The following is a 72,089-nucleotide window of genomic DNA, read 5'->3' on the forward strand; positions in this document are numbered from 1 at the left end:
TCCCTGGTTAAGGACACTCCTGTTTCAGTTCCTCTGCTCTTCAGAGATCATGTCACAGAAAACACATAGTTTCAGACTTAAAATCCCATACACTTCTCCAGACCAAAGACTCTCAGTTTCCACAAAGCTTAGTTTTAAGATAGGATTTCCAGATCTGCTCACGGATTTGGTCTCTGGCCCATGCATGCAGACCTAGTCATCAACGTTCCCCCCAAATTGGTCTCCTGAACCCTGGACATCCCTCCAGCTGTGACCTGACCAAAGCAATTGCAGGGGGATTCTTGCTTCTTGTCACTGAGACTTAGTTCTTGGTCACATAGTTGGGACCCAGATAGTAGAATGCAGATCTTGGCTTTCAGAGAATTCAATTACAGTGTTGGAAGCACTAATTACCTGCTTTAAAAACCAACATTATTAGCCAAGAATAATTATTACTCCAAGGAAAGTGAAAACAATCAGGAAGGCCACTTTCAATAAAGCCACATTCAATTTCAGCTTTCCTCCTTAGCAGAGTGGGGAACACACCCATTCCCCATCCTCCTCCTATTAAAAAGGAAATCCTCAACAGCAAGCAATCTGCTACTGAATTCCATTTATATTTTGTACCTTCAGTGTGAATAGTAATTAGACATAGTGACAAAAACACAACATGTGGCTCATACAACTTTTGGAATTTGTTATTTTAAACTCATTTTCAGGGTATAAATGACTTTTGGAGTCGGAGTTGTGGTTGGTGGGTAAAGCATGTGAAGTGTGTGTGTGTGTGTGTGTATGTGTGTGTGCTTGCGTGCGTGTGTGTAGGGGGTGGGTATCCTAGTGAGGCTTCGTGGTTACCATGACTACACCACGAAACTCCCCTGGCAACTTGAACAGTGTATGGGCAAAAGGAGGGTCTGAAAAATCATACAAATGAAATCAGAGGGGGTTACAAATTCCCAAATTGGAAAACTATATTTCCTTAAATATCACTACCATCTGGGCACATTCTCTTTTAAGATTCTGTACTCCAGATGCATTTTTGTCAAACAAAGCAGAGTTATCTTTAGTAATAGAACATTGAAGGAGCAGTGACTGAATGTAACAATTCTAAGGAAATCTGGGAATTGACTCCACAGTGCTGCTTGATTTCATCGGCATTGTCGGGGGTCTCTGTGCCTCATAAATAAACTATCCCCTCAAGGGGAGCACCCTTGTTGAACTAGGGAGGGTGAAGTGGACAACACGACAATTCTTGTCATCTTTTCTTCAAAAATTTTTGAGTGTTTTTTTAAATTTATTTTTGAGAGAGAGACAGAGTGTGAGCAGAGAAAGAGGGAGACATAGAATCCGAAGCAGGTTCTAGGCTCTGAGCTGTCAGCACAGAGCCCGACATGGGACTTGAACCCACGAACCGTGAGATCGTGACCTGAGCTGAAGTCAGATGCTTAACCAACTGAGCCATCTGGGCATCCCTCTCATCATCCTGTCTTAATCTACACCTGCCCCATCTCTAGTGGGGCTGCCTGGGCTCCCAAGCACACCATGGCACTGGGGAGAGATAACATAAGGAAGGAGGGTAAGGATGAACCACTGACTTTGGGCCTCAGGTTCTACATCCACAAATAATCAGGTTTGGAGTAAAAAGTCTTCCAGATGTTTTACTTTTCACTTTACATTTTCATTGCTTACACATGTCGTGTAAGGTCAGTGGGTGGAACAGAGACTTCTGGAATGATAGCATGAGGTCCTCTCTTGATCCACTCACCAGTGAGACTGGAGAAAATGCTTTAAAAACCCAACCATTAAGAACCTCTGGATGGGGCGCCTGGGTGGCTCAGTCGCTTGAGCGTCCGACTTTGGCTCAGGTCATGATCTTGCAGTCTGTGAGTTCGAGCCCCGCATCGGGCTCTGTGCTGACAGCTCAGAGCCTGGAGCCTGCTTCGCATTCTGTGTCTCCCTCTCTCTCTGCCCCTCCCCCACTCATACTCTGTCTGTCTCTCTCTCTCTCTCTAAGGTAAATAAACATTAAAAAAAATTAAAAAAAAAAAGAACTTCTGGAAATGGTCCCGTTTGCAAATGACACGTGAAAAAACATGGATTCAAAAAAATCTATGCAAATTAGGTAAAGGGTGGAGCTTGTAGAATCTGAATCAAGACACTTCCTTTATCACCCACTCCTGCTCAGCAAAGAGGAGACTCCACTCCAGGCTGCTGTGGCCAAGAACACCGGGCTCCCTTGTCCCTGCTTCCAGTTGGAGGACTTTCTTCCCAGGAAAGCCCTCTTATCTTGCCCCAAATTATCTGCTGCTGAGGCAAAGATGCAGATTAGTGGGCGTGGGAGGTGGGGACTCCCTTCTTCTGCCCAGCCCCCACGTGAGGGACAATGTTCTACCTTAGGCATCGTGTGCAGTCAATGTTGGGGTCTTGTTGCCTTTGGCAGGGCTTGTGAGGTGGTGGTTCCATACCAGTAAAGGCAAAGCAAGAGTACTTTAGGTTGTATTTCCTTCTCAACCCTCAACAAAGTGCTCAGGAAGTAGACCAGAGTGTCCCTCACAGCAAAGCTTGCCCTTAGCCTCCAGCTCCAGAGATATCACTCAGAGATTTTTGCCTAGGAGATTAGCAGACCATAAGACAGAGAGCTTCTAATCTCGTCAATTCAGCGTGGAGAAGTTCAAACCTCAGGGAGAGTGAAGGTTGTGGTAAAAGGTAACTAATTGGGTAGGGACTCATAAATTTAATGAAGATACGGCCCAGGCTATAGGCAGGCTAGTTTTCAGGAGAGAACTGGGGAAGGAGTTGGTAGGAGCTGGTAGGAGCTCTTCTGGGCTCAGAACAGATATCAGACACAGATTCACAGGAACCGTTCCTCCAAAGGAGCCACAATCTGGATTGCAGTATAGAGCAATTTATGTCCCCGGGAGAGTTGTTGAAAACAGTAGACAAGGAGTAGAGTTTAACAGCTCTGGTAAAGTCAGGAAGAGACAAAGAGAACCCAACCAATACTTTCATTATCCCCAAATCTGCACCTTCTGAAGAGCAAGACCAGAGGCTTAGCACTGTGTGCATGTGCGTGTGTGCGTGTGTGCGTGTGTGCGTGTGTGTGTGTGTGTGTGAGTGTGTTGGGGGCAGGGAGGGAGGTGTGGATTGGAATAGACTTCACTAAAATCTGGTCAGGCACCCCAAAATACCAGTAACAAAATACCAGTACCCAGAGTTGCTACAATATTTAATCTCCAATGTTCGGTTACCAACAAAAAATTATGAGGCCTATAAAGAAATGGGAAAGTGTAACCTACACATGAGGGAAATAAAGAAGACAATAGAAACTGCTTGTGGGAATGACCAGATGTCAGATTTAACAACCAGAGGCTTCAAAGTAGTCTTTGTAAATATGTTCACAGAATTGAAGGAAGCCATGATTAAAGAAGAAACAGAAGGCAGTGTCACATCAAATAGAGAATATTCACAAAGAAATAAAAATTATAACATACAGCCGAGTGGAAATTCCAGAGTTGAAAAAATATATAACTGACATAAAAATTTGCAACAGGGGCTCACCAGTTGATTTGAAACAGCAAACCCAAGAATTCCCAAACCTGTAGATTAAAAAAGACTGTGCAAGATGAGAAATAGAAAAAAAGTGAATGAAAATGAACAGCATCTCAGAGAAATGTGGGAGACCATCAATCGTACCAATTTATGCATAATGGGCGAACAGGAGAGGAAAGAGAGAGAGAGGAGAAAACATTCAAAGAAATAGTGGCTTACAAGTTATGTAAGATTGCTCTAGCAAGTGAAGCAATATGAAGATGTATAAAGTAAATGCTGACAATCTTTCACTCACAACTGTGTTCCTGACCCTCCCCTCAGGCAGCCAGTACAATTGCTTGGTGTGTATCCTTCTAGACTTTTTTACATGCTCATGCAAAAATAAGCAAACCTACGTATTTAGCTTTTTAATATACAATATAGAGGGATAATATTCCATTGTTTGATGCATCACGATTTATGTAGCTATTTCCCTATTCAACCATTGCCTTGTTAGATCTTTAAAAACTGTGATTCTGTTTATCTAATAGCAGTCATCACCATGTAAAATTTATTCCCAACCACATCTAGCCCAATTTTAGAAGTTCAGGGAAATACCTGTGCTAGAATAGTTGCAGTAGAATTCATTGTCCTATGAATACTTACACATGGGAGGTCACAGTGGGAAAAGAAAAAGATGACAAAGATGAACTTGATCAGTATTCCATTTGGTTCAGCCCAATTTCCCATGTATCAAGTGTGATTTTAGTAGAAGTTTGGACTGTGTGTTAGTATGGCACGGAAAAAAAGGCTACGGATTTGGAGTGAGTGGCTGAGTTTGAATTCACGTTAGTCACCATTTCAGTTGACAATGGCCATGATAATGTTAGATAATGACCAATTGCAAAATCCCAGTAGTGCACAACAATGAGGACTAATGAAGGCTGGGGGTGCAGGGGATAGACTGATCAAGCCTTGGCTCAGTTGGGGTGCCTTGCTTCATGTGTCTGGCAAGAAAACTAGGCTGATGATGGCAGAGGTGCAAGAGAATACCCTCAACTATGGTAATCTTTCTGCACTTTTGCAGCCTCTGCTTACATCCTGTCTGCTAACCTCCCATCAGCCAAACAAGTCACGTAGCTGAACCCAGAGTCACCAGAGCACTGCAAGCTTACGTACATGGCGACACAAAGGGATGCATGATCCTGTTATTGGGGATGAAGTAAAGATTTGGAACCATTGCTTGGTCTATTATAGTCATTTGTGAGCAAGTTACTTTGTGTTATCTGAAAGAAGGAGATAATAGTATGCACCTTTGTAATTTTGTTTTGAGCGTTAGTTGCAATATTGTAGGTACATCCCTTGGCATGTAGTACATAATCAATGGCTATTAACTTCCTTGCTTTATAATAGCTACATTGGAATATATGACAGTTTTATGTTCAAAATCTTGAACCATGTTGATCAAATTGAAAAAATTTGAAAAGCGTAGGCCATAAGTTAAAAAAATGATTTTCTCAACACCCTAGTACAATAATGACTTCCACATTACGTATTAAATACTACGTGCACACATACTTGTGCACACATACTTTTGCATATTTGCATCCTGAGTATATGGGCCATTCTGAATTTTGCTATTTAAAATTTTCTCACATCAAAACACTGTGTTACAGGGGCTCAGTTGGTTAAGTGTCTGACTTCGGCTCAGGTCATATCTCACAGTTTGTGGGTTCGAGCCCCGCATCAGGCTCTGTGCTGACAGCTTGGAGCCTGGAGCCTGCTTTGGATTCTGTATCTCCCTCTCTCTCTGCCCTTCCTCAACTCTCACGCGTGCACGCTCTTTCTCTCTCTCTCTCTCTCTCTCTCTCTCTCTCCCAGAAATAAATAAACATTAAAAACAAAACAAAACAAAACATTGTTTTATACTTCTTATACTGTTTTCCCTCATAATCTCTTTCTGAGGCTTTGTGATAGTTTATCATTTGGCTGGACCATATGAGGCAAACTATTTCATGGAGAGGTTTTGAGGCCTCTAGCCTGAGCATCAATTACCTGGGCTGGTGTCCTTTTGGTTTCAGAGTGTTGGCACCTGCTGAGTGATGGCGGGGAAGGTCTCGGGGCATGGGGGTTCTTGAACTCCTATAAATCCTCTCTTCCCTGAGAAGACAAGCAAGCATGCAGGAAAAGTAATAAAGTCCTCAATGTTATATTAGTGTGACTGTGCCCGAGGGAGGAAAAACAAAGCCATCTGCAGGTGCTGTCAATGACAATGACACATAGCACCCAGCTCCAGCCCCACAGAGCTGATTTTGTGGTCTAAGATATTTTAGCCGGATGTAGGGCTAGATCTGTGGTTTTGTAAATCCAATGAAGGAGCCATATTGGCTCATTTGTTAAATTTGAAAGCGGTAAGTGAAGTGGACTTAGAATTGGTTTAATAAGGAAGTGGCTAAACAGGTGTGGCGAGTGGCAGGTGAACCCCATTCCCTGGGCAGGTTCAGTACAATTGGGGAAGGTTTGGGCAGCAAGTCACTGCTCTTTTGAGGGGACTCATGTGACAAGCCACTGTTGCTAAGGCTTGTCCATTACTAGCTTCCAGAGGCTCCATGTCAAATTAGGGACTCCGTTTATGTAGGAAAAGGGATTTTGTTTGGGGTTGTCTGATAAACATTTTCTTGTGAATTGCCTTGTGGAGATGAGACTGGCTCCCTGAGGGTCCCGAACCCCACCATGTCATAAGCAGCAGCTCTCTAGAGGTGATTACGTCGAGGAACTTCAGAGGGTACTCTGAGTATTTATCCTATTTCCCGTAAGCATCTTTTGATTTCCCTGTGGAACATTTCTTCTGTTTTTGTGCCTCAATTTACATGCCCAGCAATGGATCCCCGAGTTAATGGATAAATGACCTGATGTTTATATAACTATATAAAGTGTTACCTAAATGTGGCCATTATTATCTTGAGACCTTAATGAATTAAGTGAGATAATTAAATGAGATAGAGCCAGTTAACGTTCTAAGCATATAAAGGCATTGAATTGTAGATACTATCACTATTACTACAAGATGTTTGAGTTTTATCTCCTTGTAGGTAAGACGTCTCAATGTTAACAGGGGCCTCCTGCAGATAGAGACTGAATCTGCCTTTTTCTCCATTTGAGTTTGGCTCTACAGAGGCAAGTGTCCTGAGGTCACATAAGTTTGAGAAATGCTGCATGGTTCTGTGTGTGTGTGTGTGTATTTCTAATACACATTCAAACCATAGAGCTAATGTGCCTGAAAAACACACTTTGGAAATATTTTCTCACAACCTATGGAAGGAGAGTGAAAATTTCAGATGGGGAGAATCATCGGGGGAATTAGAATTCTGATCTCTTCTCAAACAATGCTAATTCAGAAGCTGTCCTTGTCGCCTCCAAGGAAAATGCAGGGGATTTATTAACATCTCCTCTGTGCCAGGCATTGATCCTGGCACTTCAGATACAGTATTGCTAATAAAAGTATACTAATAGCTACCATTTATTGACCACCTAGAATGTGCCAGGCATTTCGTATAAGCGATCTTTACTACCCTTAACGTTTTTTGAAGAGTAGGTGGTATCATCCCCAGCTTAAAGATGGGGAGATGGAGGTTCCCAGGGCAAGTATGTGGAGCTAAGGTTCAAGTACAGGTTTGAAGGCTTCACAGCTTCTCTTTGTGAAACCCTGATAGAATTTGGCATTTCCAGCAGCACTTAAGGAAGACTAGGTAAGGAAAGAGGAAAAGAAATAATCATAACAGCAGATGTTCACGTTCCTTCTACAGTTTAGAAAATGTTCCCCAACGCAGTTTCCCATTGGATTCCAAGCATGCCCGATCGGGGCCCAACCTCCCTTTCCAGCCTCCATATGCCCAGTGCTGCCTGCGGGAGGCTCCATCCACGGAGCCCACATGTCATCTCTCAACTCACGTGGCTCTTGTGACTTCCTGCCTCTTCTCACAATGATCCCTGGTCGCGGCTGACTTGATGGACCTTCCAAGTTCCAGTCTGCCTTCCCTGAGCACCTTGCCCAAGTCCTCCAGGCAGAATCAACCAAGCTGCTTTTGTTTGTGCCATAGGATTTTATTCAAACCCATTTATTGCAGTTATCAGATTGAATCATAGACCCTGGTTGACAGAATGAATGGGTTAGGATGTAGCAGCTCTCTCAGGCAGGCATTCATTCTTTCTTGCTTTTTGTTTTTGAGGATTATTTATTTATAGCAAGTTGAGGAGAGGGGTAGAGAGAGAAAGAGAAAGAATCTCAAGCAGGCTCCACGCTGAGTGTGGAGCCAACACGGGGCTCAATCACATGGTTCTGGGATCATGACCTAAGTTGAAACCAAGTGTGGGACACTCAACCAACTGAGCCACCCAGGTACCCCCTCCTGTGTTTTCTTGAAATATTCCCTCTGCAGGCTGGTTTAACTTTTAGGTCTTCAATCGGATGGAACAACAAGATAGAACAAATCAGCCAGAGGAGGTGGGATGAGGGTTTTCCCTTTGGATTGGAATCTAAAACCATATTACCAACAGCCATAGTATTCACTGTAGCCATGGCTAGCATGGCAAGTCTCCCTGATTTTTTTTTTTTTTTTTTTTTTTTTTTTGTAAATTTACTTTGGAGATAATGAGGAAACCCTTAAAGCCAGATTATAGTTTGTCTGTTCTAGGAAGTGCCTGTTAAAGCAGCATCTAACACTATTCTGGACAATGGAGAAAATAGCACTTTAGGTATGCAAAGCGATGGCCCATGGCCTCTTTTGGGTGCATCTCCAAGCCTGGCCCATGGATCTTTCTCCTCCATTACCACTTAGCCCCCTGGAGGCTTGTCTTCTGATTGGTTGGTTGGGACTGCAGAAATGTAGCTTAGACTTCTCAAGAAGAGCCAAAAAAAGCGTGGTCTTTTTTATTCATCTTTTTTTTCCTTTGTCTTAGACTTTTTTTTTTTTTTGAGATCAAGATTGTCTATTACGGTCTGGCTCCCTCACATGAGAGGGTGGGCCTTGAATGTGCCACATTCACTGAAGGCTGAGATACCATTTTATCCTGAAGCCAAAATCTCAGAGCTGAACCAGAGAATGAACCCGGTTGTGCCTGGGCTCACCTGTCTGTTTCATTAATTCTTCTTACTGACGGTAGACCTCATGTAAGATTCAGACTTTGACCTTCCTCAATTTTACACAAAATATATATTATATATATATTATATTATATCTCAGATGAATACTTTTATGGCCATATATTTTTTTACATATCATTTTAAAACCTAAGTTACTAGAGAATTCTGGGGATGGCTTCAATTATACCTAAATGAATGGTGACCTTCAGACTGGTTGCGTTGGGCGGACATACCATTAATCAGGATCATTTAAGTATAAGTGGAAGATAATCACTCTGGCTGAATTAGACAAAAGAGGGATTTATTTTAAGGACACGGGGATGCCCCACAGAATCTGGGAACACAAATATGACCAGTTCCTGGGATCAGAGACAGAGATGCTCTCAGGGTTCAATTTCTATTTCCATCAGAAACAGAGATGCTCTCAGGATTCAATTTCTGTTTCTTTTATCTCTGATTCTCTCTACATATCCCTTTCATTCTTCCCCTTTTTTATGTATAAGTGGTCCTTCCATTTACTTACATCACAGGAAGCTAGAATATAAACCCAGCATGCACGTCCTATCCTACAGTAAACCATTCAAGGACTGACTGACTTTCTTTTTCCTTGGTTCTAGTTCCAAGACGCCCACGCCAGCCCTCTGGTTGGCTTAACTCGGGAGAGGTGCCTGACTCACAGGGGTCTCCTGGTAACCATCTGGATGGAGTTGTCAGATGCGGTAGGTGGGTGTCAGAAGAAGGGCGAAGGTGTTGGGAAAATGAAAAATAAGCATGAAAACCAGCAACCTGTCAATGTATTTGTGAGCAAACACTGAATTCATTAGTTCTGCGAAGTCAAGTCAATCCATTTTCCTAGGAAGTGAGCAGTTGTGGATTTTTAACTCTATGAGGTATATGCCTCTATATTTATTTAAATATATCTATTCTCAATGTAGAGCTTGGAATGAAACCTATGGAATCAAACTGGGGAGAGAGGACATATTCAAATTAATAAAGAATAATGCAGCACAGATAGGATATAATGACTGTTTTTAAAGCAAATATCTTAGAATTTGGAGAGATTTAAGAACGGCATTAACCAGTATCATTACTTTGCTTTTATTGCCATGCAAATCTGTTTTCTTTTCTTAAGTTTATTTATTTATTTTGAGAGAGAGAAAGAGAGAGTGGGAGGGGCGCAGAGGAGAAAGGGAGAGAGAGAATCCCAAGCAGGCTCCACACTGTCAGCACAGAGCCGCATGTGGGGCTCGCACTCGTGAACCATGAGATCATGACCTAAGCTGAAACCAAGAGTCAGACACTTAACCGATTGAGCCACCCAGGTGCCCCTCCATGCACATCAATGTTTTCTGAGCTATTTATAAGGTGACCATTGTTTAGGGAAGACTGTATTCATAACTATATTTGTATGGTGCTTACTATGCTTACTTTGTATATGCTTATCTACTTACTAGAATGTGAATAATCATAGAGATCATCTAGCCTTGTTCAACCTGCTCACTTTACAGATGGGAAAAAAATTAAAAAAAAACCCCACAACACCTTGACAACCAGAATCCTCAAGAGCCCACAGTTATTTAGTGCCAGGTCCTAGTTTTCAGAATACACTGGAATGTTGCATTGTATTACTTTCCATTGCATTATGTCAATATCCACTTCATTCCAGCTCTCTCATTTCAAGGTAGGTGTAATGATATTTCTCTTCCTACCCAAAATAGAAGTTGTTGTGGATAAAGTGAACACAAATTGAAAAGCATTGTTATAGATTAAAATGTTACAGAATATTCAATGCTATTATCATCACCATTGATTTTAGCATAAGATCTATCCTCTTGTATGTGACTTCAGCCAGAGATTTTAATGCTAGGAGAGTCCTTAGAGGTCATTTCTTCAAGCCTCTCATTTTACAGATGAGGACACAGAGCCCAGGGAGGCCTCTGTGGCTTGAAGAAGGTCACATATAATAAAAAAAAATCTTCAATATTGGACTTCTCTAAGGATGAACATCTTGTGGAGCAGCTCCCTTGAAATGCCTGCGCAAAATCAAGCTGTGGCTGTTGTCTATTTCACATATAATTTCCCCTCTGGTATTTGACATTACACACGAAAGCACAAGGCCAGATGCTTAACTGCTTCTAAATGGAGGCTGTGAAATGATAAGCAACTTTTTGCCATCTTTTCTGTGGGTCATTGTGTCTTCTCCAAAGTCATTGTATTTTTGTTGTTTGTTAGCTTATTTCCAAACTGGGAACTATGAAAACGATCTCTTAAGGCATTAGAATGACTTATGGCAAACTATAATACAGCATTTCTAGATTTTTCAGGCATTGTACTCTACCTTACATTTCCATTTGGTATGCAATTAAATGACCGTAACTGGTATATTCCAGTCAACTCTTAGCACAACAAAAAGCTGTAAATAGAAAGAAAAAGACAATTCCTAGCCAGATACTCCTTGATGGTTTGATTTTGTCTCCTTTACAAGTAAAGTTTTTTCTTCTCAGCTAATAAATGGCATTCAGGATCACTGCAGAAAAATTGGAAAATATTTTAAAATGTAGTAAAAAGAAAAAAAATACCCATGATTTCACCATTCAGAGAAAATCTCCTTTGTTATTTCAATGCATTTCATACTCTTTCCCTTTTTAAAAAATTTTTATGGTGATAAAAGTATATAAAACATATGTGTATGCCTTGGCATATAGTTATAAAATTTAATGAGTATTACTAAATTGAAAATTTATTTTAACACCTATGATCTGTCATTCGGCTCAGGAAATACATTATAAGCACCCCAGAAAATATCTATGGCTCTTGCGATTGCAACCTTCCTTTTGTATAATCACTATATTTCTGTAGCTTCTCTGTATAGTTTTAGTACCTATACAGGTGTCCCTACACTATACATTAATTGTAACACTTGTTGCAAAGAATGAACCAATATCCATTATTATTAACTAAAGTCTATAGCTGTCGTTGTTTGTTTTTTATTAGAGAGAGAAAGAGAGAGAGAGCATGAGCAGGAGAGGGGAAGAGAGAGAGAGAGAGAGAAAATCTTAAGCAGGCTCCACACTGACACGGAGGTCGATTCCACGACTCAGGGATCATGACCTGAGCCGAAATCAAGAGTCAGGACACTCACCACGCACCCCTAAAGTCTATAGTTTATTCAGATTTCCTTAGTTTTCATCTACTGCCCTTCTTCTGTTCCAGGATCCCATCTATGACACCCCAATACATTTCATTGTCATGCCTCCTCAAGCTCCTCTTGGCTGTGACAGTTGTTTAGACTTTCCTTGTTTTTGGTGACCTTAACAGTTTTGAGGAGTACTGGCCAGGTATTTTGTAGGGCATCCTCTCCTGGAATTAAAAAAAAATTTTTTTTTTCTCATGATTAGACTGGTGTTTTGGGCTTTGGGAGGGAAGATTGCAGAGACACAGTGGCACAGTCATCACATCATCTAAAAGGTATATATACAAATCATCTAAAAGGTGATTTGTGCCTGTTGATGTTGACCTTGGTCACCTGGCTAACTTAAGGCAGTATTCATTGTCCCACTGCAAGGTTACTCTTTCCCCCTTCTTTCCATACTGTCCTCTTTGGAAGGAATTTACTATGAGTGGCTCACACCTAAGCAGTGGAGAGCTGAGTAGCTACATACATTATTTGGAATTCTTCTGCACAGAATTGTCTCTTATTTTCCATTTATTAATTTACTCAATTATGTATTTATGTCAGTATTGACTCATGGATATCTATTTTGCATTTTGGGCTATAATCCATACTTTATTATTCAAATTATGGCATCTTTGGCCATTGGGAGCTGTCAGTTGTGTCCCGTGTCTTCCTGCCATACTCTTATCAGTGTGTGTGTGTGTGTGTGTGTGTGTGTGTGTGTGTGTGTGTGTGAACACTTCCTTACTTCTTGCCAATACAAGATATTCTGGGTTCATCTTATATATTTCCTTTGCTTATCTTAGAATCAATCACATTTCCAAAGAGCCTTGGTTCCTTTCATTGGAGAATGATTTTAAGATGAAAATCTGGGCTCTGGATATGCTTGTTGCTAATGGGGTATCATTTCTTTTATTTCCGCTTCGCTGACAGAGCAAAGAGATATGTGCGTATACGTTAGCTGGTGTACACATATTTATAAATATTGCTGTTATGTAAACAAATGTATCTGTATTAAGCTGAGCATGAGTTTTCACCGATGTCTCCAACTTTCATTCGTTACCTCACGGATCATTCCAGCTTCTTCCCTTGCTTATCTGTAAAGTTGGACTCCAACAGTGAGAAAACCAGTTTCTGGTATCCACCACCCGCTTACTTAATTGTTCAATTGCTGTTTATATGCATAGAAATATGAGAATTGTTGCTCTAGATATTATATTTTCCTTCTATTATTTTTCCATGGCTGTGTTAGTAGTCACCACAGAAATTACAACATGCACACCTAACTTATTAAAAATTAAAGTTTAATAAAACTCTTTACCCTCTTCCTTGAGAGACCTTAGAATACTTCAATTTCAGTTACCCGTCCCTTTATCTTATTGTTATATGGTATTTTACTCTCTAGGGATGTGCTTTTCTGTGCTGTGCATATGCATATATGTGTGACATTATTTATGTGCGTATATGTGACTAGACATTAAGGTAAGTGTCCACTTACCTACATACTTATCACTTTCTTTGCTCTTCATTCGCTCCAACATCTCAGCTTTCCATCTGGGGTCACTTTCCTTTTTGTTTGAACTATATTCTTTGTCAGTGAGATGTTTGATCGTGAATTTGGTTTTGGTGTTTGAAGACTGTTTCACCCTCATTCTCAAAAGATAATTTTGCGCAGTGTAGGATTTTAAATTTACTGGGGCGCCTGGGTGGCGCAGTCGGTTAAGTGTCCGACTTCAGCCAGGTCACGATCTCGCGGTCCGGGAGTTCGAGCCCCGCGTCGGGCTCTGGGCTGATGGCTCAGAGCCTGGAGCCTGTTTCCGATTCTGTGTCTCCCTCTCTCTCTGCCCCTCCCCCGTTCATGCTGTGTCTCTCTCTGTCCCAAAAATAAATAAACGTTGAAAAAAATTAAAAAAAAATAAATTTACATGAATTTTCTTTCAGTACATTGGGATTTCATGGTTGATGTTGAAGTCATATATCTATCCATTGCTAAACTTTGAGAGTAATCTACTTTATTTCCCTTTTATTCTTTCTTTTCTTTCTTTCTCTTCTTTCTTTCTTTCTCCCTTCCCTCCCTCCTTCTTTCTCTCTTTCCTTCCTTCCTCCCTCTTTCTTTCTTTCTTTCTTTCTTTCTTTCTTTCTTTCTTTCTTTCTCTCTTTCTTTCTTTCTGTCACTTTGCCATTTGTCACAGTTTGGCAATAATGCATATAGATATTATTTTCTTTTTTTATTTATCCTGCTTGGGTTTTCTGAACCTGAGTTTGTGGATTCATTTCATTCATCAATTCTGGAAAATTATCACATATTATCTCTTCAAATATTGCCTCTGTTCCATTTTCTTTCTTTCTTCTCCTTCTGAAACTTATAGTCACCAGTATTTTTGTCTCTCTTTCTGTCTCTGGGCTGTATGTGGATGCTATTGTCTGAATGCTTATGTTCTCCCCAAATTCATATGCTGAAATCCTAACCCCATAATGATGGTACGAGGAGGTGGGGTCTTTGAGAGGTGATTGGGTCATAAGGGTAAACCTTTATGATTGGGATCAGTGCACTTATTAATGAGAATCCAGAGAATTATCTCACTCTTTCTGTGTGTGAGGGCGCAACAAAAAGATGCTGTGTATGAACCAGGAAGTAGGTACTGGACCTGCTGGTACTGTGACCTTAGACTTTCCAGCCTCCAGAACTGTGAGAAATAAATTCCAGTTGTTTATGAGCTGCCCAGTCTGTGGTATTCTGTTAAAACAGCCCCAGTGACTTAGACACTGGAAAACATCATCTTCTTTCCTGGTCTCCCTTTAGTTATGTCTAATCTGCTGTCCAATACAACTGTGGAGCTCTTAGTTCCTTCTACTGTATATTTTATATCCAGAAGTTCTGGGGTTTTTTTTTTTCAAATCTACTGTATCATTTCTTACAGTTTTCTGTTACCACTGAATATTTTCAAGCTTGCTTTTTATTTCTGTAGACGTCATGGTTATTTTATAATCAGTGTGCAATTCTATTCCTTTTGTTCATTTTCTTTCATGTTGCCTTGCTTCCTTGTACAGCTGGTTATCTTTGCCAGCCTCCTGGTCATTGCACTGGAAAAATATTTGTTCAGATTCCTTGAGGTCAGAGATAAATGGGCCTTACTCCAGAGTGCCTTAGAAGCTTGAGGTTTCCTGGCCTGCATTAGACTATACATGTCTGTGGACGGGAGGTTAGCAGATGGGTTTTGATCTGGTTTGCCCCTACCCTTAAGGGTCATGTTTATAGAAGGAAAGAACTCCTGTAATAATCCCAAACTCAGGCAGGTCTTGGGCCTGAACTTCTGCCCTCATGCTCTGCGAAGCCTTGGGACCAGAGGGTAAGAAGTTGGTACTGACAACCTCAGAGCAAGTGCTACATTCATTATACTTGTGATTATTCATTGCGTGATATTCTGCATCCTGATTTTTTCTCTTAACATTATGTTTTCCATATACTCCATACCTGATATTTATCTTTTAACAAAATAATGTAATTCTTTTTTAGAGTTATCAAAAGCTGCTTTAAAAAAAAGTTTATTTATTCTGAGAGAGGGAGAAAGAGCTTGGGAGGGGCAGAGAGAGGGGAAAAGAGAGAGAATCCTAAGCATACTCCACACTGTCAGTGCAGAGCCTGATGTGGAGCTTTAACCCGTGACCTGTGAGATCATGACCTGAGCCGAAACCAAGAGTTAGGTGCTTAACTGACTGAGCCACCTGGGTGTCCCAAAAACTGCTTAAAAAAAAAAATCTTCACAGGATTTCCACCATATTAAGAACTTAAACAAATTTTTCCAGCAAAATTTATTACCAGTAAATTCTGATTACCTTTTAGATCTTTTATACTGGAGAAATAAAAATATTGAAGATCATAAAATTTCGATCTAACACTAGAGAACAGAGAACTGAATTTGATAATATATCAGGTGCATAACAATAATAATGAAAACCTCAATAATATGTCAATTCCAGGTAAGGCTAGTGAAGAAGAGAGGTAGAGGGAAAGAGTGTTAAGATCTGCCCGTGACCGTAGCTGAGCTTTGATCCCTGGACCACTCCTTGTTCCTCCAGCTAGGGACCACTACTTCCTTTTTCTTGCATGCTGAAAGCTGGCCATTGTCCAGGAATGATTCCTGCTCTAATAAGAAGCATAAAAGCCCCCTGGCTGACCCTCCTGTACTTCTGGAAGGAGTGTAAATTGCTACAGCTATTCTGAAGACCAATCCAACAATATTCAGTGCAGTTAAGTAATTGCCTTGTAACTCAACAATTTCATTTGTGAGTAGTGTATCCAGAGAACCTCGCCCATGGGTGGATGAGAATCTATGAGAATATGCGTAGAATAAAAAATTGGAGGCAGCGGCACTGTTTATCCCTAAAAGAAGGGGTATGTAAAATACAACGTGTGTATATGACACAATGCCATATAGCAGCCAGAAGGATGAAACGGATCTACAAATAGCAATGTCTCAAACACATAATGTTAAATGAAAAAAAAGGAAATGGAATGAGATCGTAGAATGAGGTCTGTTGCTACTAACAAACCACCCCGAATTTATTGGCTTAAAATGACTGTTTATTAGCTCATGAGGCTATGCGTCCACGTTTGGGGTTGGGATGCGCAGGGCATTTCTGCTGGTCTCTACTGGGCTCATCATTCCCCTGCAGTTGCTTGGCAATTGGAACAGTTGTTACAAGGTTGTCTTAGATGGCTTTACCTGCCCATCTTGGCACTGATGTTGGCTTCTTCTGTCTCGGAGGGCCTCATGTTTGCAACAACTTGTGGGCTAGCCTGGGCTTTCTCACATAGTAGCAGGAGAGTTGCCAGAGCAAGAGAGGTCAGGCCCCAAAGGACAAGCTGATATTAAGCCTTTGCTTGATCACGTGCAAGTTATGTGCCACACCTGGGGTCACAAATGAAGAGGGTACACGACAGCATGGATCCAGGGAGGTGGGTGGGTCACTGGATGCCAGAACAGCAACAGTCTGCCACAATAGAATACTAATTGCTGTAGGCCGAATGGTGTTCCCCCACAAATTCATATGTTGAAGACCTGACACCAGGACCGCGGGATGTAACCACATTTAGAGACAAAGTCTTAAAAAAGGTAATTAAGTTAAAATGAAGTTTTCAGCCCGGGCCCCAGTACTATCTGACTGATGTCCTTACAAGAAGAGGAAATTGAGATACCACGTTTGTGCTCACACAGAGGAGAGACAACGTGAGGCTGCAGTGAGAGACAGCCATTGGTAAGCCAAAGGCAGAGGCCTGAGAAGAAATCAACCCTGCTGACATCTTGATCTTAGACTCTAGCCTCTAAAACTGTGGAAAACTTGTGTTGGTCAAGCTACCCCATCTGTGGTGTTTTGTCATGGCAGCCCGAGCTAACTCATATGGTGGTATTCATCTAATTGTAAAGGGTTCACCCGCAAGCCATGATTGTGTTTTCCACAGATGCAAAGGGAGTTGACTAAACACGGGTGCAGATCAGCAGTACGTGTATTACATTCCGGAGTGGAGGTGTTTGTGAGGGAAAGAGAATGGTATTGGGGCAGGAAATAAGGTGAAAAACAATCTAAAAAGAGAGCCATGCATGGATGGGTGATAATAGTGTGCCATGTGTTTGAGAAGGTGATCCATTCAAATCTGTACCTGAACTTAAAAAATGGAATAAAGTAAAATAAAAAGATAGTCTCTCCTGGTTGAGGCAGAGTGGGCTTTCTTAGCAGGGATAACACCAATTTTAAAAACCTAATATTATTGAATTCTACTCTATGAGAGGTTGTCTTGCATCATTAAATCTTCTACATGAAGGCAACATTGCTCTCATTTAGATGAGAGGAAACCGAGGCAAAGAGAATTTAAGTAAGCTGTCCATAGATACACCATGAGTAGTGGTGGGCAGGGGGTTGAACTCCAGTCTGTGTGATTCCCACCCTGAGCCTTGGCAGTTCCCATTGGATCATCCATAACTTAGCATCTGTGTCTCTTCAGCTTCTTTGGCCCTTTCCTCATGTCTAGAGTTGGATTCCTTCCTTTCTCTCAGGTGTTTGTCTTCTTTCCGAGTCACTGGTCTCCTGTCACCTGCCTTGCTCTCTGATGCTACTGTCTGGCCCTTATGTGCAGGCTGGCTCTCTCCTGGTTCACCAACACACTTGCACCTCACCAGGGTGGCTCCAGCATTGCATCCCCAAGGTCAGGGCGCTGGAGGCAGAGAGAAAGAACACAGGCAGCAGTAGGCAGAAAGAAGCATAGGATCAGGCTTTATTTAACTCTTTCGGCTGTGATTGTGGGCACTTGGAAATATGGGTGACCAAGTTCCATCTTCAGAGATTCTGATATAACTAGTCGGGGGTGCAATCTTGGCAACAAACATTTTCAGAAAGCTTGCCAGGTGACTGCAGTATACAGTCAAGGTTGAGAATTACTGGTTGGAAGTTTGAATTTTAGTGCTAAATGGATACTTTTTATTTTTTTTAATTGATAATTTATATTTAAATGTTTATGATTTTTGAATGTTTATTTATTTTTGAGAGAGACAGAAAAAGAGAGCCTGGGGAGGGGCAGAGAGATGGGGGGAACAGAGGATCTGAAGCAGGCTCTGTGCTGACAGCAGAGAGCCCGATGCAGGGTTCAGACTCACTCACTGTGAGGTCATGAGCTGAGCCGAAGTCAGACACTTAACAGACTGAACCGTCCAGGTGCCCACAAACTGTAAGATATTTAAGTGCACAATGTGATGATTTGATATATGTACACATTGTCAAAGGATTCCTCCCGCTGAGTTAATTAATACTTCCATTACCTCACATATTTACCCCTCTCCCTTTTCTTTTTTTGGTAAGAATGTTGGAATTTTAGCAAATTTCAATGATACAATACAGTGTTATCAACTATAGTCTAATGTTATTCATTAGATCCTCAGGCCTGAATCATCTTTTGACTGAAAGCTTGTACCTTTTTACCAGCGTCTCCCTCGCCAGCCTCCTAACCATCCCCTTATGATGGCGAGTGGGAGCAGATTGTTAAGTACGGAAGAATTTTCCAAGCTGATTGGTGGTAGGTTAAGTTAGCCACAGTGAGAGTATTTATACCACAGAAAGGGGCAAATGTGACAAATCAGGGCTTGTTTTTTAGAGAGTTGGTTGACCAGAATGCCGGTGGATGCAACTCACAACATGAGTTATGAAACTTCATGTATATAAAAGGCTCAATGCTGTATGATGCAGTGCAAGTGTCCATGCTATGGAGTCAGAAATGGGAGCTCAAGTCAAACAGTTTACAACCTTATAGCCAAGTGATGAAGGGAAAATTATTTTGTCCTACCTGGGCTTTGATTTTCCTAGCTTTTAAGTAGGAATCATCATGCCTACCTCACTGGAGTACTATGAGGAGGAAAACTCTAATATGAATGCATTTCGCATTGTGTACAAAATAGATGCTTGAAAGATACTGGTTGAATTTGCCCAAGGAACAAAGCATAGCTAACAAACCCATCCATAATGCTTTCAGAAAATGCAAATGATAGGACTACTTACAAATGTTTAGTGTATATCTAATATTATATTTTTCAATCATCAGGCTCCTTCACTCACAGCAACCTTTTGAGGTAGATGCTGTGCTTTGCCATCATTTTATTTTATTTTTTATTTTATTTTTATTGTTTTTAGAGAGAAAGGGCATGCAAGCAGGGGATAAGGTCAGAGGGAGAGAGAAATAGTCTTAAAAAACCTCCACCCTCAGTGAAAATCCTGACGCGAGGCTTGATCTCACAACCTTGGGATCATGACCTGAGCTGAAATCAAGAGTCAGATGCTCAACTGACTGAGCAGCACAGATGCCCCAGGGCTTTTTTTTTTTTTTTTTTTTTTTTTTTTTTACACAGGGCTTGGATCTGTCAGGGTACAGAGCCACTCCTCTTAACCATTATGTGCTACTGGTAAATGATGCTAAATGCCAAATAATGATGATGCATGCAATAAAGATGATCACGTGTGCTAAGTGTGTCTGCCTCATTCAATTAGGCCTGACATCATCTGGAAAACAGCACCCTTTGCATCAATTAACATGGAGTCACAGCTTTGTAGATTCCTCAGGGGCTGCCTGAGATCTTCGCCAGAAAGCATGCCATAAATTGTGGTCATGTTTTACACAGTGCAGCCACTCTCTAGGATCCTGTGGGGATTAGAGTCTTACCGGAAGAGGTTCTTACTGTCTTCAGCTAAACCAGCTTGAAGCCCTTCCCCGCCCAACCCTGTTCTCTTTCCAAGATCCTATTAACAAACCTTCGATATGGTGCTGATAACAGCTTGCCCCTGCGTGACTGGCCTCTCCTCCTTCTTTGGAGCCTGGACCAGCTCCTTTAAAGAATATAAAAGAAAGTCACTCATTTCTTCCTGATCTCGCTTAATCAATTCTGCCGTTTCTGGGCCATTAGAAGGTCTACAATTTCTTCAACTCTCCACACTGCATTTCGATTAAGGGCAGAGATATTTTTCCTCCTCTGGAGTTTTCCTTCCTGTCTGGTGTCCTGCAGAACAGAGGCAATGTAAGAAGCTTCCTCTCTTGTTTTCATGGAAAAGAAACCTAGGAAAAGGATTTTGTTTCCCTACCATTTATTTATTTTTTATTCACCAGCCACACTTATTCCTCTTAGAGAAGCATCTTCCTCTTTTCTTCTTTTCCCTCTCTTTCTCCCTCCTTCCTTTCCTCCTGCCTTCTCTCTCTTTTTTCTCACTTTTATACAGTGACTTCTATAATAGATTATGTTCTGCATAATTTCACCTCTGAGGAATTGCCAAAATAGTGCTCTGAATCTCCTGAGAATGAAAACAACCAAAATAATCTGTTTCTACAGTCGAGTTGATCAGATTTTGAGAGGAAATTTGAAGTCTGGATTTGAGAATTTCACTTTAAAATATTTTGCATCAGCTCCTAACTAGTGAATAGTGAATTATCCTTTCTATGTATAACCCAGATGGTTGTTGGAGATCTTTCTTTGGTGCATCTTTCTGTGCATGTGTGTGCGTGTGTACGTGTGTGTGTGTGTGTGTGTGTGTGTGTGTGTGTGTGTGTGTGTGTAGGGTGGAAAGAGTGGAAAGATGCACCTCTGGGGAGGTTCTGAAGACTGATTTAAAATGACTGAGAAGTGCTTGAAGAACTACAAGCTGATTCTGATTAGAATCACATTTTAGGGAGATTTTGGAAAGAGACTAGTACACCCCATTCAGATTAGAGAGGGGGGCAGACCCTAAAACTCTCCAGTTACAGAAGGATGTATGTGAGCTTTGGTGTGGGGTGAACATGTGGCTGGGCATATGTGGGCATGCATGGTAATGTTTGTCATTCCTCAAAGATGACACCGTATCTCTTTGCCTGAGGCTTTCTTTGTCATTGCTAAGCGAAGCCTGTTTCATGTGCGAATTCATGGCATATGAGGAATAACCCGTGATTTGACTCTTTTTTTTTTTTCCATTAGCAAGTTTTGTTACAATAAATGCTAGGTTAAGAGTCTGGGCATTAAATAACCTAGAATCCTAGTTTTATCTTTGCTGCCTGGGCAAAGAGAGACAAATTCTTAACCTCATGAGCCTCAACCTTCAATTGGAAAATGGAATTGATCAATATCTACCTACAGAGGCTGGATGAGATAATGCCTGGAGAGCCCCTTGTGCAAGTCACAGGCATGAAATAAGAGCCCAACAAATATGAGTTATTTTAATTGTTTTTACCTACTCATTTTATTAAGATACATTAGATTTCTTAAAGTATTTGCTCAAGTATCTTTTCTGAGAGCTTTTTTTTCCTGGCTTTTCAAGGTAGAGCTTAGGCAATGCTTATTTCATGTCTCAGTTGAAGTTCAAAACATGTTGTTGGTAATTTATCTTTTTTTTTTTTTTTTTAATCTGTCACTTCCAGTCCACTGGATCCTTTTGACCAAAAGGCGTGCTATGAATATTGTTAATCTTGGTACATGACTAACGAGTGCTGAGGCCAGTACCTGTACATACTGCCAAGTACCTGTCTCTGTTTATTCATCAGGTACTTATTGAGTGCCAGATGTGCTAGGGGCTAGGCATGCAATGGTATGCAGTCCCTATCTTCAGAAAGCTCACAGGCTCATGAGGAATATGGATAAAGAGTAAAGTAACATATATTGTGTTAAAAAGGGAAGTTCAGCTATACTTTTTATACTTAGAAGAGGCTGAGCCAACTTCTTTGACATCTGAAGAATCTTAAGACAGAAAGTGGAGAAAGGTTTGTGGGAGGTGGGAGGGTGCAGGGGGAACTGTCCAGCAGAGCTTCAGCTGAAATCACATCCAAGGTGACTATGTACAATGTAGAGGGCCTTGACCATCTATCTACCCATTGGGATAAAAAAAAAAATGCTTTGCCCTAAACCTCGTGGGAAATTTGCCAGCATTCGAGACATCTTAAGAGCTATGAAAACCACTTCAGAAATTCCTGAATTTTCCCACAGTTACACACCATCAGGGTTCAGTTGGCTTCCTTCTGTAACTACCCAACAATCATAGTTGAGAAACAAACCTCTAGTTTTAAAAAATGTGTAATATATTCCCTGAGTATGTGTGTGTGTGTGATTTAATTTTTTTCAGAATAAATTCTAGCATTTTTTGAAACTAAAACTTGTTTTATATTCTCTCAAAGCCTGACTCATCTCTTAGCATGCCTTGTCAAATCATCAACCCCCTGAGGAAGCAGCTGATATTGCTTCCTGAAAAACTAACCACTCTTTTCTTAGCAGGAGGACACGTAGTCTAAGTGAAGGAGAAGAAGAGAATGCATATCAATTCCCCACAGCATGCATAGTATTTGAAAAATAATGCAATGGCCACAGTTTCCTCTTGGGGATGTGTTGGGGGTGGGGAGAGTGTGACTCTGACAATCTCTAATGGTTAGATTCAGAGAAGGTTGGGCATAATATTCAGCTCCTCAAATGGTTATTTTTGAAAGAATGGCTACCACTCTATATACTAACCGTCTCTTCAAACTACATTATCCATAAAGATTATTATTCTTTTGTATAATGGAAAGTGCGTGTGCTTTAGAGGCAGAAACAGCTGGGTCCAAATTCTGGCTCTGCTGAATACAAAGTCTGTGACCTCAGGATAAACATTTATTCTTTCTGAGACTCCATTTCCTCATCCTTGAGGGAGAGAAATAATACTTCTTTCACAGCTTTCTTTTGCAAAGATTAGATGATGTGATATCTGTTAAACTGAGTGAAGAGTCAATATTCAATGATGTTTGTTCCTTCCCTATTTCCTTAGTCAAAGGAGTAGGAAGCAGTGTCTGGCTCACACTGTAAGCAGAGACCCACATTCCTCAAGGAGGATATCTTTCACCTATAGTACAGACATCATTGTTGAATTTCCAGAGCCCTGAGAAGCAGCCATGAATTAATTTTATTTACTTATTGGATTTTTAAATTACTTTACCTAATTAGGTTTATTTTATTTATCATTCACTTATTAGAGTTTTCTCAGTCAAGATTTCCATGGACTATCCTCCTCTAAAGTAAATAGAATCTAGAGCTTATTCAGAACAGACTTTTATAAGATTCACCCAGAAGGAAAAGGAACCAGGAATATGGGTGTGCAATTAATGGAAGATTAAAACCTAGTGGTCAATAAACACATAAGAAGATCCTCAATCTTAATCATGTAAGTGAAAGTAAATATTACGAAACATCATTTCAGATCCATCCACCTGCCAAAAAGTGTAAGATCATCAGTACTAAGAGACGGTGAGGTGGCAGAACAATGGAGATCCTCACACACTGCTAGTGGCTTTGCAAATGAGTAAAACGACTTTGGAGAGTGATTTGACAATCTGTAGTCATGTTGAAAGTACACGCAGCCTTTGACCAAGTGATTGCCTTTGTAGGTGAGTACTCAGGAGCAGTTGTCACACGTGTCCGTGGAGATGTGTGAGCATGGTTGTTAACCGCACAAAGGAAGGAAGGGGCAATCGAATGGTCCGGCAATAAACCTGGATCAGATATATTTTAGTGTTTTCCTAAGCTTGTTAAAATGAGTTAAACATACATACGGGCATGAAAATATCTCCAAGATGTACCACATCATTAAAAATGTGCCACAACCATTTCACGTGTGCACATGGAGACAAGGACGAGGATGTGTGTTGGTGTTTACTACCACACTAGTGACAAGTTGAAAACAAGTTAAATACCCATCCGCAGGGGACGTGGTAACTAATTGTGGTGGATTCATAAAATGGATGATTAAATGGCAGCTAGATTAAACTAGAGGGGTTGTATCGGTATGGGTGAATAGCAAATGCAGAAGGAAGTATGTGTATCTTTTAGAAGTTAAATGCATGCAAAATTACACTACATATTATTTAGTAGTGCACTTGCCCAATACATGGGTTAGGGGCATTGATGCCCCCAGAGTCAAAAACCCATGAATAAGTTAAGACTCCCTTAAAAACATAATTAGTAGCCCCTTGTTGACTGGAAGCCCTAATGGTAACGTGAACATGTTAATGGTAGCATATATTTTTGTGTGTTACATGTCTTATATATTGGATTATTACAATTAAGTAAGCTAGAGAAAAAATATTAAGAACATCACAAGGAAGAGAAAAATACATTTATAGTACTATGTGTATATTTACTGAAAAATTATCTGCCTGTGGGCAGGCCAAGCTGGATGCACTGGACAAAGTGGGGTGGTGGATGGCAGGGCGCCCAGGATGGAGAGTTTCCTGAGCGTGGAGACCCTGGTCCAGTAGGAAGCCTGGGTGGAGGGGGAGGGGTGCGCAGGCAAGCGGCAACAGGACCCAGAGGTGCACCATCTGCCTGTGGCCATGGACAGCTGTGGTCAATCGTGAGTGTGCTGGGCTCCAGGAGATGGAGGGGTTGGGGTGCAGTAGAAGGGAGGAGGGTTACAAGCCTGATCCAGGAAGGGTCTGTGCCCCTGAGCCTGGCCTGGAGCACTACGGGGAGGGAAGGCAGGAGCGCTGGGGCTTCGAGGCTCCCTGCACAGCATCACCCCTGCCCTCTGGATACTCTGCTTCAGCCCAGCGTCCTGCCCACCAGTCCCCATGCTTGACCCCACCAGCCTGTCTGTACATGGGGGGCGGGGGTGCTGTAACTCTTTCTGGTATCAGCCCCGGGGCTGCTGATGGCCTAGAGGGGGGGTGGGGGGGGCTCCCTCCACCCCACCCCCCAGGGTGCTCAGAGGACAGCAGGCACAATCTCTGCTTAAAGGCACAGCCTTCCATTCTGTCCCTTGGAGACTGGGGTAAGCAGCTGTGAATAAATGCCTTGTGCCTTTTGCTGTCATTTCTTAAAAAAGAAAAAAATCCACCTATAAGTGGATCCATTCAGTTCAAGGGCCAACTGTATATACGTATATAAATAAAGTACAGAAGAACCTATGGGAAAAATATGCACTAAAGTTGAAGTGTCATGGGGGATGTGGAGAGAGAAGAGAATCTAATGGGCAGGGACAGGGCTGTTTCATGTATCTGAAATATTTCAAATGACAAATGGAAAATAAAGGTCCTAGTGGAAGGGACATTGCCTCCACTAATTTAAACAGTATTTTAAAATAATAATAAAAAAACTTGTGTCCTGTTTACCTTCCATTAGCTACAAGATCTAGATGAGAGATGCCTAATCTTGCATTTCTACACTTTGGGCTTTTCTGAGTTCGTGATGTGAGCTTAGCATCTCTGTGTCTGTTTCAGTCCTGAGCAAGATTCAGAGGCAAGACAGGGAAATAGGACGAGCCTGTCTGGAGACGGAGGCTCCAACCAGATGCCAGCACTCACACCTTTCCTCTCTTCTCTGCCCACTCATTTCCCTACCAGCCCCTTTGTCCCCCTCTGCAGCCCCCAATCTCCCCATGGCTTCTTGGGCTCCAGGATCCCTCCTGAAGACTAGGGAATCAACAAGTTTTATCATCATATTCAGTCCCCGTGAACATTGCTGAGTGGTGTCCAATTCTTTGAAATTTTACAGCAGTCCTTGTCAGTGTGATGAATGAGCCTTCTCCCCATGTGCTTTGTTATAAGCTGCTGTGGATCCCAACTCTTATCTCCGTGGTTGGGAGATGAGGTGGGGAAGTGCTTTATGGGATTGTTCACAGTCCTTCATAAAATGTCAAAGAAAGTTGTTTTTAATGGACAGAGACTTTCTCCTACACTGCAGAATATGCACCACTCCTGGAATTAGCCCTGCTATGGGAAGTTTTCCTTTTCTCTTCAGGGATTTCTTCCCACTGGGAAAAGGGATAGAATACCAGACAGGACACCAGATAGGGACTGCTTTTGCTTCCCTGATAGTCTAAACGCTAATGTTTGCTTTGGGTGCATCCCACTCTGTTGACATGCTGCCCATGGCTGAGCACATGTTGAAGCAGAAAGAGGGATGGCCGCATAAATGGGTGCAGGAGGGACCCTGCAGGGGTTAACTAACTCTCCAGGAGGGTCCAGCCCAGGACCAGAAATTTCTTTTTCACCTGGAAAATAAGGCATGATTCTAGGCATGGGATCCTGGCTGAGACTCTTTTGAGATTTAAAAAGCACGGTGTGATTTGGTGAATTTTCTTTGCCTTTAAAGAGAGAATACAGGAGGCCAGATGGGGGGATCTGTGTCAGATGGGGCTGGACATAGCTCTCCAGCCTCTTAGCTCCCACTGGGGAGACCAAGGAGGATTCTAGGTTCTGGACTCCTTTTCTTTCCGGCTAGTACAATTTTGTTTGCATATTAAAACTGAGAGGAAAGCTATCAGGAAGAAGAAAAAACCCTGCTGAGCATGATTTATCAGTTTGCTTGATGTAGTGATCCTGCTGTGAAATTCGTTTAACTCTGTGAGGTCTGGCCATTCAAATGCAGGACTCTTGGCTTTATGATTCAATCAGCTGCCTAGACATCTAGAATAAAATGAAGAGCAGAGCAGGAAAAAAAAAAACCCTCTACTAATAACTACATAATAAGCCTAGTGTAATAAATATGTTCTTCCGTTCACCCTTTAAATAAGCATGGACATTCCATGCTTGTAGGAAGGCTGGGCTGTTCCCAGGGCAGAAGAATTCAGCCAGGGGAATTGAGGGCAACATGGTTGATCTTGCAGCCTGAGCTTCTTAACTGAACAATGATCTAAACCCAACTTTAAAAGCAGGAGCAAGAACTGTGACCACAGGGAGGTCACATGGCTTAACTGCCACGTGGTTTGCCATTCGTGACTGACATTCGGCTCATGTGCATAGTCATGGGTGTGCCAGCTGGCTTCTGTTCTTATCTACTGAGTGTCCATTCTGATTTGTTAGTTACCAATTCATGTAGCTTGCTAAACATGGTTAATTATCACCAGGATTCCTCTGTTCCATGGACATGTCATTACTTATTTGATGGGTTCCATATTGATTGACACTTATTTTCCTCCCAATTTGCTTGCCATTACAAATGTTGCTTCAATAAATACTGGACATAGGACATTTCACACATGAGCAAGGGCATTCATACGGCGAATCTCTAGAATCTGAACGTCCTGATCAAGCGGCACGTGCGTTTTTCATTTGGAGACATTGCTAAATTGCTCTCCATAGAAGTTGCCCAAGAGTCATATGGTGAAAGGAGCAGACAGGGGTTATGATATGTATCTGTGTGTAGCAGACCCTTTTGCTGTTGCTTGTCACATCCTGGTGGGTCTACCTCTAATCACTGCTGCGGCTGAGTTAGAAAGGCGTGCATCTGCTTGTATGGGCGGCTACTGCATCCCAGCTGAAGTGCACCAAGCCTCTTTCCACTTCCCACTACAGGGCATTCTTCTAGACAGCTGGAGGTGGCTCGGCCAGTGCACAGTAGTACCCTGGAAGAGGGGTTGGGGGCAGTCAACACGACAAGCCGAGGTCAGTACTCCCAGAAGCTAGACCACTTTGGCACTAGTGGATGGCCACAGAGATGAGGAGATCCCCTATCAGACTGGGAAGAACTTCAGCCCATTCCTAACCTTGTTCTTGCTTTGGCATCGAGGCTTTGACCCAAGACGATCAGTAAACGGCCCCACCTTGACTTCAGTGGAGAGCTTTTGTCCTTCTAGGATGTTACTGCCAGTTGGTGGAGCCTCTGCTCTGGCAGGGAGCATGCCATAGGGCGAGAGTTTCTCGTCACACTGAGGTTGCATGTCTTACGTGATGAACGTGTGCAGGCATGTGTACTTGTGTTTGCTTCTGAGATTTTTGAAGACAGTGCTGATATAACTGCTTTGGTTGGTTTGCCCGTGATTTTAGATTATCTTCATGTCAACTTGCCCCTTACAGGGTGGGTGCTGGCTGGAGACGTATTTCAGTTTCCTAAAGAGACTTCTGGTCGGGCATGAAGGAGTGAGCCACCCGACTGAGGTCACTGTCAGTCCTCAAAGGCCATGTGGCCAATAGAAAGAGATGACAGAGGGAAGATGACCCTGAAGAAAGCAAAGATGTGCTGTGTGCTCTGATGATTTATGTATCTCTTGTAGTCCCTCCCCTTTGTGGGAAGTAGTAACTAAAGACACTTGGGGCAGGGTGTGTTCCCTGGGGAAGAAAGGAGAGCCAGTTGTCCCTAAGGATGGTACCTAACACTTGTATAGCACACTCAAGGATTTTCACAAGTATATGTCTGCGTGTCTCAATAATCCTTTAGAGTGAGTAGGATTAGCTCCATTGTACAGATAAGGACACAGGATCAGAAAGGTTACTTGTCTTCTCGGAGTTGCCAGAGCCCATCAGTGACCTGGGTGCAGACTCACGCTTCGTGATGTCAAGTGAGAATTCCATCAGATCAGTCCCACCCTCCTCCAATGGGTGTGGCTCTAAATGGAGGCAAGAAAGAAGCATTAGTAAGAAACTATAGCCACATCTAGAATTAATCTGAACCTCCAGCATGCTGCCCTCAAATAAAGCTTACAAATATTCTACTGAATGCTTATGTGCAACTGAAAAAAAACCAACAAAACAAACAAACAAACAAAAACAAAAAACAAAAAACAAACCCTAGGTGATAGTGATTATATTTTGGTCAGTAACAATAAGACCCTTCCATTTTCTTCTCTCTTGTGTACTCTCTCAAATTCTGTGTTCTGACTGGTGCTGAGTCTCTTGTTTCTACCACAGATTTAATTGAGATGAAATGGTAGATTCATTTATAGCATTGATTCTGCCTATGGAAATAGGCAAGTAATATCACGCCACTTCTTGGTAAAATAGGGGTCGCATCCTCTGCGAGACTAAGGGAAAGATTTATTCTGAAAATGCATTTATCGTGCTCAACAAAGCACCAGAGAAGAGATAGTAGCTATTATTAATTATAACTCTTCCTAGTCCAATTTTATTTTATTTTTTTTAGGTTAGAAGTAATTTCTATATATTTATTATATATCTACAGATACAGATGTAGATTGCACATACACATATATTTGGAAAGAACTCGTTGGAGTACTAATATGTAATAGAGTGTCTGGCCGAAGGCTGTATAGGCTATTCCTAGTCCAATTTTAAATTAGTTGTGATTTCAAGTACTTCGCTAGGTCTCAACTTTCTGTGGCTAGCTGCTGATGCACCTGCCCTAACTCCCAGGTTCCACGAACATGATTCCTAAAGGGTCTGACGCCAGGGTTTTGGAATGTAAGCACTGCTCACTCCTTTCTCTTTCTCAGAATTTGTCTTTGCTTTTCCCCATGACTACTGGCATATTTAAGACAAACTCATAAAACAGGGCAAAGCACTCTTGCTTCAAAAGTGCTGTAAGTGTAAAATAATAATGCCAGGCTTGTCTTTGCAACCTCATCAGATACTCTGGAAAGCCAAATATCTGCTTATTCAGGCCCAGCCCTCCACTGAGAAGCAATAGAGTTAAGCCCTGAGCCCACATCTCTGGGGCCATTCAGTCCTGGAAGAGAAACCACCCCCCCCCCACCTCACCCCGCTGTGATCCCTGGGGGCAGACAGTTCTTAATTGATTCTAATGAACACAGAACCGTCAGCCCCGGCTCCTCCCTGAGATGTGGCCCAGGGGGTTAACCTCCCATGTCCTGGTTAATCGGTTTCCTCCCCAGGCTGAATTAAGCCTCAATTTTTATTTTTGATTGAATCTGTCTTTGCTGACAGATGTTTTCTGGGCAACCCGGAAAGTCCTCAGCATGTGATAATGTGATGGAAGCTATAATGAATCCATAACTCCTCTGCTGGGATTATTTTCTGGAGCCTTTGAGAGATCAGGGCTGCACTGTCACAAGGGAAGGCACTGGGCTGGTGGTAAACCATTGGCAGGATGACTCTTTGGAAGAGTTGCCTAAACCTGCTCCAAGCACATCCTGCTCCTTTTCAGAGGCAGCATGGGGGCTGCAAGGCCAGGGTAGGTCATCTTGGATTTAAGTCCTCCTGCTGCCACTCGCCAGCATTGCGTGTCTTGCCATGGAGATCATGTTAACAATGCAAGACTCGTTGCTAACAGCTATGATTCTTTTACATCCTCATTACTCAGAATGCGGTCCTCAGACCAGCATCTCCTGGCAGTTTTGCTAGAAATACAGAATCTCAGGCCATATTCCAGAATCTGCATTTTACTAAAATCTCTACAGCATTTGCTCACTCATGAAAGTTTGAGAAGCGCTTGTAATCAGCTCATTCGGTTCTCATTATAATACTGGGTATTTCGGGAAGGTGTGGCCAGCTCTGCTTCTTTCTCACCCCCACTGCAAAGACTTGGTGACATTTGTTCCTGGTCGTGTAGCTAGGCCACGGGGCAACACGCTGATAGGCCAGCATCCTGTTTCCTTTCTCTTGACAAGCATCTTAGATTTTCATAGGGCATACAGGGGATGAATTCGGGATTTTCACCCTTTAATTCCATTTCTCAAGAGAGTTGTATAAATGATCCAGTCTCTGGAGGACTAGAAGCTTCACAATTTATTTGCTTTGGAAAAAGAAGGGGCTCTGATTCATAAATACATTTTTTAAAAGGATGAGCATATTTACTGCTAACAACCAGTTTCTATGGTTTTGGTTTCTCAGTAATAAGGATGATAAATCATAAAGGACAGGAGCAGGGTAGAAGTATTTAAAGAAGAGAGAAACATAGGATCGGGACTGAATAAACAAGAATATATTTAAGTATCATGATCCTATCATTTCGGGATCCAATTTTCCAACAGATGTAACTGATATCTTATTATGTGTTCCTCAGAGGACACATCAGATATAGAGCATGTGACATCCACACTTTCTATTCAACCTTATCTCGGGCTTTAGACATGAGTATACCATGAGGAAATTGCTTGGGGACAAGATGGAAAGCTTCTGGGGCATCTAGCTGGGTGAAGGCCATGGAGAATCAGATTACTGAAGCAACACCTTTCATTTGATTAATGTCTCTGAGAACGACTTTGGGAAACAGCTGAAAAAATGGATTCGTGACTACATTTTAGGAAGAAAACCCTGGAATCCAGGAGAGGAAAGAAGAATGTGCACATACCTCAGAGAAACTACTGCCCACAATGAAAAGTATGTTAGTTATTTATTGCTTCATAGCAAATTACTTTAAAGCTAAGTGATTTAAAAGGTTTTTTTTTTACATTTATTTATTTTTGAGAGACAGAGCACAAGATGGGGAGGGGCAGAGAGAGAAGGAGACATAGAATCCAAAGCAGGCTCCAGGCTCCGAGCCCCACGTAGGGCTCGAACTCACAATCTGTGAGATCATGACCTGAAGTCGGATGCTTAACCAACTGAGCCACCCAGGCACCCCCAAAGCTCAGTGATTTAGATGGCAACAAACATTTATTGTCTCACACAACCTCTGTGTGTCAGGAATTCAGGAGCGATTGGGCTGGGTGGTTCTGTCTCAGGGTCTCTTATGAGATCACAGTTAAGATATTGGCAGGGGCTGCAGTCATTTAAAGACTTGAATGAGGCTGGAGGATCCATTTCTAAAAAGGTCCAGTCACACGACTGGGAAGTGGGTGCTGCCTCTTGGCAGAATGTTTCTGCTCCTTGCCATGTGGACTTCTCCAAAGGGTTCCTGAGTGTCCTCACAGCATGGTGACTGGCTTCCCTCAGAGAAAATGATTCATGGAAGCAAGATGCAAATCACAATGTCTTTTATGACCTAGCATCAGAAATACACATTGTTATTTCCTCAATATCCTATTAGTTCTACAAGTCTTCCCTCTTCGGTACGGGAGGAGATGATACTATAGTGTAAATACTAGTAGATAGGGATCACTGGAGGCCATCTTTGAGGCTGGTTACCACAGAAGAGAAAATATAACTATTTAGGGACCAAGGGGGAAGTGTTCTGCCTGGATTCCTAACTTTCTCATGAATTATATGATCTTAGATGATTTGTAATGTCTTAGTCTCAATTTCTTAATTTCTAAAGATGCTACAGGCTCTTGAAATGATGGAAAACCAGGGACTTAGAGTGAGGACCTCAGTTCAAATTGCAGTCCTTCCTCCCTTGCTGGAAGGTCTAAAGCAAGCCACTTACAGCTCTGAAGAATGGATTTCTGATCTCAAGTGAGGACAGTCCTGAGGGTTATAACAGATAATGGATATGGACATATCCTGTAAATCTAAGGTCTGTGAACTTGTGAGGTATTGTTTTATTTCCTCATGGGCAAGCTGAAGTATAGGAAGCCAGACGGCAGGTTCATTACCATACAGAATAAAATTACGCTACTCTGCAATGCATTATGAGCCTCCAAACAGCCTCTTCTATCTGCCAGCCTAGGGTGGAAGCTTTTGAACTATGTCAGGTGGTTATTATAATACAAACTAAAAGCCATATCATTTCATATGTGTATTTTACAATTTATAAATAGCTTTTACTGACAGTATGTTATTTGGGCATTCGTTGTTGTTGTCGTTGTTGTTGTTGTTGCCAACGTAAAATAACTTGTTTATGAAAGTTCTTTTGAAACTAGTAACGTTTAGACATGTGAATGTCTACTATTCATGCTGGCTGTTACTTTTATGATTGATTATCATCCTCTCCCTTTATATAGGCAAAGTCAGCCACTTAGGTCCCATCATTATTTTCTATCACATGAGAAATGTGCATCTCAGAAAAACTAAGTGGATTATCTAAGGTCACAGAGCTACTTAGGATGAATCTGTGGAGATATGTCTTATGTCTGTGGTTATCTTTTATTTTTAAGAATCCTGTTCGTAGAATGCTTGTGTGGCTCAATCAGTTGAGTGTCAGACTCTTGATTTTGGCTCAGGTCATTATCTCAGGATTGTGGGATTGAGCCCTGTGTTGGGCTCCATACTGAGCACAGAGCCTGCTTAAGATTCTCTCTCTCCCTCTCTCTTTGCCCCTCCCCTACTTGTGCTTTCTCTCTGTCTCTCTTTAAATCTTTATTTATTTATTTTGAGAGGGAGAGAGAGAAAAATGGGAGAGGAAATGTGCAAGCAGGTCAGGGGCAGAGAGAGAAGGAGAGAGAATCCCAAGCAGGGTCCTCATTGTCGGCATGGAGCCCGGCACAGGGGTCAATCTCACGAACTGTGAGATCATGACCTGAGCTATAATCAAGATTTAGATGTTTAACTGACTGAGCCATCCAGGCTCCCCACTCTCTCTCTTAAAAAAAAAAAAAAATCCTCTTCTCGACTACTGAGATGAAAAAGGCAATAAAAGGAATCATAACTATTATTATTAAATTTTATGAACACATAGTATGGTCTTTCTTCATGACAAGTGCTGGAGTCATAAAGAGAAAGAAACCATGGTTTGCGGCTCACTTCCTGGTGGACATGGCAGATACAGTCAGGCTAGATGTACATGTGAGTCATTTCAAGGTAGTGGGATACATCTCTTTGCAGAAGTTCATTAAAAGTATGTGCCTTGGTGGAAACATTGGTGGACAAAATAGTCTTCTGCTCAAGGATATGAAGAGAAGGGGAGTGGTGCTTTGGGCTGGACTTTGAGGGCAGTAAGGGAGCTTCTAGGTCAGTGAAGGTGAAAGGCATTGTGGCAAAGTGGGGAGTTTGGCAGCAGCTTGTTTCAAAAGAGAGGGGGGACTGGGACTAGATTTGAATGGCCCTGAAGGCATATTATAGCTATTTTGGATTTAGTTCTATACATGGTGGAAAACCACTGGCATATTAAAAGATGTTTTCCTCAGGGGCACCTTGGTGGCTCAGTCAGTTGAGTGCCCGACTCTTGATTTCCGCTCAGGTCATGATCTCACAGTTCGTGAGATCCAGCCCCATGTCAGGCTCTGTACTGACAGCCTGGAACCTGCTTGGGATTCTCCCTCCTTCCCTCCCTCTCTCTCTGCCCTTCCCCTGCTTGTCCTCTCTCTCTCTCTCTCTCTCTTTCTCTCTCTCTCTCTCAATAAATAAATAAAATTTTAAAAAAGATCTTTTCTTGATTATAAAAGTATAGAGAAGGCTTTTGGACAGGGTGATGGCATGAAGAGAGTTATGAAAAATGTGTTATAAAAAGGGCAAAATGAAAGCAGTAAGCTCATAGTTGATGAAGTGGGTCAGACTGGAACGAAAGAGAGTTTTGTCTTGACCTGTACTTAAGGATAAATGAATCTGTAGCCTTTGAGCAGTAGCTCAAAGGGGTCAAGAAGCCTTTTACATAAAGGGCTAGATGGCAAATATTTTAGACTTTCCTGGCCATACGGCCTCTGTGGCAAATACTCGACTCTGCAATTGTGGGAAAGCAGCCATAGACAATATGTAAATGATTGCATTTGGCTGTGGTCCAATAAAACTTTATTTATGGATGATAAATTTGAATTTTATATAATTTTCACATAATTTCATAGAATTTTCACATGCCATGACATATTATTCTTCTCTTGAATTTTTTCAACTGTGTAAAAATGTGGAACCCATTCTTGGTTCCTGGGCCTTCCAAAAGCGGGCAATGGAATGCATTTCACCCACAGGCCATAGTTTGCCCACTCATGGTAGCCTATTGCAATTCCATTGCCATATTTACCTGTGTGGTCTTGGAACATGCAGGCGTGCCAGTCATAGTAAATGCAAACTTCACAGGGCAACCTCCGTCTCCAGGTCACATTTGGAGTTGAAACACACCCATAGATAGTAGAACTGAAGCACAAGAAAGCGGAGGATGCATGTCTGTTGGGGCCATCTTCCCCACAGGCTGCTGAGATTCTGTGGGCAGGTTGGGGGGAATCCTTGAATTTCTAACTCAGACTTTCTTCATGTGCCTCTGCACTGGTTGTCCCAGGCTGGGGTCTGGTGACTGCAGTCAGGCCGATGGATGGAATAGCTGGGCTCAGAAGACAGAAAAACATGCCTGCAAATTAGGTGGTGATGGGAGAGCTGGGTGAAGGGAAGACATGTCAATCTGGCACATTTAGTGCGGCAATGTAAGGTCCAGTCTTGCTTTGGAAAATGTCTATTCAAGTCCTTTGCCCTATTTTTTTTTTTTTTTTTTTAAGAGAGAAAGAGAGCATGTGAGTGGAGGCGAGGGGCAAAGGGAGACAGAGAGAATCTAAGTAGGCTCCAAGCTCAGTGTGGAGCCTGAGACAGGGCTTGACCCCACAACTCTGGGATCATGACCTGAGCTGAAATCAACCCACTGAAACACTCAGACACCCTCTTTGCCTCACTTTTAAATCAGCTTATTTGTTTTGATGCTATGGAGTTGTAGGATGTCCTTATGTATTTTGGATACTAATTCCTTCTCATGTTTGAAAATATTTTCTCCCTTCTGTAGTTTGCCTTTTCACTCTATAGATTGCTTTCTGCTGTGTAGAAGCTTTTTAGTTTTATGGAGTCCTGCTTGTCTAATTTGGGATTTATTTCTTGTGCATTTATTTCCTGTGTCAAATCTGAGAAAACATTGCCAAGTCCAAGGTCATGGAGCTTCTCCTCCATGTGTTCCTCTAGGAGTTTTATACTCTCGGGTCTTATGTTCAAATCCATGATCCGATATATTTTTGTCCATTAATGTTAATAAGTATTCATGGAAATATACATAGTACTTGCATTATCTCATTGATCATACTGATAATCATGTTTCCTGTGAGAAGAAGCAAAACCAAAAGGGATACAATATTCCATTTCGAATTGCTCAACTAATCAATGGTAGATGTTGGGACCCGCCCCTGGATCATTTGACTCCAAATGCTATTATCTTTCACCCACCCTACCTGATCCTTTATATGGTACCTTTTGAAAGGAGTTGAAGGGGGCATGAGGAGAGAAGGGAGGGCTAATGGAACACCCAACTCTGCCTTCTTCTCCTTTTTTAAATATTTATTTGTTTATTTTGAGACAGAGAAAGAGAAAGAGAAAGAGAGAGTGAGCCCAGAGGAGGGACAGAAAGAGAGGGAGAGAGAGAGAGAATCCCAAGCAGGCTCAGCATTGTCAGCATGGAGCCTGAGGTGGGGCTCAGTCCCATGACCCTGGGATCATGACCTGAGCTGAATCAAGAATCAGACGCTTACCTGGCTGAGCCACCTAGGTGCCCCGAGTCTGACTTCTGAACAAAACATAGCAGGGATGTATTTGTTCAGTTTCCTAAGGAGAGTGATGAGCTTTCTTGGTCTATTTTTTCCTCCCTGAGTACCCTGCTCCCCACCCTTGTCTCTCTTCCCCATCCCTCTTGCTACCCACCGCCAGCAGTTGCCAGCAATTATTACTACGTCCAGGCTCAGGGACATAAAAGCAAATGATATCTTAGCAGATCTGATTTTAAAACCCAACAACCTAAGTATTTGAACTTCAGTCACATGTGGCCAATGCAGATTCTGTTTTTCATCAATTATATTTTCATCAAAGAGGGAAGGACAGAACTAAGGGGACAACACGTTTATTTCAGTGTGTGCTATTGGAACTCCCTGGTTGGCCTTTATCTAGCATGGTGAAATAATAAATGAGGAGCAATCATGAAAAATATCCAGTTTTACTCTTCTATCTAAATCAGGCATGTCCTTTCCAAGACTGTCAGTGAGCATTTCAATGAAGAATCCTCTTCTAGGCTTTGTGACAGGATGGAAGCTTTCTGAACAAATGGCCTGGGTCCCCCCCTATAAGATGGCTAGACTAAGAATGGTATCCTAGAAGCCAACGCTGCTTGCTGTGTTTTCTCAGAACGTGCAGAATTGGGTGATTTCCTCCCTACCTCCCTCTTTCTGTCTTCAGCCACACCTGGTCCATACAGTCCAATTCCACACCTTTTATCCTCCTTATGAAACATGAAGCACGGGCCCCACTGCTTTCCTGAGACAGTGCTTAGGAGGGTGTTGTCCTGTATGCTATCTCTTGCCACTCCTTATCCAGTTTCAGATGGGGGTCATCTATATTTATAAGTAGTCTAGATTTTCATGGCAATTCTGAAGACAGAAGGAGGATGGAGGTATATTATGTACCCTGGGGCCAGTTTCTCAGATCCCTGTGGACATACTCTCTTTTTCCAGCCCTTCTCTCTTGTAACCTCCTCCCCCTACTTTCTCTGATGCTCCCCTCCGTGCCTCTAATCCTTGGTCCTTCCTTCCCACTTCTGAATCATCTTCCAGGTCTTTTAACCTCTCAACCCTGTGTGACAAGCCATATGGCTCCATCCTGCTTTTACTTCCAAGATCTTCCAGATACCGGGATCCATTCTCCGTAGAGAGCTGTGCGGGATTTTAATGACAAAAATTTGTTATGTTGTGTTTAGAAGACCCGATTTCTTATCTTTGTCTTATCCATTTACAAACTGTGTGAGATTATGCAAAATACTTTATGTCTTGAAACAAGTTTCCTTTCTGTAGAATGAAACTAACATCTGTTCTGCTATCTGGAGGATCATCAAAATATAAAATCATCATAGCAAATATGTGTGGAGCACCGACCGTGTCCCAGGCACCATGCTGAATGTTTTAGGCATGTGGTCCCACTTATCTTATGATGTTAGAACTATTATCACCCCCGTCTCACAGACTACTAGATTAAGTGTCTGAGCTGCTAAGTAACTTGTCCAAGGTTTTCTAGCAGGTAAGGAGCAGAGCCAAGACTGAAATTTGAGACAGGAACCTCAGTACTCCAAAGGGACCATTACAAGAATCTGTGGTGGTACCTGGCCCAGACAAGGGCTCATACCCATTTGCTCACTGAATGGGGGAACTAGATTACATACTTTTCTTGTAGGATAATGGGAGGTATGGTGTGATTTTCCAAAAAAATCAGGATAACTTGAAATTACTCACTTTACTAGCTTTATTTGTAAGTCACGTTGCTGCCATGTATATAATATGTCCCGTAGAAGCACGCCCGTCTAGTATGGTGGCTGTGGAAAGAGACCAGGATTTAGGAACTGGCCAAGCAACTTAAACTTTCTAAGCCTCCGTTTTCATCTGTATTTTTTATAATTCTAATTTATAAAAGCATCCATGTTATAGGTTGCTGTAAAGATTCAATGAGATCATGCCTGCGGAATGTTTAACACGTAGCTTGGCATATACTAATCATTCAGCTCATGTTGTCTGTTAATGGCAACCACAATCATGGTGAAGTAGTAATGAATTGATAACATATCAGCATGAGAGTTCCGCGGAGTTTTGATTTTGCCCCCGCTCCTCTGTTTGGTGGCTGTGCGAATTTTATGGTCCCTATTGAGTGGTTTGACATTGGCAGAGGTCGAAGGGGGGATTCTGATACACATGCAGAACGGGAAGCCAGAGACTTGTATTTAAATCATTTCTGTTACTCACTTGTTTTGTAAGCTTGAGCAAGTTACTTTTTCTAAATTAATCTTACATGTAAAAATAACCATGAAAACACCTGCCCTTCCTCCCCACCCCCTACCTACAGTGTGAGGTTTGGCTGATACAGTGATTGTGACGGTGCTTTATGAACTCTAAGTGCTGTGTAGGTGTTATTTTTTTTCCCCTCCCTTCCATCTGAGAGCAGTGCTTTTCAGCTCCCCTTAAATGACCCAACACTTTGCCCTTGGTTAATAAACACATTTGTGCACGAGCATTTGGCTAATAATGGGAACTACCTTTGCAATACATGTTTTCCCTTCAACAGCAAAGTGGGACATTGTGAGCTAAACTGTAGCTGTGACATTTACAATAATAAGTTTATAAGAGCAATCGCTACCTTGCCTATTTTGCTAGTATGGCATAATAGAGATGATTTAGGGTGATTAGATCTGCAAACTGACAGTTTGAAGGAATGGTCAGAGAGGAGAGTGAAGAGAAATGAGTGCCTGAGATCCTGAATTTGCAATCAGATCAAGAAAGAATAACCTCTGAGACGGGCTACCATTTATTTCAGGGTGTGCCATATACCAGTCACTTTCTAGGAACCTTCTCTAAGCCTTCCGACAACGTTGTGATTTATGTATGCAATATTGTGATTTATAAGAAATATATTTTTGGTCATTCAAATGATCAAAATATAATATTCCTTATGTATTTGGTTCTTGTCCAGGGTTTCTGGCTTATAGCTCCTAAACCCCTTGAAATTTCCTGTGATAAGGGCAACAAAGTTACCTTTTTTATGTTAATGAGGTGACTTTTGGAAAGGATGGGGGTTGGGGCTGGTTGCCAGGAGAACCAAGCGTGGGACTGGAGGGGTGGAACTTTCAGTTTAACCCCCAGATGGGGCGGTGGGGGTGGGGAATGGGAAAGGGACTGGAGATTGAATCAGCCAATGACCAATGACTTAGTCGTGACTATGTAATGAAGCCCCCATGAAACCCCAAAGGACCAGATTAGGAGAGCTTCCAGGTTGGTGAACATGGAAGGAGGGGGGTTTGGAGAGAGTGGTGTCCTGGAGAGGGCATGGGAGCTCCGCCCTCTTTCCTCACACCTCACCCTGTACATCTTTTCATGTGGCTGTTGATTCATATTCTTTATCATATCCTTTAATAAACTGCAAACCTAAGTAAATGGTGTTTCCCTGAGTTCTGTGAGCCACTCTAGCATATGAGTCGAACCTGGGGAAGAGATTGTTGGAACCTCCAATCTGCAGCTGGTAGGTCAGAAGCCCAGGTAAAACCTGGGGCTTGCAACGGGAGTCTGAAGTGGGGTTGGGGGCAGTCTTGTAGGACTGAACCCTTGACCTGTGGGATCTGATGCTATCTCTGGGTAGATGGTGTTAGAATTCAGGTGAATCCTTGGATACCCTGCTGGTGTCCGAGAATTGCTTGGAGTTGTATGTGTGGGAACTCCCACCTCCCTTTCCACCATGTTGGATTGGGTAAGAAAACCTAAAAGACGGCATTACCATTCTTGTTTTATGGATGAGGAAACTGAGGCTCAGATGTTTAGGTCATCCGTCTGCCTCCTTTGAATCTTAGTTCTCAGAATATGGACCACCACTTAACTGGTTTCACAAGCCAAAGTGCTCTGAGTTGGCATTGATGTACTCCTTTCTCTTACTTCCCTGATCCAATGTATCATGACAACCTAAATGATTTTAGTTAAGTATCCCCTAGATTCTGTTCACTCTTTCTATTCATGTCATCACTAGCTCTTGTATGAATCACGGCACTGGCCTTCTACCCGGGTACCAGTGTCCTTGCTGTCCTCTGATGTGTTCACGCTTGGGACTGATCATGTCCTACAGCCCCATGCCACTCAGAAGGAGGGCAAACCTCTTAACCGTGGTCACAGGTGCCTCTCCATTGTTCAGACCTCTCCATGGGCCCCTCTCCTCTGCTCCGTACTGTGCACACTCACTCTCCCAGGCTGGACATGGTCCATCCCAGCACTGTGCCCTTGCCTGGGATGCTGGCTCTTCCTCATTTCGCCCTCTTATCCTTCTCATCTCTGCTCCAGCGTTCCCCCTGAGGCAAGCCTTCTCTGACCTTTGCAAGAAAGACACATCCTCCTGGTGGATGCCCTCACAGTTCCAGGGAACCTTCCTTCCCAACACTTATAACAGTTGCTATAACTTGGGTAACAGGTATGCTGGTGTCTGTCTCTGCCTCCAAAGTGTAAAGCCAGGAAGGCAGGGCTGGTATCTGAGTTCCTAGAGCCTAGCATGCTAAGGGAGATATTGCTGAGTTTGTGGGTGACTTGGTCAAGGCATCGCAGCTAGGAAGTGACAGACTGGGGATTTAAACTCATTTCTTTCTGACTCTAAAGACTTTGCACTTAATACCATTCACTTTAGGGCAGTGTCATTCTAGCAGTAGGACTGATAAGTATACTTTATACTAAGATCAAACATATTTTGGTTCCATCAGATAAAGTTTGATAAAAATGGATTATTAAGAACAGATTTGATAAGCCGAGCTGCCTGCCCAAGGTTTGGGGATTTTGCATCAAAGAGAAATGTAATGAAAATGGATCAACCTGGGCTGATGGGAGGGGGTGGGGGCTGGAGGGTGAAGGAGAGTGGCTCCTTCTATTGTGCCCTTGACGCTTGCCTTTTCTGCATTCTATGTGGAGCTCCCTACCCTGAGTGCAGTGAGATAATGATGAATGATCTTTGTTGGATTGTGTGTGTTGGCTTATGTATGAGTGAAGCAGTTTCTTTGAATCAATGAAGTTGCGCAATTGAGGAATTGGTAGAAAATTTCCAAGTATGCCATCATACTTTGTCTTAAGCACCGCCCCCCTGCCCCAGAAACCACATCATCTTGAACTTACTTTTATTTACTGGTACTGATGGCTACGGGATGGAGGAGAGGGAGAGAGGAGCCAACACTTAGCTCCTGGTTTCAGTTCTGCTACAAATGAGCAAATGGAATTTGATCAATCCCCTTATAACCTCTCTGGGCCTCAGTTTCCTCATCTGAAAAACCAGAGTGAATAAGCAGGCCTGAGTTCCTTTCAAATCGGACACTCCATTCTCTGTCTTCCTACTGTTGAAATACTTAAGGAAACCATTGTTCTCTCACTCTCTCCTTCGGACATTATGACTTCTGCGTTGTCTTTTGGTGTCATCGCCCACCTAAATGACCCCTCACGGAAATGAAGTCTTTAATCATTTCCACCGGGTAAGTGCAAAGGCTGAAGGGAAGCACTAGCTGTCAATAGCTCTGCGGATGGCAAATTAATTCAGGGAGATAGGATCCATGCAAACACGTGCTTAGACAGCCATAATTTGCCTTTCATTTTCCTTTGCAACTTAGAAGAAAGTGAATAATTTCCAATGAGCCTCTCATTTGAACATATTGAAAAAACATGTCATTAGCAAAAGGAGCATTTAGTTGCTTGATTACCATATTTCTCCAAGTATGAGGGACAGTCATTTTTTCAGCTGGAGATAATTAGCTGAGCAGAAAGATGCAAAATCTCGGGGGCAGCAAAATCCTTGTATGTCTTCTATGGGTGTGGAGACAGCAAAGTGAAAAAAGGGAGAGCTTATGAGGCCATTAAACACCTAGGGATGTGGTCAGCCGTATCTCCTCTGGATAGCCAGATAGAAGTCTCTAAAACTGTGGATGGAAATATGTTTATAGGGTCTCATTAACCCAAGAAAAGTGCAAAACAGAAAGGACTAAAAACAATGTAAATTTTTAAAATTCAGTGTTTGATTTGCTTATCTGCTTCTGATGCTTTCTTGTCATCACAGTTACATTTTCCTTCTTCCTGTCTATGGCCACCTGGCTTATGAGCTACAAGGGTGACCTGGGCAAGTTGCTTCAATTCTCTATATTTTGAGTTTATACACTTTGGGGAAATAATCCTGGATTTTCATATCTGAGATAATATTGTTCAGATCTAAGATCATTGGTTACATACGGGCTTTGGAAAACTCACCACCCACCATGGCTGAGGGCAACTGTTTCTTGGGGTTTGCCTGGTACCAACAGGGTGGACTGGAGAGCAGTGTCAGAGGAGGGGATGTTAGGATTTTCATAGATTCTTTTTTTTTCTCCAGAAAGAAAACATCGCACTTGTATTTGAAGACACCTCTCTGGACAGGCATATGGAAATCCTAAGGTTGTCAGAGTTTTGTGCTTATTCTAGAGTAGCGCTTTAAGATTTTGGGCAGTGCCATGGTTTTCCATTACGGATTTTAGGCAACAGGCTGGTCATGGCGTCCCTAACATGCAAGCATCTTGTCAATGACGGGGCATGAAAGACTGGGATCACATCTTCTTTCCCTTCAGGCTGGGCAGTCCCAGGAGGGCAATGTGAAAAATTTAATTGGAACATATATCAGTGGTAATAAGGAATCAATCTCTTAAAGGTTTCCTAGGAGAGTCCCTGACGATTTATAAAAGAAACAGCATTGATTAAATGACTCTGATGCGTCCTTCTCCATGGAGACAACTCAGGTCAGTAGGCTACTTAGGACCTCATGTTCCCCTTTGCCAATAACCCCCACTCATAGAATTTATTTAGGGAGTAGCTCATGCTATTTAACTCAATATTTTGATTAGCAGGGCTAGCATTCATGGAATATCAATATAAATTGCACTATCATACCAGACTTCATTTAACAATTATCTGCTCTAATTCAATTTTTCTTTAAGAACAGAATTTTTTTTTTATAACTAAGTTTATCATTAGGACCGTGAACATTTTACAGTGCTGGAAAAACCTATTTGAATTTCTTTTCATTTAAAACCTGTAGCCTTTTATATAAGCCAATGTTCATAAATATTGTACTTTCTCACTCTAGAAAAATTGGTGTTTAGAGCAAAGTATGAACAAAAAACCATCTGTTACCCCAACTCCAAAGATCAAACAATACTGTTAATCTCTTAGTCTAATTCTGGTCCTTTTTGCTGCACCTGTATTTCATATAGTTTCATCACATGTCACAAAAATTGTATATATATTACTTAAAAAAATTTTTTTAATGTTCATTTATTTTTGAGAGAGAGAGACACACACAGAGTGCAAGCTGTGGAGGGCACAGAGTCGGAAGCTGGCTCCAGGCTCTGAGCTGACAGCAGAGAGCCTGATGCCATATCATGGCATGAACCATGAGATCATGACCTAAGCCAAAGTCAGATGCTTAACTGACTGAGCCACCCAGGTGCCCCTATATTACATTAAAATAACACATTTTATTATTATAAATGAAATACATGTTTCATATGTACAAATAGAACACATAAAAAAACATAAAAAGGAAAACTAAGGTCACTTAGAATCTTCCCAGATAATCACCATTAAAATTTTGGTGTATTTTCTCAGAATATTCTTTTCTAGGCCTTTTCTCTTTTTTCTTCCTATTAAATTCTTCAAAAATACAGAAAAGACAGAGACTAAGATAACCGACACCCATCATCAACATCAGAGTATCAAAAATATGAATATTTTTCTACATATAGTTCAGATTCTTTTATTTATTTATTTTTTGTTATCCAGTGTCCCTCTTCTCCCCTCCCCCCCTTTTTTTGGCAAAATGGAACATTACAGATACAGCTGATGCTCCCTGTGCTCATTTTTATCTTTTCAAGATTTATCCATATTGAAATGTGAAACTCTAGTCTATTTAATTTCACTGCTGACTAATATTCTACCAAATGGACATATCTACACTATTGCCATATGCGTTCCCACGTAGGTCTCTTGAAAAGCATCTCTTAACATGTGTGGCATTGCTAATATGTGGGGCAGGCTTGTGTCCAACTTTACCAGACATTGACAAATTGTTTAAAGTGGTCATAATAATTTGTATTCCCATAAGCGACGTTGGACAGCTCGTTTTGTTTTTGGCTTCACTTGGTATTGCTAAGCTTTAAAGTGTTTGCCAATCTTAAGAGTGTAAAATGGCTTCTTTTTCATTGTATGTTGCCTATACCTTATTATTGGTGATACATGTGACTTTTATTTGTAAGTCACAACTGGTGTGGATTTGCTTTTCAGTTCAACTCATTTATTGAGTACTCATCAAGTTCAGGGTTTTCTGAGGTTGCTAAGCAGGGCTGCTGCCAAGCCTGGCCGCTCAGATCTACCTTCTCCAGCCCTCCACCGCCATCAGTATTGCTGTCTTCTGGTTCTAGAGTTCTCCTTCTTCCCCTTCTCCTCCCTGGGAAGGTTCTGGCTATAGAAATCAGCTGCAGTAACAGGAAGGATTCTATTAAAGCAACTCTCATCATCTTACCTACTAATCATGCTGACCATAAAATATACTTAAATTAATTATACAAGTTATACATGAAACCAGAGCATATACATGCAATACCAGAGCATATGGAAAGTGCAAATCCTCTTACAATCTTGTCCCCCTTATCCAGTAAATAACCACTTGTAGATAACCTGTGCTTTTTCCTTCCTATTTGTGTTTATGCACCAATACAATGAATGTTATTGAACATGTCTCTTGGATTCATAAAATTTTTTTAACTTAATATGATCTGTCACCATCTGTGCAGTATTCTATAGTATGGAAGCACCATAACTAACCAAATTCTGCTAATTATGGGCTAAATTTAGGCTGCTTCCAGTTTTCCATTTGTAAACAGTGTTGGGGAAAACATTCCTGCAAATGTCTTTGGACATCTTTGGACATTTGCCTCAGGAGAAAATTTCTAGAAGTGCTTTTTACATACCAATTTTTTGAGTTCCTGATAAATTGGTGACTTCTCGGTAGGTTTTGGACGTAGTATGTCGATTCTGTGAACTTTATGCTTTGTGTAAAATGGTGGAAATAATAGTAACTGCCTGATAGGGTAGTTGTTTTTTTTTTTTTTTTTTTTTTTTTTTATTTTTTTTATTAGTTTTTGAGAGAGAGAGAGAGAGAGAGAGAGAGTGAGAATGTGCACATGCAACCAGGGGAGAGGCAGTGAGAGAGAGAAAGGGATAGAGAGAATCCCAAGCAGGCTGTGTACTGTCATAACAGAGCCCAACTTGGGGCTTGATGCCATAAACAGTGAAATCATGACCTGAGCCAAAATGGAGAATTGCCCACTTAACCAACTGAGCCACCCAGGGGCCCCAATGATAAGGTAGTTTTGAGGACTGAATGAGATAATGTATATAAAGTTTGTACACAGAGTTTGGACCATAGTAGAGGTTCAATCAATGTCTGTTTTTCACCTCGTTCTCAGCAAAAAAGGAAGTATCAAAAACGGAAATGAAACACATTTCCACTCATATCAGATTTTGGTCTAGAGCTGGAATTGTTCTCCAATATCTCTAACAGATTCCTATGGAAAGAAAGATATATTGTCCATTCAGAATGTAAAAAGAAGGGTAATAGAGGGAAAAATTCTTCAGTCATCTTTGTGAAAAGCCATCATGTGGACTGTATTTCTCAAATAGTAAAGTGAGGCAGAAAGGCAGCTCTTGATAATTCTTGCTTTCTTGCCATCAGTTTCCCACTGCTTTTATTCTCTTGTCTGGGAATAATTGTAATGATTGTAACAATTATAAAAAATAACAAAAACAGTTATTCCAGAATTCCAGAATTTCTGGAATGCACTGACTCTAGTAAGGAGGAAACAGAGATGGTTAATTTTTCCCTTTATCCTTCAAAGTTGCTCTGGGGTTCATTCTTATCCATCCTTTAGATAAAGAATTTGGCATCCTATGTATTTTTTTAAACAACTTTAGGGTTTAAGAAATCCTATCCCATTTAATTTCAAAATTTTAAAATCTCATCCAATTTAAAACCTATTCTTCCTTGCATATTTTAATGTTTAGAAAAATCAATGAGAAATGCTAAAATTCAATGGATAATTTTAAGTGGCATCATAAAAACTATGTAAATATTCCAAAAGAAGTCAGAAAAAAGGAACAGGGACAAAAAGCTGAGAGGACAAACAGAAAACCAACAAAATTGCAAAGCAAATAATGAAATGATGGACCTAAATCCAATCACATCATTCAGTCACCAGTAAGTCAATATTTAATAACATTAAATGTTAATAAGCTACACACTCCAATTAATATGTAAAGATTGCTACTTGGTTAAAAAAAAAACAACAAAGCTCAAAGACCCAATTATAGGTTGTCTATAAGAGATTCACTTCAAATATAAAACTATAGATAGATTTAAATAAATATACTTTAAAAATATACTATGTAAACAAAATGATAGAAGTAGCTGGAGTAGCTATATTAATATTGGACAATATGTGTTATAAGTCAAAAAGAAAAAGAAGGATCTTTCCTGATAATAAAAGAATCAATTCACCAGGAAGCACAAACATTAAAAAAATATATAAGTACCTAATAACAGAGCTTTAATCTACATGAAGCAAAATAAGTAGTAATAGATAATCCACAATTTTTATTGGTAATTTGAATACCCATCTCTCAAGCAATTGATAGATCAACTAGACAAAATTTAGCCAAGCTAATTTATAGAAGACTATACCCAACAACCACAGAATGCACATATTTTTCAAGTGTATATTGTATTCACCAGCATATGGTAAATCACAGTCTGGGTCATTAAAAAAAAATTCAATGGTTTAAATCAAATTGAAACCACACACAGTATGTTCCCTGACCACAATAAAATTAAAATAGAAATCAGCAATAAGATATGTAGGAAAGTTTCGACTATTTGGAGATTAGACATAATCCACGGAGCAAAGAGAAAAATCACAGGAGAAAATAGAAAACATTGCAATATGAATAGCAATAAAAATAAAACATATCAGTATTTGTAGAATACAGCTGTAGGAGTGCTTAGAGGGAAAGTTATAGCTCTATATGCTAATATTAGGAAAAGGGAAGGATCTCACCTCAATGGCCTGAAGAATATAGGGGAAACAAAAAAAGGCAAAGAAAACCCAAAGGAAATAGTATAAAGGAAATTATAAAGATAAAAGTGCAGAGATTGGATAAATGAAAACAGAAAAGAGAGAAAACTAACAAAACAAAAGCTGGCTCTTTGAGAAGATTATAATTAATAAATCACTAGCTACTCTGATCATGAAAAAAAGAGGAGAAAACACTAGTTCTCAATATCAGAAGCGAAAGAGGGATTATCACTACAGATCCTATAGACATGAGGAAGATAAGAAAATATCAGGAACAACGTTAGAAGTTGAGGCCCTGCCTTTCCACTCTGGCTGCTGCTCATAAACCAATTTCCAGCAACAGGTGCTTTGGAGGATTGCAGAAAGTTTTTGAACATGACACTGTTGAACTGAACTGCAAAATGAAATTTGCTATCTACTTACCACCAAAGGCAGAAACTGGAAAATGCCTTGCACTGTATTGGCTGTCTGGTTTCACTGGCACAGAACAAAATGTTATATCAAACTCTGGTTCTCATCAAGCTGCCTCAGAATATAGCCTTGTAATCACTCCAGATACCAGCCCTCATGGCTGCAATATTAAAGGAGGAGATGAGAACTGGGACTTTGGCACAGGTGCAGGGTTTTATGTGGATGCCATAAAGATCCTTGGAAAACTAACTACAGAATGTACTCTTATGTAACTGAAGAGCTTCTCCAACTCATAAATGCCCATTTTCCGGTGGACCTCCAAAGGATGCCTATTTTTGGCCACTCCATGGGAGGCCACAGAGCTTTGATTTGTGCTTTGAAGAATCCTGGAAAATACAAATCTGTATCAGCATTTGCTCCAATTTGTAACCCAGTGCTCTGTCCTTGGGGCAAAAAAAACAAAAACAAAAACAAAAAAAAAAACAAAACCCTTTAGTGGATATTTAGGAACAGATCAAAGTAAATGGAAGGTTTATGATGCTACCCATCTTGTGAAATCCTATCTGGGTTCTCAGCTGGACATACTAATTGATCAAGGAAAAGATGACCAGTTCCTTTCAGGTGGACAGTTACTACTTGGCAACTTTATAGCTGCCAGTACAGAAAAGAATTTCCCCTGTTTTTAGATTACAAGAGGGTTATGTAGAGTAGATTACAGCTACTACTTCATTGCAACCTTCATTACTGATCACATCAGACATCATGCAAAATACCTGAATGCATGAAAAACTTCAGATAAGAGAATTTGTTCAGGATTATAAAATTGTAATAAACAGTACTGCAGGGAAAGAGGATTTCAAGACATTGGATTTCAGAGTGCTAAAAATACATCATTCCATAGTTGAATCACTTTCTGAGTAAATATATAAAACCAGGAGGAAAAAAAAGAGACTATTATGAACAACTTTAAGGGGACAAATTCAACAGTGTGGATGAAATGAACACATTTTTTTTTTTTTTTTTGGAAAATACAGCTTATAACAAGTGACACAGGATCTAGCAGAAAAATTGGTAAAAGCTTCTGCTAATCTAAAGATACATTAAGTCAGTGAATATGCAAGCCACAGACTGGGAGATTTATAAATGCATTTTCTGGGGTGCCTGGGTGGCTCAGTCGGTTGGGTGGCCGACTTTGACTCAGGTCACGATCTCTCGGTCCATGGGTTCAAGCCCCGCGTCGGGCTCTGTGCTGACCGCTCAGAGCCTGGAGCCTGTTTCAGATTCTGTGTCTCCCTCTCTCTCTGACCCTCCCCCGTTCATGCTCTGTCTCTGTCTCAAAAATAAATAAATGTTAAAAAAAAAATTAAAAAAAAAAAAACTAAATGCATTTTCTGACCAAAGACAAGATTTGAAGGTATATAAAGATTTTTTTACAACCTGACCATAAAAAGATAAAAGAACAGCAACAACAAAAACGACCCTCCAGGAGAAGGAAAGATTTCAGGATACACTTCACAAGGATGATACACAGATGGGAAAGAGTACCCGGCATGATTACTCATCAAGGAAATACAAATTAAACCACAACAAGGTACCACTCCACACCCACCAAAATGGGTGTTTGGGAAGATTAAGCAGTAGTGTTGGTAAGAATGTGGAGTGACCAAAACTCTCCCATATTGCTGGTAGGAATACAAAGTACAATGACTTTGGAAAATTTCTGGAGTTTCCTTATAAAAGTAAACACACACTTACTCTATACATCCAGTAACTTCACTGGTAAGTATTTACTCAAGGTTAAGGAAAATGTATATTTAAAAAAACAAACTTGGTAGGGGTGCCTGGGCGGCTCAGTCGGTTGGGCGTCCGACTTCAGCCCAGGTCATGATCTCACGGCTCGTGGGTGCAAGCCCCACGTTAGGCTCTGTACTGACAGCTCAGAGCCTGGAGACTGCTTCAGATTCTGTGTCTCTCTCTCTCTCTCTGTTCATCTCCTGCTTATGCTCTGTCCCTTTCAAAAATAAATAAATGTTAAAAAAATTTTTAAAAACAAACCTGGTAGGAGAACATAATAGCTTTATTTATACAGCCAAAGACTGGACACAGTTCTGGTGTCTATAAACATGAGAATGCATAAGCAAATATATTAATTCATTTGTGGAATAGTACCCAGCAATACAAGCAAAAGAACTCTTGACATGTACAGCAATAGGGTTGAATATCAAAAACATTTTGCTGAAATGATAATTTTTTAACTAAATGATTTAATTTACATGGACTTCTAAAATTTGGCAAACCCAATCTATCCTTGGCTTGAAAAAAATCTAAGAGTATATGGGTGGCAATTGCCTGAGGAAGGACATAAAGGGACTTTAGGTAGGGGTTATGGTAACGTTCTGTATTTGATAAGAATTTTAGGTTATACATATTATACTTTGTCAAAACTCAGCGAATACATACTTAAGATTTGTAATTTCATCATATGTAAACTTTTTATCAAAAACTGTACTGAACTCCAGTTAATGCATGCTGAGCTGTTTAGGCAATGTATATTTGTGTCTGCAACTGACTTTGAAATGCTTAAAAACCAATATGGAGTAATGAACGGCTAGAAAGATGGATAGATATGTGATACAGCAAGGATCTAGGTGGTGGGCGTACAGATGTTCTCTAACATTTTTTCAACCTTTGCCGTGTGTCTGAACACTTTCATAAAAAAATAAAGGCCCCAAACCTCTTCATCCCTCCCCCTCTTTGTGACAGCCTCAGCCTGAGAAATCTGCAGTGGGGAAAGGGGAGGAAGGCAGTGCGTTCGGTGTCTGTCTGTCCACCTCATATAGCCTCTTAGTAATGGCTTCAGGCTTTTCTAGGGTTGACTAAGAGGAGAGGAGACAGGAGAAACAAGAGGGTCGTACTGAATAGGTCAGTTGCACTTGTCATCCTCTTCTCAGGGGACCTGTTTGTGGGTTCCACAGAGATTTCTCTAGTAGGAATCTCTGGCTGCGGTTTGCTAACTTAGGCAATATCGTCTGGATGGCCACTTCGAACGCCCCTGCGATCTACCTCTGGTGGCCTCTTCCCACAGAGATTGCCTCACCCCCGGGAGAAAGGTTTTGGGGGCAGTCTCTTTTAATCTCTCTGGCTGGTTCTCTATTGTGGAGTCCGTATTTGGCCTTGGGAAAACACACGCGCACCTTTGTCCAGCCTAACTTGAAGTATGGGCCCCTCCCAATTCAGTTATTTCTTCTTTCTGTCCCCTTCCTCCAGTCCAACCTTCTTGCCCTTGGACTTGATTCAGATGTGAATGGCAATCCCTGAGTTCTTCCAACTTCAGGAGCACTTGTCGGTCTCTGAGTGGGTGTGTGAGGTTCCTTTTCACAAGCTCTCTTGCCTTAAAATGAGGGGAGAGCGTTTCCCAGCCTATGGGAGCGGTGTGAGGAGAAGGCACATACAGCATATACCCCTTTTAGAGAAGTCCTCCGTCTAGCCCCCCAGGGACATTTTAGTCTTTTTAAATAAAGCTTGGGAGTGAATAATAGTCTACGCTTGTAAAACTGCCTCTTGACTTTACCCTTTGCAAGTTTTGCCTAGTGGGTCTAGTACCTGACTTTAAACCAGAGGGTTCTTGACAACTGTTGTTTGGTACTTAAGCTTTGGCTCCAATGCAAAGCTTGGGGAAGATAGAGTTTCCATTATCCTGTAACAACAGCTCATCTGTTTCCCTTCGCTGTCTCCTGTGTAGGAGAATATTTATGAGGTACAGATGTTTGCAGGAAAGGACCCTAATGTGGAAAGGAGTCTCACAGAATTAATCCCACCTCTTTTCCTCACAGAAGAAACTCAGAGATATCAAGCTTTGCCTGGGGAAACACAACTAGGTAACAGGAGAGATTAACTAATTTCTGGTTCACTGCTCAGAAATCGGCTTTCATAGTTTCCCCTCTGCCAGGGACATAAGAATTAAAGGCAGCAATTTTCTTCCCATTTCTGAGCCTGGGCTCCACTGCTCCACATCTTTGGCTGTGAGTGGCTGAGAGCACAGTACCGTCTCTAACGGCCCTGGCGGGACCCCCGGGCCACCTGAAACCCTCTGCACTATGCATCGCTCAAGCTGTTGCCCCTAGAAAAGACAACTGGCCCGAAGGGCGTCTTTTGGCTTTGTGAGTCAGCTGAAAGGAGACCTGGGGCTCTGAACTAGGACCGAAGATAAAGTAGAGGAGTGGAGCCTTGGAATTTCTCTGATTATCTTTTGAATAACTCTGTTTGTGGCTGACCATGAACTCTGTGCCTCCATTCTATGTTGGAATGTTTTTTATTGTCTGTATTTTGGGATGGGCCCCTTTGCTCCTGGCCTTTCTTCCGAAGGGCAGGGCAGAACTGGTACTTGCTCTCCAGGGGTGGGAGCTGGTGGAGTCAGGTGGTAAGGGAGTGACCTGAAGGCAGAGTAGCGATTTAAGCAAAGGCCTTAATGCTTTGGTCTGAACCTTGTGTTAATCTTGCTCACCAGGGCTGTGGTTGTCTTAGGGTCCTCTGTATAGTGTGGCCTCAGAGGGAAAGAAACTAGATTATTCTCTCCAGCACTCCTTGTGTGTGGACTCTAGGCTAGGAATTTTCAGGTCATGATTTCACTTCAGACTCATGAGAGCCTTGGAACTCTATTTCCCTTTCACAGATGAGAAAGGAGTTAAGTACTTATCCAAGAGTCACACAAGTCAGAGGTAGAGGGGTCAAGTCTTTTAAGGAATTCATGAGAACTCCCCACAGGAATCCAGAGACAAAAACTATAGCATTGGTCTCATATTAAAGTAATCAAATTGACATTTAATGGAAAGCAATGGATTGCCTCCTGTAACCCCAGGAAGAGCCACTTGACTATAGCTAATCAGTGCTATAAATGCCTCTGTCAAAGGAGTATGTGATGAGAATTCACAGGCAGCAACGGAACATGGGAATGTGGGAAAGAGAGGAATTCGACTCAGAGGGTATTGAAGAATTCTCCTGGTGCACCCCAACCCTGGCATTGGGGTGGGGGAGTCAGAGAGATGTTGGTCAAAGGGCACAAACTTACAACTCGAAGTTGAATACTTTCTGGAGATCTAACGCACAGCATAGTGATTCTAGTCAACAATATTCTATACTTCAAAGTTGCTAAGACACTAGATCTTATGTGTTCTCACCACAAAAAATAAATGATAATTATATGATGCAGTAGAATGGTTAATTACTACTACAGTGGTAATCATCTTGCAATATATAAATACTCAAATCAACAAGTGGTACACCTTAAACTTCCACAATGTTTTATGTCAGTTATATCTCAGTTAAAAAATATTATCAGGCAAGCCCAGAACAATGAAAATAAATACATCTCTTTTTCTGGAAAAAGTATGAATACAAAACCTAGTCTGTTGGTTTATACCACTCTGCCACAGGGAAGGCCACTACATCTTGTTAGAGATATCAGTGTCAAAACTTTAAATTTTGGTGAGGATTGATTTTTTTCTTTTTTTATACACTTTTTAAACGTTTATTTATTATTTAAAAAATTTTTTTAATGTTTATTTATTTTTGAGACAGAGAGAGACAGAGCATGAACAGGGGAGGGGCAGAGAGAGAAGGAGACATAGAATCTGAAGCAGGCTCCAGGCTCAGAGCTGTCAGCACAGAACCTGACGCGGGGCTTGAACTCACGGACCGTGAGATCATGACCTGAGCCGAAGTCGGATGCTTAACAGACTGAGACACCCAGGCACCCCTAATGTTTTTTTTTTTTATTATTGAGAGAGTGAGAGACAGAGAGAGACAGAGAGTGAGAGCACAGGGACAGAGAGAGACAGAGACAGAATCTGAAGGAGGCTCCAGGCTCCGAGCTGTCAGCACAGAGCCTGATGAGGGGCTCAAATCCACGAACTGCCAGATCATGACCTGAGCTGAAGTCAGATGCTTTAACCGACTGAGCCACCCAGGTGCCCTGAGAAGAACTGATTTTTTAAAAAATGTTTATTTACTTTTGAGGGAAAGAGAGAGAGAGAAAGAAAGAGAGAGAGAGAGAGAGAGAGAGAGCTTGAGCACGAGTGGGAGCGGGGCAGAGAGAGAGGGAGACAGAGAATCCCAAGTAGACTCTCTGCTGTCAGTGCAGGGGCTCAAACTTACAAACTATGAGATCATGACTTGAACCAAAACCAAGAGTTGGTCGCCTAATTTACTGAGCCACCCAGGTGCCCTGAGAAGAATTAAGATTGTCTTCTTGTAACAGGATTGCTTCAGGTGAGAAAGAAACAGTGTATGGAGTTCTTTTTGAGAGAAGGCATTTCTGGAGCCTCTGAGGGAACTCTGGGGACATTCTCCAATAGACCTCTACTGGACATACTTCTCTGCCAGACAAGGGCATGCGAGAAGGGTATTGCATCCCTTCCAAATCCATCCCTCTGCTGATGTGATGAGGGAGAGAGGGGTTGGCTGGTGGCAATCTCTTTATCCCTAGCAGTCGCTCAGTCCCAGTTATTACATCCGCACCTGTCAACCACTAGTCAGCCACTTGGTCTTTGTGGATTTCCTCACGGGTATGAATTGTGCGACATGTAAATAGCTGTCTCTTCCTTTCCCTTCCATTGCCAAGACTGTGCTTCTTGCTCCCTATCCTTAATCAACTATCTAGTGTCAACACGTGTTGAAATGACTTGTAATGCAAATGATTGGCAAAGGCTAGTCTGGTGGCTAATGGTGGGGGCTAGGGAAGAGCAGGTGACACAGAGTCCTCATATGCTCTTCCGAAGAAGAGAGCCCTGGGCAGTGTTAGAAGGATGAAAATTATGCTTTGATGTCTCCTTCTGATTTGTGATGTTGATCTCTCTCACTGTCCCCTGACGCCTTCTCATCCTTTTTGGTTCCAACAAAAACGACTTCCTTTTTCTTTAGGTAGAAGTTTGCTATTTCTGGGTTGGATGTATCCTAAATCTGGAGATTTTAAAATACTGACTTGAACTTAGAACTTTGACATGGATGTTGTTTATAGGGTCAAGTGGTTCTATAAGGCTTATTCCGAACCCTCGCATCCTCCTGCCTCTGCTGTTCTGTGCTCTTCAGAGACAGTCACTTTCAATTCTTATAGTTACTTGTTTTGGTAGCTTTCATATCTCTAAATAATATGTGTATCCTGTTACTTTTCCATTCTGCGGGATTTGAGCCTGCTGTAATTTCTCTTTTCACTTTTCTTTCTATGGGCACATTTCTTTTCCTCCCCTTCACCCCATCCTCCCTAATAGTTGTATCATCTTGGTGATATTGATATTCAGCATTTACATTTTTATGACTTGAAATAAAGGCTATTCACAGCATATATACACTATGATGCATTTTCCTTTCTGGCATAATACTTGCTTTCTCCGAAGTTAATGATTGCTTTCTGAGTTGTTTCGGTTTTCCATGTAGCTAAGTCATCCTTAAGCTCTCCCTGTTGGTTATTTCTCCTCTAGTTACCTTAAAGCGCACCAAACACTCTGTGATTTTATCTGCTTCGGGTCTTCTCTACTAGAGATTGTTTCTTGCTCTAACATGGAGTGGTTGCTCTCTGGACAGCCTGTGCTGTTATTAACCTGGAGTCTCACTTTACCATCAACGTGAAAATTGCTTTACCCTTTTTTTAGAAAATATTTTTAATGTTTATTTATTTTTGAGAGACAGAGAGAGACAGAGCACGAGCGGGGAAGGGGCAGAGAGAGAGACACACACACACACACACACACACACACACACACACAGAATCTGAAGCAGGCTCCAGGCTCTGAGCTGTCACCACAGAGCCCCATGCGGGGTTCAAATCCACGAACTGTCAGATCATGACCTGAGCAGAAGTCTGACGCTCAACTGACTGAGCCACCCAGGTGCCCCACTTTACCTTTTCTTTTTTACTGGGTTGAACCCCTATTTCTTAGATTCTGTACCTTTCTTAGTTTTTTTTAATACTCTTTCATTTTGATGCCACACATCTTTTTTTTTTAATTTTTTAACGTTTTTTAATTTATTTTTGAGACAGAGAGAGACAGAGCATGAACAGGGGAGGGGAAGAGAGAGAGGGAGACACAGAACTGGAAGCAGGCTCCAGGTTCTGAGCCATCAGCCCAGAGCCCGATGCGGGGCTCGAACTCACGGACCCTGAGATCGTGACCTGAGCCGAAATCGGATGCTCAACCCACTGAGCCACCCAGGCGCCCCTGCCACACATCTTTTAATAACTTTCTGATAAGGTACATATTGTGGTTGATAGGGTATAGCATTCTTTGTTGAAAATATTTTTTCCCTTCAGATTATTCGGAACATATTATTCCATTATTTTCTAGTTTCTTCCATTCTTTTCTAGTGTTGCTTTTGGGAAGGCTGAAATCACACTGATTCTTGATCCTTTGTAAATTAATTTTTTTTTCTTTTTGGGAACTGTTAGAATATTCTCTTTGTTCTATCTTCCAAATTTTTGAGATGGTGTGCCTTGGTGTGTGTTTATTTTCATCTGCTTCAGTTTGCAGTTTTGCCTTTCAACTATGGGAACTTTCCTCCTCCTCCTCCTCCTCCTCCTCCTCCTCCTTCTTCTTCTTCTTCTTCTTCTTCTTCTTCTTCTTCTTCTTCTTCTTCTTCTTCTCCTCTCCTCCTCTCCTCTTCCTCCATGTCTATTCTTTTTCTCTCTGTTTCTCTCTCTCTCTCTCTCTGGAATTCTGATTATTTTGGTATTAAGCCTCTTCTAATCTTCTTGCTTTCTAAAAATTTCTCCAACTCTTTTTCTTTTTGCTTTATTTCTGGGGGACATAGAGCAAAACTCATTACCCTCAACTTTGTCTTCTTACTCTTCTAATGAGAATTTTAAAAGGTTCTGTTCTCATATTTTTAATTTTAAAGAACTGTCTTTTTTCTGGACTGAGTTCTTTTTCATGAAAATAATAGTCTGTTTTTATCTGTTTGAGCACACTCAGGATGGGTTTTTTTTTTTTCATTAAAATTTTTTCCAAGATGTTTTATTTAATTTTGAAAGAGAGAGAGACAGAGTGTGAGTGGGAAAGGGGTGGAGAGAGAAGGAGACACAGAATCCGAAGCAGGCTCCAGGCTCTGAGCTGTCAGCACAGAGACCTACGTGGGGCTCAAACTCATGACCTGCAAGATCATAACTTGAGCCAAAGTTGGACACTTAACCAACTGAGCCACCCAGGCACCCCAGGATGGGTGTTTGAAGGTTTTACCTCTTCACACAGTTGCTTTTATTTGTCTGTTTGCTCTGCCTTTCATGTTAGGAGTTTTCCTCAGATGTCTAGTGACCCTTAGCTGCCTGTTTCTATTAATAAATGGAGCCCTTAAAAGCCATTAGAAGCTGTATTTGTGGGCTTCCTTGGAAGTGATCTGACTGTCAGTTTTCTGGCACCTGCCTACCTCCCCACCCAATACCAGCATCTTTAGACTTTGTTCACTTGGGCAGGTAAGAATCTCTCCAGAGAAGAATCTTCTTGTCTCCTGCCTGTGTGTCTGCTAGCCTTTTTACAACCAAATGAGAGGAAAAGTGGAAGATCTTATATTCACTATGTAAATGATCACTTATTTCTAGCGTTTTCAGCACTCAATGTATGGAAAGCTCCTGCCCAGAGACACTGCATTTTACCCTGAGACAAGAAACTTCCAGAATGCTTTCACCTTAGGGAGTAGGTAGAAGATCTGGGTTCTACCTGATACTTAAACAGATTTCAGCCCTGTCTTTGTCCTTCAACCTTTGCATCCAGAGGTAAATTATGCTACCAATTCTCGAGCATTTGGGGGATTCTGGTTGCTTTTCCATTATTGGCTTAGGGTTCTAGATTCCTGGGTCTATGCCAAGTAACACTTACTTATACCTTCTGCTTTCCAGTTTCCTAAATGCTGTAGGTATTGTATTTTCTCTCCTTCTTATCCTTATGGTTTATTTTTTTTAAATATCCTCTCATTTTTACTTTAATGTGATGTAATGAAGGAGTGAAGATGTCTGTATTTATTCAGTCATCCCTCTTAGCTGGTCTGTATTTTTCTGTTAGAGTAAGATCTTAACCATTCAATGTTTCGATTACTTAGAATTCTATTTATGCATTCTGTTTTGATGAGGTAAGAGAGAGAGAGACTGAGAGAATGAGGGGGCATGATATTGTAATAAACAAACCCATTGGTCTATGTTTTTTGGAGTCAGTATGAATTCAGTCCTGTTTCCTGTTTAAAAAGAAACAATGCTCAGAAAATGACCCTGAATCAGTCTTAGGACAATGGGGAAGATTCAACTGTATTCAGTTCATTGTTCCTAGGCCAAAAGGAGGAATATTATAAAACACATTTTTAAACTAGTTTTCACAAGTGATGTTTTCTGATTAACCCTCCAATAACTGGAATATAACTGAAAGATAGCCCATGCATCTTCTTTGGCTACATCAGACATCATTGTGATTTTCTCTGTCAGTGACTTTATTGATGTCTTTTCCATTGACGTCTTTCCTCTTCAGCTTAACATCAAAAAGAGAAAATGATGATGCAGAATAGCTGAAATAAAAGGAACAGATTACCCATAACCTGCCCCCTCTCCCTCCCACCTAAAACCAACCATTGGTAACATTTTGCTATATTCTCTCTTTATACTTTTTTTGTTCTAGGCACTTTTTTAAAAAAAGATATTTTTGATCACAGAATTGTCTTAGATGAAGAATAAGTTGTCAGAGAGGACCACCCACTCTCCTCACACTATAGTTTTCCCAGCTGAAGGTGATTGACTTGGGAACCCCATATCTTAACTGTAGAGTGTTGACATTATGTCTTCGGTTTGGTTACTCTGTGGTTTTCTCTCCCTAGAACCTTGTCCTTCATTCCCTTCCTACTTCACACACACACACACACACACACACACACACACACACACACACTTTCCAGAAGGAGGGACAGCTACACTTTTACAAATGACAAAGGTGGCTCTGTTTATGAAGGGCTTTTTCTATTAGACTTGGCAAGAAGTTGAAAGGTTTTTCTCCCTCTATCCAGTGGGAGTGTGTGTGTGTGTGTGAGAGAGAGAGAGTGAGAAAGGGGAGGGGAAGAGAGGAGAGAGAAAGGAGAGATAGAGAGGGATTGGGAGCGAGAAGAGAGAGAGATTAAAGAACAAATACATTATTGAGGGAAGCGTGTCCTGACTGAATGGGCAACAGGCAGCTGCAGAGATGAGATAGGAACTCGGAAGGCTTCACGGCACCAAGACTGTCAGAACTGCTCCTGGGGTCTGAAAAATGACAGCAGAATTCAGCATTCCTCTGACAACCACTCAGAATACAGAATGTGAGGAAGTAGGAGGAGGGGAAGATGTGGGGCAAGCCATCAAAATACTTCCTCCTTCTCTATGGATGACCGTGAAATGTTGGCCGCTTAAGGGGCAAGGTGTGAGGACGTTTGGACAGGTGGTAATGATGCTGCTAAGCCACGTAGCCCATGCTTTCATAGTGAAGTTTGTTAGCTTAAATAGTTGGGGAGATTGCCCCTTAATGCACCCAGCCCCCACTTATCCTAGACTCATATCTCCGTCTTCTCAACCAATCCTTCCCAACGGATTGTCTCTGCCAGGGGTCAGCAGCTATCTTCCTGTAAAGGCCAGATAGTTAATATTTGAGGCTCGGTGGCCCATATGGTCTCTGTCGCAATTATTCAACTCTGCTGTTGTAGTGTGAAAGCAGCCATAGAAATGCGTAAATGAGAGACTGTGGCTGACTTCCAATATAATGTTATTTATGGACACCGAAAAGTGAATTTCATTTAATTTTTACATGTCACAAAATACCATCATTCTTTTGAATTTTTCCAACCCTTTAAAAAGGTAAAAAAGCATTCTTAGCTCATGGGCTGGATAAAAACAGGCCACAGGTTGGATTTGGCCCATGGGCCACAGTTGGCCTAACCCTGGGTTCTATCCAAATCAGGGCTTCGTGGAGGCAGACAGAAGGGCTCTCCGAGTGATTCCCCTCCTCCCCTTCCCTCCTTCTCTTCCCTTTTGCTCATCTTTCCATTGTTCTGATTTAGAAATAGGAACTTTAAGCAGAGGGAAGTGAAGGGTTTCTTCTTCCATTGGTGAAGCTTCTTAGGATTGCTCTGGGCCCAAAGCTTACTTCTCTTTTAACTTCTCATTCTTGAATTCTTGAATACACAATTAGTTAGTTTATACTAATTAGTGTGCCTTGCACAACGGGGCTGTAGAGATAAGCCAGGTCCAACGCTGTCCTCTAGGGCTTACTTTTTCAGCGTATGATTGTGACTAATCCATACAAACCTACTTATGTGTAGTCTCACCCTTAAAAACGAAATCCAGGCATATAAGTTATAATTACATTTAAAGTTTGGGAGGAAACCCATCCTTGGAGCAAGCAGGCAAAGGGAATAAAAAGCAAATACCTAAGTCACCCTTCTTACCTGTGCAGCACTGTTTAAAATAACAAGACTATTATTTTATTTTTTTTTAATTTTTTTTTTCAACGTTTATTTATTTTTGGGACAGAGAGAGACAGAGCATGAACGGGGGAGGGGCAGAGAGAGAGGGAGACACAGAGTCGGAAACAGGCTCCAGGCTCTGAGCCATCAGCCCAGAGCCCGACGCGGGGCTCGAACTCACAGACCGTGAGACCGTGACCTGGCTGAAGTCGGACGCTTAACCGACTGCGCCACCCAGGCGCCCCACAAGACTATTATTTTAAACAGGCACACAAGAAATTCTGCCTCCATATGAGTATAGTTTCTAACAAATGACCCACCCTCTGGTTCCAGATATTTCTGGAGGAGTCCTTACTGCTTGGGTTACCTCCTTCTGGAAAGGGCTTCCGGTCAAGTCTGGTTCAAGTCTCTATCCTTGTGGTTGGATGTTTGTTTTTGAAAATTATATATATATGTGTATATATACACACATATATATATACACATATATATACATATGTGTATATATATATGTGTGTATATATATATTTGTGTGTGTGTGTGTGTGTGTGTGAAGTCATGTGTTGCAAATTAGCTAAAGCATCTTGCTGGGTGATAATGTTTGAGTAAAAAACTTCATGAAAAAGCCCACAGTGATGAGTTGTCATAACTATTTTTTGTCATTTACTATTTTTCTCGCACCTGTACCCACCCGTAATGGTAATGTCATGGCAAAGACACCCCACCCCAAGCACTGGGTTGAGGCAGAGGACGTAAGAGCACAGATTTTAGAGTGGGAAGGACAGTTCACATCCCACCTCTGCCATGTAGTAGCTATATATGATGTCAGAGAAGATACTTTACCTCTTTGAGACTCAGTTTTCCTATCTGTAAAGTGGGGCTAGAAATAGTTTCTTTCCACTATTGTAAGGATTAGAGACAATGTATGTAAAATGCTCTGAGCATGGTAGGTGTTCAATGTATATTAGATACTTTTATTTGGCCAGTTTACTGTAAAGGAGAGTTTACATGAGTCAGAATTTTTTTTCAAAATAGGCCTTTTTTGAGACAGATTCTGAAGCAGTGTTAAATAAATGAATCAAGATATTTTTCACTTCTGTTTTTGAATATGTGCCGTCTTGGTTTTCTTCCACAGAAAAATTTGACACCTCGCTTCTGAATCACACTAGAAATGCCATGTTTCATTGCTGGCTACTATTTTCCTTAGAAAAGAAAGTGTTATTTGTCCAGCTTCTTCTGAAAGATCAGCTAAATGTCACATTATCTCGCTTCTACTAATCTTTCAAAAATGCTCATCGCAACGGTAATAACAATTTCTTCATGCTCAGATTATTTAAGAAGTATGTCTCCTAATATGGTGCTATTGAATTTTTATTTAATACGTCCAGGTGTGTTTTTCTACATAAAAATATAGATTCATTATAAAACATCTGGAAAACATAGCAATGTAGGTTTAAATTTTTTTTCCCTAGTCTTAGGACACAAAGCAGGCCATTGTTATATCCTTGCTGCCGTTTGGTATATGTTGTTCTTTCTTTTTAATGTTTATTTATTTTTGAGAGAGAGAGAGAGCAAAAATGGAGGAGGAGCAGAGAGAGAGGGAGACACAGAATCTGAAGTAGGTTCCAGGCTCTGAGCTGTCAGCACAGAGCCCGTCATGGGGCTCGCACTCATGAACTTTGAGATCATGATCTGAGCTGAAGCCAGATGTTTAACCAACTGAGCTACCCAGGTGCTCCAGTATATGTTGTTGTGACCCATTTTCTATTTTTGTTATACCTGTACCCACCCATAGTGGTAATAACGTGATGTGTATGTGAATGTGTATATATGCATGTATACAATCCATAAATATTTCTCTTTGAAATGATTTCTGTTTGTTGTGGGTCATAATAATTTAGAGTCATCATAGGGAAGTTGAAAAATACTGAGCACTGTAAAGGAGATATGGAAAGCATCCCATAATTCCATCATACATACATCATTTCTTTGACATTTTTTCTACTGTATTTTTAGGGTGTTGAGATACTACTATATTCCAATTTTTTTTTAACATTTATTCATTTTTGAGAGACAGAGACAGAGAGTGAGTGGGGGAGGGGCAGAGAGAGAAGGAGATAGAGAATCTGAAGCAGGCTCCAGGCTCTGAGCTGTCAGCACAGAGCCTGACGTGGGACTCGAACTCAGGACGTGAGATCATGACTTGAGCTGAAGTCAGATGCCCAACTTACTGAGCCACCCAGGCACCCCCAGAATGACCAGCTTTTAATGCTTTTCTTTTAACCTTGTGTACTTTAACAGGGATCCTCTGGCTTCCTGGTTTAGGCAAGGAGCCATTCTGGGCCAAATAAACAATGTGACCATGAGAAGCCCCAGCTAAAGGACTGCTCCCAGTTGGATCATCCCACTCCACTAGAGAGAGAAGTCTCTTTCCTCTGTCCCACCAGGGCTTCTGAATGTTTTCACTTCGATGTAACTTAAATCCCCTTTCCTTCTATTTTCTTTAATAGAGATTGAACCTGACACAGCACAAAGTTCTAGGAACCCCATTATTTCTGCTCTGAAGCAGTGAGAGTGCCCGGGGCTCAGAAAGGAGAGAACCCTAGAAAGGGGCAGCAAAAGTTTAGCAAGACCCCTGTCTGGGCCAGGGCTCCAAGGCCCTGCTGGGATCGCAGACAGAGCACTTACATATTCTACTTCTTAAGTACAGTTAAGCCAAAGCCCTACAAGCCAAAGTAAGTGATTTGGAAAAGGATTTGGTGACAAATATTTTGTGCCAGGGCCCAGTAGTATATTGGCCCTTTCCATTTCAAAGAGATCATGGACAAAGATACAGGTTATTCAACATGGATTTTGTTTAAAAAAAAAAAAATTTTTTTAACATTTATTTATTTTTGAGACAGAGAGAGACAGAGCATGAATGGGGGAGGGTCAGAGAGAGGGAGACACAGAATCTGAAACAGGCTCCAGGCTCTGAGCTGTCAGCACAGATCCCGACGCGGGGCTCGAACTCACGGACCGTGAGATCATGACCTGAGCCAAAGTCGGCTGCTTAACGGACTGAGCCACCCAGGCGCCCCTCAACCTGGGTTTTGAAGACAAATTCCTGGACACAAAAATAGACAATTGTGTTTCTGTCAACAGCTCAGTTTGGAAATAAAAATAGACTTTAATTTTTAGAGCAGTTTTAGGTTCATAGCAAAATTGAAAGGAACGTACACAGAGTTCCCATACACCTCCTGCCCCTATCACCAACCTCCCCCGCCAGAGGTACATTTGTTACAACTGATGAAGCTGCATTGACTCATCATGCCCCCCAAAGTCCAGAATTCACATTAGGGTTCCCTCTTGGTGTTCTATTTGCTATGGGTGTGAATAAATGCATAGTGACATATATCCACCATTATGCTATCACATAGAGTAGTTTCACTGTGCTAAAAATCCTCTGTGCTCCCCAGTCTTACCTCTCATCTGTAAATCGAACCTTGGCAACTAGTGATCTTCTTACTGTTTCTATAAGGCTTTGCCTTTTCCAGAATATCATGTAATTGCAATCATACAGCATGTAGCCTTTTCTTATTGGCTTCTCTCACTTAGTAACATGCATTTGAGTTTCCTCCATGTTTTTTCATGGCTTGATAGCTCGTTTCTTTTTAGCACTGAATAGTATTCCATTATCTGGGTGTACCATGGTTTATCCACTCAGCTCTGGAAGGACATCTTGGTTGTTTCCAGGCTTTGGCAATTATGAATAAACATGCTATAGACTTGTGCAGGTTGTTTTGTGTGTGTGTGTGTGTGTGTGTGTGTGTGTGTGTGTGTGTGTGTACACATAAGTTTTTAGCTCTTTGGGATAAATTACAAGGAGTGTGATTTTTGGATTATACCGTAAGACTATGTTTCGTTTCCTAAGAAATTGCCAAAATGTTTTCCAAAGCAGCTGTATTATTTTGTATTCCCACCAGCCATGAATGAGAGTTCTGTTGTTTCAAATCCTCCTTAGCACTTGGTGTTGACAGCATTTGGGATTTTAGTCATTCTGTTAGGTGTATTGTAGTATCCCATTTTAATTTGCAATTCCCTAATGACATTTGTCATTGAGCATCTTTTCATATGTGTATTGGGCGTCAGTGTATCTTCTTTGATGAGATGTCTTATCAGGTCTTTTGCCAATCTGGGGGGTTGTTCATTTTCTTATTGTTGAGTTTTAAGAGTTCTTTGTAAATTTGGGGTATCAGTCCTTTTGCAAATATTTTCTTCCAGTATGTGGTTTGTCTTATTCTCTTGACAATGTCTTTCCCAGAGCAGAAGTTTTAATGAACTTATTAACTATTTCTTTCATGGATCATGCTTTTGGTGTTGTATCTAAAATGTCAGCACTATACCCACAGTCATCTGATCATGTTCTATCTTATCTTCGAGGAGATTGATGGTTTGGAATTACACATTTAAATCTCTGATTCATTTGGGTTAATTTTTGTGAAGGATGTAAGGTCTGTGTCTACTTTATTTATGTATTTATTTATTTCGCATTTGGATGTCAGTTATTCCAGCACCATTTGTTGAAGACGCTACCTTTTCACCATTGTATTGCCTTTGCTCCTTTGTCAAACTATATTTGTGTGAAGTCTATTTCTGGGCTTTCTATTCTGTTCCATTGGTCTATTTGTCTCTTATTTTGCCAGTATCACACTGTCTTGATTACTATAACTTTATAGTAAGTTTTCAAGTCAAGTAGCATTAGTCCTCTGACTCTATTCTTCTCCTCCAACATTGTTTGGGCTATTCTGGGTCTTGCTTCCCCTTATAGTTTATTGAGCTCTTTGATTTCTTTCATTAGAGGGTTGTATCATATAGATAGATTTTGTTTTCTACTCTGTTAGATTTATACTTAAGTATTTAATTTTATTTTGGGTGCTAATATAAACGGCATTGTGCTTTTAATTTCAAATTACACTTGCTCATTGCTGGTACTTAAGAAAATGACTGATTTTGTATTCTGAAACTTTATGATAATAGCTTATTAGTTCCAGAAGTTATTTGTTGTTGATGATGATTCTTTTGCATTTTCTACATAAACAATCTTGTAATCTATGTACAATGACAGTTTTGTTTCTTCCTTCCCAATCTGTATAGTTTTAGTTCCTTTCCTTGTCTTGTTGCATTAGCTAGAAATTCCATTATGCTGTTGAAAATGAGTGGTGAGAGGACATATCCTTGCCTTGTTCCTGATATCATCAGGAAAGCTTCTAGTTTCTCACCATTAAGTATGATGTCAGCTTTATGTTTTTATAGATGTTCTTTACCATCTTTATAAACTTTGAGAAATTTTCCCTTTACTCTTATTTGCTGACTGTTTTTATCATGAATGGGTGTTGGGTTTTGTCAAGTTATTTTTGTGCATCTATTAATATAATTATCTAATTTTTTAAAAATTTAACATTTATTTTTGAGATACAGAGAGAGACTGAGGATGAGTGGGAGAGGGACAGACAGAGAGAGGTAGACACAGAATCTGAAGCAGGTTCCAGGCTCTGAGCTGTCATCACAGAGCCCGACGCAGGGCTTGAACCCACGGACCGTGATCTCATGACCTGAGCCGCAGTCAGATGCTCAACCAACTGAGCCACCCAGTGTCCCTAATGATGTAATTTTTCTTTATTAGCTTGTTGATGTGTTGGATTACATAATTAAGTTTTGGATGTCAAACCAACCTTGCATACGTGGGATAAATCCCACTTGGTTGTGGTGTATAGTTCTTTTTATACATTCAATTTGCTAATATTTTGTTGAGAATCTTTGCATCTATGTTTGTGAGAAATATCAGTCTCTAGTTTTCTTTTTTTGTAATGTCTGTTTCTGGTTTTGGTGTTAGGGCAATACTGGCCTCATAGAATAAGTTGGGAAGTATTCCCTCTGCTTCTATTTTCTGAAAGTGATTTTAGAGAATTGGTATAATTTCTACCTTAAATATTTGGTAAGTTTCACCAGCGAATTATTTGAGAAAGAGCTCAGTTTTGATAGAAGAAAAACAAAAGGATATTTGAAATAGTAATCTTTTCAGCATAGTTTCCAAACCTCATGAATGACTCTTCTATTTTTATTAAGTATGGTTAAAAGAAAAGAACCATTCATTTTTAGAAAAGGCCATCAGAAGTTGCAAGGGAGTCCATCTGAAAGTGGGTTAAAAGATAAGTCTCAAGAAAAAAAAAATCTATTTCCTGGTAGTGGGAAAAGAGTAGACATAGAAGAAGAATTGGATTTTGGAACCTCTGCAGGAATAAACTTTGCAGAACCCTCCTCACTACCCAACCCACCTGAATTTCCAAGTCCCAGAAATCTTTTCCATGCATACTCCATTTTAGGGTAATAAATTATGACCATTTATTATTGGCCAGTATGTCCCTTTAATTAATTAATTTTTTCATGGAGGGTATACATATGTAATACTTTTTGCAACTTTCCATATGAGATTCCTGGTGTGGAGTGAAGGCAATATAGCAAACATAGATCTTGCTAATTAATAGTATCTCCATCTCTCCCAAGTCAGAGAGACTATGTTGGATATCTCACTCTCTTTGGGGGGAAATGCTATCTTTTAGATTCCATCCCATCCCTCCCTTGCATATCTTTGAGGTAACTGGGGACAAGGGACTTTGGATCCATGTGATGTATTCTAAATCTGCCCTGGTCTCTGCTATAGAGGGATGGGTGGTCAGGTTTGGTTCAACATAGACTGGTGTTCACTGGAGAATGACAGGCCTCATCTGACCTTTTGGGGCATGGTGTACTGGTGCCCACTACTGAAGTTCTGGTCATTTGTCTCTGTTTTTGATGTCCCTACAAAAAGTGACCTGAAGACTCTGTCACCTGTTGGCACCTCCTCTTTTACTCTCTATGACATACAGAGACTTCTGCCTCTCTATGCTACCCTGGGGGAATATACCCTTGTTCTCGAGGTGCCATCTTGCTCAAGCAACCAGCTGAATGCCAATATTCCAAATGAAGCCTTATAGTCTGCTAGTCTGTGTCTGGGAAAGTGAAGAAAAAGTCCCAGTAAAATCTCCCAAATTACTTGGTTATCAAGACAGCATCGTCTGGGATTTTGTTCTAGTCAGTGGATCAGATCAATCTATTTGCTCATGTGCTTACCCTTCTCTTCTCTTTTCAAAACTCTCCACCTTCCTGTCCCAGACCATCCACACTTTCTCTCCAGACAACTTGAACTTTTCTTTATTATGTGCTGAGTTCCTTAGCTTTATTTTACAGTAAAATTCCATGAGTTCAATCTCAAAACTCAAATGAGTTCAGATCTCATTTCTACCTTGCATTTGATGTGATTAGTAAAGAGTGTTTTTCTCTTGCTTACTTGTTTTTTAATTTAGTTAAAGAGTTAATTCCTTTAACTCTTGACAAAGGCCAACTTTCAATAAGAGCCCTGTTTGTTTCTAAGTAATTCTTGACCCCCTCCTCCAAACAGAAGACTGCTATGGGTGGGGAGCCATGTGGCAACAAGATTTCTGACATTTAAAAAGGCACCTGAAAAAATCTATAAAATATTCTCCTATTATGGACCATTCCCAGGTATAATTGGTCGTTGGACATTTATTGACATCCTTAGGGATGCTGATGTTCTGTGGAAAACAGAAAGTGCGAGCTTCTGTAAAGTTTGAGAGCTTTGGTTGTGACACTGTTGGAGAGAGGAGATGGGTGGGGATCCCTGTGGCTGGTGTGACTCATATACTGTAAAGTTACAAAGTCAATTCAGGATCTTAAATGGAATCATTTATAAGTTCTTTCCTCAATATATTTGCATAGTACTTATCACTCCAGTGACTCAACTGTCTCAGGAGTGAACAGCCAGAGCAGAAAAGTATTTGGAGGAGAGGACAGAACATACTTCTCAAATTTCTCAACTTCTTCCAAAGAAGGCAGTCTATTAGCAAGGCTTTGGCTTGATTTTCCAGACTTAATACTCCTAAAATAAGTAATTATTTTTACAGCTCAGTTGTTTTATCTCAGTTGCTAGGCTGGTGATGGTAAGAGCTGTCGCTCAGCTGCTTAGGACATAACATGCAATTTCTCTGAAAAGGCCATAGTCTTGCTTTTATTCAGCGATGAAATTTACTGCACCTTCTCTAATTGGTGTTTGTTTCTTGAAGGGAAGATATGTTCTTGTCCATTTTCCAGCCTCTCTTCCACCCTCAGTTGTTGTTTTCTCTTAGTTTTGGTTTCACCATCTTCTTAAGAGGGTTCATTGAGTTGTTCAGGCATGAGCTCACCTTCAGCCCCTACCCTGGCAGGTCAGTCTTCCAAATCCACTCCCTTAGTTGGCTTCAGAGCTTCAAGGTGGGCCTGCCAATTCCAGAATGCTGTTCTGTCTACCTGATTTCTGTGGAATAACCGGTTTGGCTGAAAGTAACATGCATTATGCAACATGACTGAGGATTGACGCTACATAGATATGTATTCATTTTCAGGTATAAACAAAGTCTGGTGACAAGTGGTTCATGTGCATGACAGCGTTGCGCCTACGTCCTCAGAGACCCAGACTCTTCTAGCTCACCACTCTACTCTCCCTAAATATGACCTAAATTTTTTAGTCTTTGGTACATCCTTCATTCCAGACTGCAGTAAGAAGGAAGGGATGAACAAAGAGGTGAGGGTCCAGGGCACGTTCCAACTGTCACTTAAAGAAGGGGGCCTGGAAGCTGCCACATGACCTTTCCCTTAACATCCCATTGGCCAGAACTTAGTCATATGACCACACCAAGCCACAAGAAAGTCATGTGCCAAGTTGAAAATTGTCTTTTTATGGAAGAGGGGTGGAATTGATTTGGGGACACATTCAGCAGCTTCTGCTGCAGCCAAGAAATTCATTTTCCTTTGTGACTTATAATTTATTCTAAAGCTAGCTTTGAAAATATTTTTGATAAAGGCAGTATCTCCGAGGCAGGATTCTGGCTCACCTGGTTTGAAAAGGAATTACTTACTTGGGTATAATTTTTATTTGGATGTTCCTAAAATCTCTATTAATATTATTAGAGTCATATTAAGATTATTATCTTCATTACCTTCTTTCCTAAACTGCCTATTTCATCATTAGACATGTGACATTATTCTATGTTTTCAAAAGAGAAAAGTTATAAAACTCAACTTGCAGCCTTTTCATGAAATAATAATAATAATAATAATAGCTCTTCAATGGAAAATGGAATCTTAAAATATTTAGGTCTAAAATAATACCCTTGGAATGTGCCAGATTTCAGAGCAAAGAATGAATAAATCGAGAGGGATTTAAAACATGGGTGTTCTGGTCAGTGGGTATTTCTGCTCTCCTTCTACGGCTTTGATAAGAAGCTCTCCCACAAACAAGACTCCCAGCTTGTCCACTTTAGTGGGCAACAGAGCTCCAAAACCAAAAGTAGGACTCCTCTCTAGACTCCTTTATTGTTTCAGAACTGCCAACAATAGGACAAAGTTTCCCAAAACGAAGGTGCCACTGCAATTTATTGCTGCTGCAATTTGGGTCCATTGTAGAACCTGATGAAAATGAATGGATCCTCATTCGCTCAGTAACATTTTACTGAGGGCCCAAGATGTGCCAGACACTGTCCTGCAATTTGGAAAACAACAGCATGCAGTCATTTGCCATTTTGATTACACACCCATGCTCTGACGTTCCCCTGCTCTGCTGCAGGCAACATTTTTCAGGTTTCTTTGCCAAATGGCTCCTGGTTAGGTTGCAACCAATGGGAGGAAATCAGTGGGAGAGGAGCAGAAAGCCTGAGTATTTCTCATTCACTCTCTTCTGTTGATAACTGTTCTTATTCTGAGATATAGTCCCAGGTAGACCACATGGCTTGACCTGAGAATTGTGAACTGGGTGCTCTCTGATCTATTGAGACATGAGCTTGCCTGTGTGTAACAACACTACATCACCAATGGAAATAGTAAACATAAGATCAGGCTCTAGAAGTTCAAGTAGACACAGATAAGGTGTACGGGCAAGTGACTCAGATCCCCAGAGCATTTACTTCTGTGGCATTGCCACCTCTACTTCCAGCAAGTCCTATGCCTAATGGAAAGTTTCCTAAGACTAGTTGATGGAGGAAGGAGAACTTGGAACTGGTGAATTGATGGTCTGCATGATACCCTGACAATAGCCAGAAGTGGACTGTTTCTGCCTTATAGCTCCTTTTACAAGTGATGAAGAGAATCCTCCGAGTGAGTAGAACTTCCTGCAATATCTGGTTACTTACTTCATAAGGAAGGAGGTATGGCCATAAGTTTGTGTCTATGCGAATTCATGGTAGCAGCTTAGTGTTTGGCTGGTTAGTCAAGGACTGGAAATGAACCAGACTGCAATATTGATGACAAGGAAATCTGGAGAAGAGTAATGTGGATGGACTTCATGAAAAGGGCACAGAGTGTGAATATATTCGCCACATGAATATGGTCCCCATGGGGTGCCCACTGAGGTGGAAGTCCCCAGTAATCAGGAAAACAAGATGGCCTACTCTATGTGTATCAGTTGGCCTCTTCTTCAAAGCCACTTCAAAATGGCTACAGCAGCAGTGAGAAAAGCCATTTGTAGGCTCAGATGAATGGACTTCCACTCACAAAGGCTGACCTGGCTGCTGCCACTAGTGAGTGCCCACGCAGGAACTGTAGGGTCAGTGCTGTGCAATATCATGCCAGGCTGTTGACACTGAACTCTTTCCATATCAAGGAGATATCCATCTTGGAAATTGAATTATCTTTCCTTCCCCCAGTGTTTCTGTCAAATGCTGCATTCATCGTCATGGTATCCCATTTAGTCATGCTACTGACCAAGAAATCATTTTACAGTGAGAGAGGTTGACTTAGTCTCAGCATAGATTTCAGTGTTTTACTAAATAACCCTGTTTCCTGCAGGATAAAGCATATGTTCTGAGCAGTAGTAGAGGCCTGGTGTTCTTTCTGCCTTAGCCAGAATACACAGGTCTGGGAATAGAGGGGAGTGCAAACACTTCTTCTCACTGTTACCTTAAATAGCCCACTTACAGTATTTTTTCCCCTGTATCAGCAACTATGGTTTAGAAGTCTGAATTCCCAAAGGAGGGATGCTTCTATCAGAGGACACTATAATGGTTCCATTGAACTGGGCGTTGAAAATTGCACCCAGATATTTTTGGGGTCTTTGTGCTTCTGAACCAGCAGGCAAAGAAGAGAATCCAGATTTCACCCAGGAGACATGGGGTTGGGGCAATACAATGGGGGCAGGGAGGACTATGTTCGGAGTCCTCAGAGATTTGTGGCTCCCTTTGTAGAAAGAGGTGCGAGTGTCTCGCTTTGTATGAAGACCTGGATTTGCTGTCAGGTGGAAGTTCGTCCTGGTACAAGGGTGAGAACAAATGCTGAGTAGCTGAAGTGACTACCCGAGTCATGTTTTTGCTGGTTTGCTTTCAGATTCAGTCCCTGTCCTTCTCAGGCCTTTTGCCAAGTATCTTCTAGTTAGACTTGGCCATGGTGGGGGGAGCCACTGGTGGAAGATTGGAAGGTAGTAGAAGGAGGAAGCAAGGATATTTCTCTATCCTTTCTCCCTATTTTGGGAGAATCCCTTCCCTTCAGGTAGTCTGGCTCCTGGGCTCAGGCAGCGTATCTTTTCCTTTCATCTTCCCAGCCCTGGGATGGGTGTGGCTTCCTGCTGGTACTAATTTCTGGTTTGCCTCCCCTCCTCCTGTTTGCCCTTTCAGCTCTTCTAACAACT

General features: G+C 41.3%; 1 pseudogene; it reads left to right on the forward strand.

Moving 5' to 3' along the window:
* The first annotated feature begins 30,136 nt into the window (after positions 1-30,136).
* On the forward strand, positions 30,137-48,727 carry LOC121042223 (S-formylglutathione hydrolase-like; annotated as a pseudogene).
* The last annotated feature ends 23,362 nt before the right edge of the window (positions 48,728-72,089 follow it).

This window comes from Herpailurus yagouaroundi, unplaced genomic scaffold, assembly GCF_014898765.1.
Source record: "Herpailurus yagouaroundi ecotype Mexico unplaced genomic scaffold, PumYag 185, whole genome shotgun sequence".
Classification (NCBI taxonomy): Eukaryota; Metazoa; Chordata; class Mammalia; order Carnivora; family Felidae; genus Herpailurus; species Herpailurus yagouaroundi.